This window comes from Carcharodon carcharias (genome assembly GCF_017639515.1).
Source record: "Carcharodon carcharias isolate sCarCar2 chromosome 38 unlocalized genomic scaffold, sCarCar2.pri SUPER_38_unloc_7, whole genome shotgun sequence".
Taxonomy (NCBI): domain Eukaryota; kingdom Metazoa; phylum Chordata; class Chondrichthyes; order Lamniformes; family Lamnidae; genus Carcharodon; species Carcharodon carcharias.
In genome coordinates this window covers 122018-194106 of record NW_024470811.1, presented here as the reverse complement: position 1 = coordinate 194106, position 72089 = coordinate 122018, and positions in this window count along the sequence as shown.

Sequence of the window (72089 nt, the reverse complement as noted above, 5' to 3'; positions counted from 1 at the left end):
AGAGAGAGAGACACAAAAACACAACCAGAGAGAGAGACACAAACACATCCAGAGAGAGAGACTCACAAACACATCCAGAGAGAGAGACACAAACACATCCAGAGAGAGAGACACAAACACATCCAGAGAGAGACACACAAACATATCCAGAGAGAGACACAAACACATCCAGAGAGAGAGACACAAACACATCCAGAGAGAGAGACACAAACAAATCCAGAGAGAGAGACACAAACACATCCAGAGAGAGAGACAGAAACACATCCCGAGAGAGACACACAAACACATCCAGAGAGAGAGACACAAAAACACAACCAGAGAGAGAGACACAAACACATCCAGAGAGAGAGACTCACAAACACATCCAGAGAGAGAGACACAAACACATCCAGAGAGAGAGACACAAACACATGCAGAGAGACACAAACACATCCAGAGTGAGAGACACAAACACATCCAGAGAGAGAGACACACAAACTTATCCAGAGAGAGAGATATAACAACATCCAGAGAGAGAGACACACAAACACATCCAGAGAGAGAGACACAAACACATCCAGAGAGAGAGACACACAAACTTATCCAGAGAGAGAGAGAGAGACACAAACACATCCAGAGAGAGAGACACAAACACATCCAGAGAGAGAGACACAAACACATGCAGAGAGACACAAACACATCCAGAGTGAGAGACACAAACACATCCAGAGAGAGAGACACACAAACTTATCCAGAGAGAGAGATATAACAACATCCAGAGAGAGAGACACACAAACACATCCAGAGAGAGAGAGACACAAACACATCCAGAGAGAGAGACACACAAACACATCGAGCGAGAGAGACACAAACACATCCAGAAAGAGACACACACAAACACATCCAGAGAAAGAGAGACACAAACACATACAGAGAGAGACACACAAACTCATCCAGAGAGACAGACACAAACATATCCAGAGAGAGAGACACACAAACACATCCAGAGAGAGACATACAAACACATCCAGAGAGAGAGACACAGACACGTTCATTGAGAGACACATGAACACATCCAGAGAGAGAGACAAACAAAAATATCCAGAGAGAGAGACACAAACATATCCAGAGAGAGACACAAACACATCCAGAGAGAGAAACACAAACATATCCAGAGAGAGACACAAACACATCCAGAGAGAGAGACACAAACACATCCAGAGAGAGAGACACAAACAAATCCAGAGAGAGAGACACAAAAACACAACCAGAGAGAGAGACACAAACACATCCAGAGAGAGAGACTCACAAACACATCCAGAGAGAGAGACACAAACACATCCAGAGAGAGAGACACAAACACATCCAGAGAGAGACACACAAACATATCCAGAGAGAGACACAAACACATCCAGAGAGAGAGACACAAACACATCCAGAGAGAGAGACACAAACAAATCCAGAGAGAGAGACACACAAACACATCCAGAGAGAGAGACAGAAACACATCCAGAGAGAGACACACAAACACATCCAGAGAGAGAGAAACAAAAACACAACCAGAGAGAGAGACACAAACACATCCAGAGAGAGAGACTCACAAACACATCCAGAGAGAGAGACACAAACACATCCAGAGAGAGAGACACAAACACATGCAGAGAGACACAAACACATCCAGAGTGAGAGACACAAACACATCCAGAGAGAGAGACACACAAACTTATCCAGAGAGAGAGATATAACAACATCCAGAGAGAGAGACACACAAACACATCCAGAGAGAGAGACACAAACACATCCAGAGAGAGAGACACACAAACTTATCCAGAGAGAGACACACAAACACATCCAGAGAGGGACACACAAACACATCCAGAGAGAGACACATACAAACACATCCAGAGAGAGACACAAACACATCCAGAGAGAGAGAGAGAGACACAAACACATCCAGAGAGAGAGACACAAACACATCCAGAGAGAAAGAGAGACACACACATCCAGAGACACAAACACATCCAGAGAGACAGACACATAAACACATCCAAAGAGAGTCACAAACACATCCAGAGAGAGAGACACACACACATCCAGAGAGAGCGACACAAATACATACAGAGAAAGAGACACAAACATATCCATAGAGAGACACAAACACATCCAGAGAGAGAGACACAAACACATCCAGAGAGAGAGAGACACAAACACATCCAGAGAGAGAGAGACACAAACACATCCAGAGAGAGAGACACAAACACATGCAGAGAGACACAAACACATCCAGAGTGAGAGACACAAACACATCCAGAGAGAGAGACACACAAACTTATCCAGAGAGAGAGATAAAACAACATCCAGAGAGAGAGACACACAAACACATCCAGAGAGAGAGACACAAACACATCCAGAGAGAGAGACACACAAACTTATCCAGAGAGAGACACACCAACACATCCAGAGAGGGACACACAAACACATCCAGAGAGAGACACATACAAACACATCCAGAGGGAGACACAAACAAATCCAGAGAGAGAGAGAGAGACACAAACACATCCAGAGAGAGAGACACAAACACATCCAGAGAGAAAGAGAGACACACACATCCAGAGACACAAACACATCCAGAGAGACAGACACACAAACACATCCAAAGAGAGTCACAAACACATCCAGAGAGAGAGACACACACACATCCAGAGAGAGCGACACAAATACATACAGAGAAAGAGACACAAACATATCCAGAGAGAGACACAAACACATCCAGAGAGAGAGACACAAACACATCCAGAGAGAGAGAGACACAAACACATCCAGAGAGAGAGACACACAAACACATCCAGAGAGAGAGATGCAAACACATCCAGAGAGAGAGACACACAAACACATCCAGAGAAAGAGAGACACAAACACATCCAGAGAGAGAGCGAAAGACAATCACATCCAGAGAGAGACACAAACACATCCAGAGAGAGAGGGAGACACACACATCCAGAGAGAGACACAAATACATCCAGAGAGAGAGAGACACAAACACATCCAAAGAGAGTCACAAACACATCCAGAGAGAGAGACAAAAACACATCCAGAGAGAGAGACACAAACACATCCAGAGAGAGACACAAACACATCCAGAGAGAGAGACACAAACTCATCCAGAGAGAGACACAAACACATCCAGAGAGAGAGAGACACAAACACATCCAGAGAGAGAGACACACAAACACATCGAGCGAGAGAGACACAAACACATCCAGAAAGAGAGACACACAAACACATCCAGAGAAAGAGAGACACAAACACATACAGAGAGAGACACACAAACTCATCCAGAGAGACAGACACAAACATATCCAGAGAGAGAGACACACAAACACATCCAGAGAGAGACATACAAACACATCCAGAGAGAGAGACACAGACACGTTCATTGAGAGACACATGAACACATCCAGAGAGAGAGACAAACAAAAATATCCAGAGAGAGAGACACAAACATATCCAGAGAGAGACACAAACACATCCAGAGAGAGAAACACAAACATATCCAGAGAGAGACACAAACACATCCAGAGAGAGAGACACAAACACATCCAGAGAGAGAGACACAAACAAATCCAGAGAGAGAGACACACAAACACATCCAGAGAGAGAGACAGAAACACATCCAGAGAGAGACACACAAACACATCCAGAGAGAGAGACACAAAAACACAACCAGAGAGAGAGACACAAACACATCCAGAGAGAGAGACTCACAAACACATCCAGAGAGAGAGACACAAACACATCCAGAGAGAGAGACACAAACACATCCAGAGAGAGACACACAAACATATCCAGAGAGAGACACAAACACATCCAGAGAGAGAGACACAAACACATCCAGAGAGAGAGACACAAACAAATCCAGAGAGAGAGACACAAACACATCCAGAGAGAGAGACAGAAACACATCCCGAGAGAGACACACAAACACATCCAGAGAGAGAGACACAAAAACACAACCAGAGAGAGAGACACAAACACATCCAGAGAGAGAGACTCACAAACACATCCAGAGAGAGAGACACAAACACATCCAGAGAGAGAGACACAAACACATGCAGAGAGACACAAACACATCCAGAGTGAGAGACACAAACGCATCCAGAGAGAGAGACACACAAACTTATCCAGAGAGAGAGATATAACAACATCCAGAGAGAGAGACACACAAACACATCCAGAGAGAGAGACACAAACACATCCAGAGAGAGAGACACACAAACTTATCCAGAGAGAGAGAGAGAGACACAAACACATCCAGAGAGAGAGACACAAACACATCCAGAGAGAGAGACACAAACACATGCAGAGAGACACAAACACATCCAGAGTGAGAGACACAAACACATCCAGAGAGAGAGACACACAAACTTATCCAGAGAGAGAGATATAACAACATCCAGAGAGAGAGAACACAAACACATCCAGAGAGAGAGACACAAACACATCCAGAGAGAGAGACACACAAACTTATCCAGAGAGAGAGAGAGAGACACAAACACATCCAGAGAGAGACACACAAACACATCCAGAGAGAGAGACACAAACAAATCCAGAGAGAGAGACACACAAACACATCCAGAGAGAGAGACACAAACACATCCAGAGAGAGACACACAAACACATCCAGAGAGAGAGACACAAAAACACAACCAGAGAGAGAGACACAAACACATCCAGAGAGAGAGAAACAAAAACACAACCAGAGAGAGAGACACAAACACATCCAGAGAGAGAGACTCACAAACACATCCAGAGAGAGAGACACAAACACATCCAGAGAGAGAGACACAAACACATGCAGAGAGACACAAACACATCCAGAGTGAGAGACACAAACACATCCAGAGAGAGAGACACACAAACTTATCCAGAGAGAGAGATATAACAACATCCAGAGAGAGAGACACACAAACACATCCAGAGAGAGAGACACAAACACATCCAGAGAGAGAGACACACAAACTTATCCAGAGAGAGACACACAAACACATCCAGAGAGGGACACACAAACACATCCAGAGAGAGACACATACAAACACATCCAGAGAGAGACACAAACACATCCAGAGAGAGAGAGAGAGACACAAACACATCCAGAGAGAGAGACACAAACACATCCAGAGAGAAAGAGAGACACACACATCCAGAGACACAAACACATCCAGAGAGACAGACACATAAACACATCCAAAGAGAGTCACAAACACATCCAGAGAGAGAGACACACACACATCCAGAGAGAGCGACACAAATACATACAGAGAAAGAGACACAAACATATCCATAGAGAGACACAAACACATCCAGAGAGAGAGACACAAACACATCCAGAGAGAGAGAGACACAAACACATCCAGAGAGAGAGAGACACAAACACATCCAGAGAGAGAGACACAAACACATGCAGAGAGACACAAACACATCCAGAGTGAGAGACACAAACACATCCAGAGAGAGAGACACACAAACTTATCCAGAGAGAGAGATAAAACAACATCCAGAGAGAGAGACACACAAACACATCCAGAGAGAGAGACACAAACACATCCAGAGAGAGAGACACACAAACTTATCCAGAGAGAGACACACCAACACATCCAGAGAGGGACACACAAACACATCCAGAGAGAGACACATACAAACACATCCAGAGGGAGACACAAACAAATCCAGAGAGAGAGAGAGAGACACAAACACATCCAGAGAGAGAGACACAAACACATCCAGAGAGAAAGAGAGACACACACATCCAGAGACACAAACACATCCAGAGAGACAGACACACAAACACATCCAAAGAGAGTCACAAACACATCCAGAGAGAGAGACACACACACATCCAGAGAGAGCGACACAAATACATACAGAGAAAGAGACACAAACATATCCAGAGAGAGACACAAACACATCCAGAGAGAGAGACACAAACACATCCAGAGAGAGAGAGACACAAACACATCCAGAGAGAGAGACACACAAACACATCCAGAGAGAGAGATGCAAACACATCCAGAGAGAGAGACACACAAACACATCCAGAGAAAGAGAGACACAAACACATCCAGAGAGAGAGCGAAAGACAATCACATCCAGAGAGAGACACAAACACATCCAGAGAGAGAGGGAGACACACACATCCAGAGAGAGACACAAATACATCCAGAGAGAGAGAGACACAAACACATCCAAAGAGAGTCACAAACACATCCAGAGAGAGAGACAAAAACACATCCAGAGAGAGAGACACAAACACATCCAGAGAGAGACACAAACACATCCAGAGAGAGAGACACAAACTCATCCAGAGAGAGACACAAACACATCCAGAGAGAGAGAGACACAAACACATCCAGAGAGAGAGACACACAAACACATCGAGCGAGAGAGACACAAACACATCCAGAAAGAGAGACACACAAACACATCCAGAGAAAGAGAGACACAAACACATACAGAGAGAGACACACAAACTCATCCAGAGAGACAGACACAAACATATCCAGAGAGAGAGACACACAAACACATCCAGAGAGAGACATAGAAACACATCCAGAGAGAGAGACACAGACACGTTCATTGAGAGACACATGAACACATCCAGAGAGAGAGACAAACAAAAATATCCAGAGAGAGAGACACAAACATATCCAGAGAGAGACACAAACACATCCAGAGAGAGAAACACAAACATATCCAGAGAGAGACACAAACACATCCAGAGAGAGAGACACAAACACATCCAGAGAGAGAGACACAGACAAATCCAGAGAGAGAGACACACAAACACATCCAGAGAGAGAGACAGAAACACATCCAGAGAGAGACACACAAACACATCCAGAGAGAGAGACACAAAAACACAACCAGAGAGAGAGACACAAACACATCCAGAGAGAGAGACTCACAAACACATCCAGAGAGAGAGACACAAACACATCCAGAGAGAGAGACACAAACACATCCAGAGAGAGACACACAAACATATCCAGAGAGAGACACAAACACATCCAGAGAGAGAGACACAAACACATCCAGAGAGAGAGACACAAACAAATCCAGAGAGAGAGACACAAACACATCCAGAGAGAGAGACAGAAACACATCCCGAGAGAGACACACAAACACATCCAGAGAGAGAGACACAAAAACACAACCAGAGAGAGAGACACAAACACATCCAGAGAGAGAGACTCACAAACACATCCAGAGAGAGAGACACAAACACATCCAGAGAGAGAGACACAAACACATGCAGAGAGACACAAACACATCCAGAGTGAGAGACACAAACGCATCCAGAGAGAGAGACACACAAACTTATCCAGAGAGAGAGATATAACAACATCCAGAGAGAGAGACACACAAACACATCCAGAGAGAGAGACACAAACACATCCAGAGAGAGAGACACACAAACTTATCCAGAGAGAGAGAGAGAGACACAAACACATCCAGAGAGAGAGACACAAACACATCCAGAGAGAGAGACACAAACACATGCAGAGAGACACAAACACATCCAGAGTGAGAGGCACAAACACATCCAGAGAGAGAGACACACAAACTTATCCAGAGAGAGAGATATAACAACATCCAGAGAGAGAGAACACAAACACATCCAGAGAGAGAGACACAAACACATCCAGAGAGAGAGACACACAAACTTATCCAGAGAGAGAGAGAGAGACACAAACACATCCAGAGAGAGACACACAAACACATCCAGAGAGAGAGACACAAACAAATCCAGAGAGAGAGACACACAAACACATCCAGAGAGAGAGACACAAACACATCCAGAGAGAGACACACAAACACATCCAGAGAGAGAGACACAAAAACACAACCAGAGAGAGAGACACAAACACATCCAGAGAGAGAGACTCACAAACACATCCAGAGAGAGAGACACAAACACATCCAGAGAGAGAGACACAAACACATGCAGAGAGACACAAACACATCCAGAGTGAGAGACACAAACACATCCAGAGAGAGAGACACACACACATCCAGAGAGAGAGACACAAATACATACAGAGAAAGAGACACAATCATATCCAGAGAGAGACACAAACACATCCAGAGAGAGAGACACAAACACATCCAGAGAGACACAAACACATCCAGAGAGAGAGACAAAAACACATCCAGAGAGAGAGACACAAACACATCCAGAGAGAGACACAAATACATCCAGAGAGAGAGACACAAACTCATCCAGAGAGAGACACAAACACATCCAGAGAGAGAGAGACACAAACACATCCAGATAAAGAGAGACACAAACACATACAGAGAGAGACACACAAACTCATCCAGAGAGACAGACACAAACATATCCAGAGAGAGAGACACACAAACACATCCAGAGAGAGACATACAAACACATCCAGAGAGAGAGACACAGACACGTTCAGTGAGAGACACATGAACACATCCAGAGAGAGAGACAAACAAAAATATCCAGAGAGAGAGACACAAACAAATCCAGAAAGAGAGACACACAAACACATCCAGATAAAGAGAGACACAAACACATACAGAGAGAGACACACAAACTCATCCAGAGAGACAGACACAAACATATCCAGAGAGAGAGACACACAAACACATCCAGAGAGAGACATACAAACACATCCAGAGAGAGAGACACAGACACGTTCAGTGAGAGACACATGAACACATCCAGAGAGAGAGACAAACAAAAATATCCAGAGAGAGAGACACAAACATATCCAGAGAGAGACACAAACACATCCAGAGAGAGAAACACAAACATATCCAGAGAGAGACACAAACATATCCAGAGAGAGAGACACAAACAAATCCAGAGAGAGAGACACACAAACACATCCAGAGAGAGAGACAGAAACACATCCAGAGAGAGACACACAAACACATCCAGAGAGAGAGACACAAAAACACAACCAGAGAGAGAGACACAAACACATCCAGAGAGAGAGACTCACAAACACATCCAGAGAGAGAGACACAAACACATCCAGAGAGAGAGACACAAACACATCCAGAGAGAGACACACAAACATATCCAGAGAGAGACACAAACACATCCAAAGAGAGACACACAAACACATCCAGAGAGAGAGAAACAAAAACACAACCAGAGAGAGAGACACAAACACATCCAGAGAGAGAGACTCACAAACACATCCAGAGAGAGAGACACAAACACATCCAGAGAGAGAGACACAAACACATGCAGAGAGACACAAACACATCCAGAGTGAGAGACACAAACACATCCAGAGAGAGAGACACACAAACTTATCCAGAGAGAGAGATATAACAACATCCAGAGAGAGAGACACACAAACACATCCAGAGAGAGAGACACAAACACATCCAGAGAGAGAGACACACAAACTTATCCAGAGAGAGACACACAAACACATCCAGAGAGGGACACACAAACACATCCAGAGAGAGACACATCCAAACACATCCAGAGAGAGACACAAACACATCCAGAGAGAGAGAGAGAGACACAAACACATCCAGAGAGAGAGACACAAACACATCCAGAGAGAAAGAGAGACACACACATCCAGAGACACAAACACATCCAGAGAGACAGACACACAAACACATCCAAAGAGAGTCACAAACACATCCAGAGAGACACAAACACATCCAGAGAGAGAGACAAAAACACATCCAGAGAGAGGGACACAAACACATCCAGAGAGAGACACAAATACATCCAGAGAGAGAGACACAAACTCATCCAGAGAGAGACACAAACACATCCAGAGAGAGAGAGACACAAACACATCCAGAGAGAGAGACACACAAACACATCGAGCGAGAGAGACACAAACACATCCAGAAAGAGACACACACAAACACATCCAGAGAAAGAGAGACACAAACACATACAGAGAGAGACACACAAACTCATCCAGAGAGACAGACACAAACATATCCAGAGAGAGAGACACACAAACACATCCAGAGAGAGACATACAAACACATCCAGAGAGAGAGACACAGACACGTTCAGTGAGAGACACATGAACACATCCAGAGAGAGAGACAAACAAAAATATCCAGAGAGAGAGACACAAACATATCCAGAGAGAGACACAAACACATCCAGAGAGAGAAACACAAACATATCCAGAGAGAGACACAAACACATCCAGAGAGAGAGACACAAACACATCCAGAGAGAGAGACACAAACAAATCCAGAGAGAGAGACACAAAAACACAACCAGAGAGAGAGACACAAACACATCCAGAGAGAGAGACTCACAAACACATCCAGAGAGAGAGACACAAACACATCCAGAGAGAGAGACACAAACACATCCAGAGAGAGACACACAAACATATCCAGAGAGAGACACAAACACATCCAGAGAGAGAGACACAAACACATCCAGAGAGAGAGACACAAACAAATCCAGAGAGAGAGACACACAAACACATCCAGAGAGAGAGACAGAAACACATCCAGAGAGAGACACACAAACACATCCAGAGAGAGAGAAACAAAAACACAACCAGAGAGAGAGACACAAACACATCCAGAGAGAGAGACTCACAAACACATCCAGAGAGAGAGACACAAACACATCCAGAGAGAGAGACACAAACACATCCAGAGTGAGAGACACAAACACATCCAGAGAGAGAGACACACAAACTTATCCAGAGAGAGAGATATAACAACATCCAGAGAGAGAGACACACAAACACATCCAGAGAGAGAGACACAAACACATCCAGAGAGAGAGACACACAAACTTATCCAGAGAGAGACACACAAACACATCCAGAGAGGGACACACAAACACATCCAGAGAGAGACACATACAAACACATCCAGAGAGAGACACAAACACATCCAGAGAGAGAGAGAGACACAAACACATCCAGAGAGAGAGACACAAACACATCCAGAGAGAAAGAGAGACACACACATCCAGAGACACAAACACATCCAGAGAGACAGACACACAAACACATCCAAAGAGAGTCACAAACACATCCAGAGAGAGAGACACACACACATCCAGAGAGAGAGACACAAATACATACAGAGAAAGAGACACAAACATATCCAGAGAGAGACACAATCACATCCAGAGAGAGAGACACAAACACTTCCAGAGAGAGAGACACACAAACACATCCAGAGAGAGAGACACACAAACACATCCAGAGAGAGAGATACAAACACATCCAGAGAGAGAGACACACAAACACATCCAGAGAAAGAGAGACACAAACACATCCAGAGAGAGAGCGAAAGACAATCACATCCAGAGAGAGACACAAACACATCCAGAGAGAGAGAGAGACACACACATCCAGAGAGAGACACAAATACATCCAGAGTGAGAGAGACACAAACACATTCAAAGAGAGTCACAAACACATCCAGAGAGAGAGACAAAAACACATCCAGAGAGAGAGACACAAACACATCCAGAGAGAGACACAAACACATTCAGAGAGAGAGACACAAACTCATCCAGAGAGAGACACAAACACATCCAGAGAGAGAGAGACACAAACACATCCAGAGAGAGAGACACACAAACACATCGAGCGAGAGAGACACAAACACATCCAGAAAGAGAGACACACAAACACATCCAGAGAAAGAGAGACACAAACACATACAGAGAGAGACACACAAACTCATCCAGAGAGACAGACACAAACATATCCAGAGAGAGAGACACACAAACACATCCAGAGTGAGACATACAAACACATCCAGAGAGAGAGACACAGACACGTTCAGTGAGAGACACATGAACACATCCAGAGAGAGAGACAAACAAAAATATCCAGAGAGAGAGACACAAACATATCCAGAGAGAGACACAAACACATCCAGAGAGAGAAACACAAACATATCCAGAGAGAGACACAAACACATCCAGAGAGAGAGACACAAACACATCCAGAGAGAGAGACACAAACAAATCCAGAGAGAGAGACACACAAACACATCCAGAGAGAGAGACAGAAACACATCCAGAGAGAGACACACAAACACATCCAGAGAGAGAGACACAAAAACACAACCAGAGAGAGAGACACAAACACATCCAGAGAGAGAGACTCACAAACACATCCAGAGAGAGAGACACAAACACATCCAGAGAGAGAGACACAAACACATCCAGAGAGAGAGACACAAACAAATCCAGAGAGAGAGACACACAAACACATCCAGAGAGAGAGACAGAAACACATCCAGAGAGAGACACACAAACACATCCAGAGAGAGACACACAAACACATCCAGAGAGAGAGAAACAAAAACACAACCAGAGAGAGAGACACAAACACATCCAGAGAGAGAGACTCACAAACACATCCAGAGAGAGAGACACAAACACATCCAGAGAGAGAGACACAAACACATGCAGAGAGACACAAACACATCCAGAGTGAGAGACACAAACACATCCAGAGAGAGAGACACACAAACTTATCCAGAGAGAGAGATAAAACAACATCCAGAGAGAGAGACACACAAACACATCCAGAGAGAGACACACAAACACATCCAGAGAGAGAGACACACAAACTTATCCAGAGAGAGACACACCAACACATCCAGAGAGGGACACACAAACACATCCAGAGAGAGACACATACAAACACATCCAGAGGGAGAGAGAGAGACACAAACACATCCAGAGAGAGAGACACAAACACATCCAGAGAGAAAGAGAGACACACACATCCAGAGACACAAACACATCCAGAGAGACAGACACACAAACACATCCAAAGAGAGTCACAAACACATCCAGAGAGAGAGACACACACACATCCAGAGAGAGCGACACAAATACATACAGAGAAAGAGACACAAACATATCCAGAGAGAGACACAAACACATCCAGAGAGAGAGACACAAACACATCCAGAGAGAGAGAGACACAAACACATCCAGAGAGAGAGACACACAAACACATCCAGAGAGAGAGATACAAACACATCCAGAGAGAGAGACACACAAACACATCCAGAGAAAGAGAGACACAAACACATCCAGAGAGAGAGCGAAAGACAATCACATCCAGAGAGAGACACAAACACATCCAGAGAGAGAGGGAGACACACACATCCAGAGAGAGACACAAATACATCCAGAGAGAGAGAGACACAAACACATCCAAAGAGAGTCACAAACACATCCAGAGAGAGAGACAAAAACACATCCAGAGAGAGAGACACAAACACATCCAGAGAGAGACACAAACACATCCAGAGAGAGAGACACAAACTCATCCAGAGAGAGACACAAACACATCCAGAGAGAGAGAGACACAAACACATCCAGAGAGAGAGACACACAAACACATCGAGCGAGAGAGACACAAACACATCCAGTAAGAGAGACACACAAACACATCCAGAGAAAGAGAGACACAAACACATACAGAGAGAGACACACAAACTCATCCAGAGAGACAGACACAAACATATCCAGAGAGAGAGACACACAAACACATCCAGAGAGAGACATACAAACACATCCAGAGAGAGAGACACAGACACGTTCAGTGAGAGACACATGAACACATCCAGAGAGAGAGACAAACAAAAATATCCAGAGAGAGAGACACAAACATATCCAGAGAGAGACACAAACACATCCAGAGAGAGAAACACAAACATATCCAGAGAGAGACACAAACACATCCAGAGAGAGAGACACAAACACATCCAGAGAGAGAGACACAAACAAATCCAGAGAGAGAGACACACAAACACATCCAGAGAGAGAGACAGAAACACATCCAGAGAGAGACACACAAACACATCCAGAGAGAGAGACACAAAAACACAACCAGAGAGAGAGACACAAACACATCCAGAGAGAGAGACTCACAAACACATCCAGAGAGAGAGACACAAACACATCCAGAGAGAGAGACACAAACACATCCAGAGAGAGACACACAAACATATCCAGAGAGAGACACAAACACATCCAGAGAGAGAGACACAAACACATCCAGAGAGAGAGACACAAACACATCCAGAGAGAGAGACAGAAACACATCCCGAGAGAGAGACACAAACACATCCAGAGAGAGAGACACAAAAACACAACCAGAGAGAGAGACACAAACACATCCAGAGAGAGAGACTCACAAACACATCCAGAGAGAGAGACACAAACACATCCAGAGAGAGAGACACAAACACATCCAGAGAGAGAGACACACAAACTTATCCAGAGAGAGAGATATAACAACATCCAGAGAGAGAGACAAACAAACACATCCAGAGATAGAGACACAAACACATCCAGAGAGAGAGACACACAAACTTATCCAGAGAGAGAGAGAGAGACACAAACACATCCAGAGAGAGAGACACAAACACATCCAGAGAGAGAGACACAAACACATGCAGAGAGACACAAACACATCCAGAGTGAGAGACACAAACACATCCAGAGAGAGAGACACACAAACTTATCCAGAGAGAGAGATATAACAACATCCAGAGAGAGAGACACACAAACACATCCAGAGAGAGAGACACAAACACATCCAGAGAGAGAGACACACAAACTTATCCAGAGAGAGAGAGAGAGACACAAACACATCCAGAGAGAGACACACAAACACATCCAGAGAGAGAGACACAAACAAATCCAGAGAGAGAGACACACAAACACATCCAGAGAGAGAGACACAAACACATCCAGAGAGAGACACACAAACACATCCAGAGAGAGAGACACAAAAACACAACCAGAGAGAGAGACACAAACACATCCAGAGAGAGAGACTCACAAACACATCCAGAGAGAGAGACACAAACACATCCAGAGAGAGAGACACAAACACATCCAGAGAGAGAGACACACAAACGTTTCCAGAGAGAGAGATATAACAACATCCAGAGAGAGAGACACACAAACACATCCAGAGAGAGAGAGACACAAACACATCCAGAGGGAGAGACACACAAACACATCCAGAGAGAGACACACAAACACATCCAGAGAGAGAGACTCACAAACACATCCAGAGAGAGAGACACAAACACATCCAGAGAGAGAGACACAAACACATCCAGAGAGAGAGACACAAACAAATCCAGAGAGAGAGACACACAAACACATCCAGAGAGAGAGACAGAAACACATCCAGAGAGAGACACACAAACACATCCAGAGAGAGACACACAAACACATCCAGAGAGAGAGAAACAAAAACACAACCAGAGAGAGAGACACAAACACATCCAGAGAGAGAGACTCACAAACACATCCAGAGAGAGAGACACAAACACATCCAGAGAGAGAGACACAAACACATGCAGAGAGACACAAACACATCCAGAGTGAGAGACACAAACACATCCAGAGAGAGAGACACACAAACTTATCCAGAGAGAGAGATAAAACAACATCCAGAGAGAGAGACACACAAACACATCCAGAGAGAGACACACAAACACATCCAGAGAGAGAGACACACAAACTTATCCAGAGAGAGACACACCAACACATCCAGAGAGGGACACACAAACACATCCAGAGAGAGACACATACAAACACATCCAGAGGGAGAGAGAGAGACACAAACACATCCAGAGAGAGAGACACAAACACATCCAGAGAGAAAGAGAGACACACACATCCAGAGACACAAACACATCCAGAGAGACAGACACACAAACACATCCAAAGAGAGTCACAAACACATCCAGAGAGAGAGACACACACACATCCAGAGAGAGCGACACAAATACATACAGAGAAAGAGACACAAACATATCCAGAGAGAGACACAAACACATCCAGAGAGAGAGACACAAACACATCCAGAGAGAGAGAGACACAAACACATCCAGAGAGAGAGACACACAAACACATCCAGAGAGAGAGATACAAACACATCCAGAGAGAGAGACACACAAACACATCCAGAGAAAGAGAGACACAAACACATCCAGAGAGAGAGCGAAAGACAATCACATCCAGAGAGAGACACAAACACATCCAGAGAGAGAGGGAGACACACACATCCAGAGAGAGACACAAATACATCCAGAGAGAGAGAGACACAAACACATCCAAAGAGAGTCACAAACACATCCAGAGAGAGAGACAAAAACACATCCAGAGAGAGAGACACAAACACATCCAGAGAGAGACACAAACACATCCAGAGAGAGAGACACAAACTCATCCAGAGAGAGACACAAACACATCCAGAGAGAGAGAGACACAAACACATCCAGAGAGAGAGACACACAAACACATCGAGCGAGAGAGACACAAACACATCCAGTAAGAGAGACACACAAACACATCCAGAGAAAGAGAGACACAAACACATACAGAGAGAGACACACAAACTCATCCAGAGAGACAGACACAAACATATCCAGAGAGAGAGACACACAAACACATCCAGAGAGAGACATACAAACACATCCAGAGAGAGAGACACAGACACGTTCAGTGAGAGACACATGAACACATCCAGAGAGAGAGACAAACAAAAATATCCAGAGAGAGAGACACAAACATATCCAGAGAGAGACACAAACACATCCAGAGAGAGAAACACAAACATATCCAGAGAGAGACACAAACACATCCAGAGAGAGAGACACAAACACATCCAGAGAGAGAGACACAAACAAATCCAGAGAGAGAGACACACAAACACATCCAGAGAGAGAGACAGAAACACATCCAGAGAGAGACACACAAACACATCCAGAGAGAGAGACACAAAAACACAACCAGAGAGAGAGACACAAACACATCCAGAGAGAGAGACTCACAAACACATCCAGAGAGAGAGACACAAACACATCCAGAGAGAGAGACACAAACACATCCAGAGAGAGACACACAAACATATCCAGAGAGAGACACAAACACATCCAGAGAGAGAGACACAAACACATCCAGAGAGAGAGACACAAACACATCCAGAGAGAGAGACAGAAACACATCCCGAGAGAGAGACACAAACACATCCAGAGAGAGAGACACAAAAACACAACCAGAGAGAGAGACACAAACACATCCAGAGAGAGAGACTCACAAACACATCCAGAGAGAGAGACACAAACACATCCAGAGAGAGAGACACAAACACATCCAGAGAGAGAGACACACAAACTTATCCAGAGAGAGAGATATAACAACATCCAGAGAGAGAGACAAACAAACACATCCAGAGATAGAGACACAAACACATCCAGAGAGAGAGACACACAAACTTATCCAGAGAGAGAGAGAGAGACACAAACACATCCAGAGAGAGAGACACAAACACATCCAGAGAGAGAGACACAAACACATGCAGAGAGACACAAACACATCCAGAGTGAGAGACACAAACACATCCAGAGAGAGAGACACACAAACTTATCCAGAGAGAGAGATATAACAACATCCAGAGAGAGAGACACACAAACACATCCAGAGAGAGAGACACAAACACATCCAGAGAGAGAGACACACAAACTTATCCAGAGAGAGAGAGAGAGACACAAACACATCCAGAGAGAGACACACAAACACATCCAGAGAGAGAGACACAAACAAATCCAGAGAGAGAGACACACACACACATCCAGAGAGAGAGACACAAACACATCCAGAGAGAGACACACAAACACATCCAGAGAGAGAGACACAAAAACACAACCAGAGAGAGAGACACAAACACATCCAGAGAGAGAGACTCACAAACACATCCAGAGAGAGAGACACAAACACATCCAGAGAGAGAGACACAAACACATCCAGAGAGAGAGACACACAAACGTTTCCAGAGAGAGAGATATAACAACATCCAGAGAGAGAGACACACAAACACATCCAGAGAGAGAGAGACACAAACACATCCAGAGGGAGAGACACACAAACACATCCAGAGAGAGACACACAAACACATCCAGAGAGGGACACACAAACACATCCAGAGAGAGACACATACAAACACATCCAGAGAGAGACACAAACACATCCAGAGAGAGAGAGAGAGACACAAACACATCCAGAGAGAGAGACACAAACACATCCAGAGAGAAAGAGAGACACACACATCCAGAGACACAAACACATCCAGAGAGACAGACACACAAACACATCCAAAGAGAGTCACAAACACATCCAGAGAGAGAGACACACACACATCCAGAGAGAGCGACACAAATACATACAGAGAAAGAGACACAAACATATCCAGAGAGAGACACAAACACATCCAGAGAGAGAGACACAAACACATCCAGAGAGAGAGAGACACAAACACATCCAGAGAGAGAGACACACAAACACATCCAGAGAGAGAGATACAAACACATCCAGAGAGAGAGACACACAAACACATCCAGAGAAAGAGAGACACAAACACATCCAGAGAGAGAGCGAAAGACAATCACATCCAGAGAGAGACACAAACACATCCAGAGAGAGAGAGAGACACACACATCCAGAGAGAGACACAAATACATCCAGAGAGAGAGAGACACAAACACATCCAAAGAGAGTCACAAACACATCCAGAGAGAGAGACACAAACACACATCCAGAGAGAGTGACACAAATACATACAGAGAAAGAGACACAAACATATCCAGAGAGAGACACAAACACATCCAGAGAGAGAGACACAAACACATCCAGAGAGAGAGAGACACAAACACATCCAGAGAGAGAGACACACAAACACATCCAGAGAGAGAGATACAAACACATCCAGAGAGAGAGACACACAAACACATCCAGAGAAAGAGAGACACAAACACATCCAGAGAGAGACACACAAACTCATCCAGAGAGACAGACACAAACATATCCAGAGAGAGAGACACAAACACATCCAGAGAGAGAGACGCACAAACACATCCAGAGAGAGAGAGAGACAGACACATCCAGAAAGAGACACAAACACATCCAGAGAGAGAGAGATACAAACACATCCAAAGAGAGTCACAAACACATCCAGAGAGAGAGACACACACACATCCAGAGAGAGAGGCACAAATACATACAGAGAAAGAGACACAAACATATCCAGAGAGAGACACAAACACATCCAGAGAGAGAGACACAAACACATCCAGAGAGACACAAACACATCCAGAGAGAGAGACAAAAACACATCCAGAGAGAGAGACACAAACACATCCAGAGAGAGACACAAACACATCCAGAGAGAGAGACACAAACACATCCAGAGAGAGACACAAACACATCCAGAGAGAGAGAGACACAAACACATCCAGAGAGAGAGACACACAAACACATCGAGCGAGAGAGACACAAACACATCCAGAAAGAGAGACACACAAACACATCCAGAGAAAGAGAGACACAAACACATACAGAGAGCGATACACAAACTCATCCAGAGAGACAGACAGAAACATATCCAGAGAGAGAGACACACAAACACATCCAGAGAGAAACATACAAACACATCCAGAGAGAGAGACACAGACACGTTCAGTGAGAGACACATGAACACATCCAGAGAGAGAGACAAACAAAAATATCCAGAGAGAGAGACACAAACATATCCAGAGAGAGACACAAACACATCCAGAGAGAGAAACACAAACATATCCAGAGAGAGACACAAACACATCCAGAGAGAGAGACACAAACACATCCAGAGAGAGAGACACAAACAAATCCAGAGAGAGAGACACACAAACACATCCAGAGAGAGAGACAGAAACACATCCAGAGAGAGACACACAAACACATCCAGAGAGAGAGACACAAAAACACAACCAGAGAGAGAGACACAAACACATCCAGAGAGAGAGACTCACAAACACATCCAGAGAGAGAGACACAAACACATCCAGAGAGAGAGACACAAACACATGCAGAGAGACACAAACACATCCAGAGTGAGAGACACAAACACATCCAGAGAGAGAGACACACAAACTTATCCAGAGAGAGAGATATAACAACATCCAGAGAGAGAGACACACAAACACATCCAGAGAGAGAGACACAAACACATCCAGAGAGAGAGACACACAAACTTATCCAGAGAGAGACTCACAAACACATCCAGAGAGGGACACACAAACACATCCAGAGAGAGACACATACAAACACATCCAGAGAGAGACACAAACACATCCAGAGAGAGACACATAAACACATCCAGAGAGAGAGACACAGACACATCCAGAGAGAGACACACAAACACATCCAGAGAGAGAGACACAAAAACACATCCAGAGAGAGAGACAAACACATCCAGAGAGAGAGACTCACAAACACATCCAGAGAGAGAGACACAAACACATCCAGAGAGAGAGAGACAAACACATCCAGAGAGAGAGACACAAACACATCCAGAGAGAGACACAAACACTTCCAGAGAGAGACACATAAACACATCCAGAGAGAGAGACACAGACACATCCAGAGAGAGACACACAAACACATCCAGAGAGAGAGACACAAACACATCCAGAGAGAGAGAGACAAACACATCCAGAGTGAGAGACTCACAAACACATCCAGAGAGAGAGACTCACAAACACATCCAGAGAGAGAGACACAACACATCCAGAGAGACACAAACACATCCAGAGTGAGAGACACAAACACATCCAGAGAGAGACACACACAAACTTATCCAGAGAGAGACACACAAACACATCCAGAGAGGGACACACAAACACATCCAGAGAGAGACACACACAAACACATCCAGAGAGAGACACAAACACATCCAGAGAGAGACACACAAACACATCCAGAGAGAGAGACACAAACTCATCCAGAGAGAGACACAAACACATCCAGAGAGCGACACACAAACACATCCAGAGAGAGAGACACAAACACATCCAGAGAGAGACACAAACACATCCAGAGAGAGACACACAAACACATCCAGAGAGAGAGACACGAACACATCCAGAGAGAGAGACACAAACACATCCAGAGAGAGACACAAAAACACATCCAGAGAGAGAGACACAAACACATCCAGAGAGAGACACAAACACATCCAGAGAGAGAGAGACACAAACCCATCCAGAGAGAGAGACACAAACACATCCAGAGAGAGACACACAAACTCATCCAGAGAGAGAGACACAAACACATCCAGAGTGAGACACAAACACATCCAGAGAGGGAGACACAAACACATAAAGAAAGAGAGACACAAATACATCCAAAGAGAGAGACACACAAACTTATCCAGAGGGAGAGACACAAACACATCCAGAGCGAGACACAAACACATCCAGAGAGAGACACAAACACATCCAGATAGAGAGACATACAAACTTATCCAGAGAGAGAGACAAAAACACATCCAGAGAGAGAGACACAAACAAATCCAGAGAGAGACACAAAAACATCCAGAGAGAGAGACACAAACACATCCAGAGAGAGAGACACAAACACATCCAGAGACACACAAACACATCCAGAGAGAGAGAGACAAACACATCCAGAGAGAGACACAAACACATCCAGAGACAGACACACAAACACATCGAGAGAGAAAGACACAAACACATCCAAAATGAGAGAGACACAAACACATCCAGAGAGAGAGACACAAACACATCCAGAGAGAGAGACACAAACATATCCAGAGAGAGACACACAAACACATCCAGAGAGAGAGACACAAACACATCCAGAGAGAGACAAACAAACACATCCAAAGAGACACACAAACACATCCAGAGAGAGAGACACAAACACATTCAGAGAGAGAGACACAAACACATCCAGCGAGAGAGACACGAACACATACAGAGAGACACACAAACAAATCGAGAGAGAGTCACAAAAACATCCAGAGAGAGACACAAACACATCCAGAGAGAGACATACAAACACATGCAGAGAGAGAGAGACACAGACACGTTCAGTGAGAGACACATAAACACATCCAGAGAGAGAGACAAACAAAAATATCCAGAGAGAGAGACACAAAAATATCCAGAGATAGACACAAACACATCCAGAGAGAGAGACACAAACATATCCAGAGAGAGACACAAACACAGCCAGAGAGAGAGACACAAACACATCCAGAGAGAGAGACACAAACAAATCCAGAGAGAGAGACACACAAACACATCCAGAGAGAGAGACACAAACACATCCAGAGAGAGACACACAAACACATCCAGAGAGAGAGACACAAAAACACATCCAAAGAGAGACAAATACATTCAGAGAGAGAGACTCACAAACACATCCAGAGAGAGAGACACAAACCCATCCAGAGAGAGACAAACACATCCAGAGAGAGAGACTCACAAACACATCCAGAGAGAGAGACACAAACACATCCAGAGAGAGAGACACAAACACATCCAGAGAGACAAAAACACATCCAGAGTGAGAGACACAAACACATCCAGAGAGAGAGACACACAAACTTATCCAGAGAGAGAGACATAACCACATCCAGAGAGAGAGACACAGAAACACATCCAGAGAGAGAGACACAAACACATCCAGAGAGAGAGACACACAAACTTAACCAGAGAGAGACACACAAACACATCCAGAGAGGGACACATAAACACATCCAGAGAGAGACACACACAAACACATCCAGAGAGAGACACAAACACATCCAGAGAGAGACACATAAACACATCCAGAGAGAGAGACACAAACACATCCAGAGAGAGACACACAAACACATCCAGAGAGAGAGACACAAAAACACATCCAGAGACAGAGAGACTAACACATCCAGAGAGAGAGACTCACAAACACATCCAGAGAGATAGACACAAACACATCCAGAGAGAGAGAGACAAACACATCCCGAGAGAGAGACTCACAAACACATCCAGAGAGAGAGACACAAACACATCCAGAGAGAGAGACAAAAACACATCCATAGAGACACAAAAACATCCAGAGTGAGAGACACAAACACATCCAGAGAGAGAGACACAAACACATCCAGAGAGAGACACACAAACACATCCAGAGAGAGAGACACAAACCCATCCAGAGAGAGAGACACAAACACATCCAGAGAGACACAAACACATCCAGAGTGAGAGACACAAACACATCCAGAGAGAGACACACACAAACTTATCCAGAGAGAGACACACAAACACATCCAGAGAGGGACACACAAACACATCCAGAGAGAGACACACACAAACACATCCAGAGAGAGACACAAACACATCCAGAGAGAGACACACAAACACATCCAGAGAGAGAGACACAAACCCATCCAGAGAGAGAGACACAAACACATCCAGAGAGAGACACAAACACATCCAGAGAGAGACACACAAACACATCCAGAGAGAGAGACACGAACACATCCAGAGAGAGAGACACAAACACATCCAGAGAGAGAGACACAAACACATCCAGAGAGAGAGACACAAACACATCCAGAGAGAGACACACAAACTCATCCAGAGAGAGAGACACAAACACATCCAGAGTGAGACACAAACACATCCAGAGAGGGAGACACAAACACATAAAGAAAGAGAGACACAAATACTTCCAAAAAGAGAGACACACAAACCTATCCAGAGAGAGAGACACAAACACATCCAGAGCGAGACACAAACACATCCAGAGAGAGACACCAACACATCCAGAGAGAGAGACATACAAAGTTATCCAGAGAGAGAGACAAAAACACATCCAGAGAGAGAGACACAAACAAATCCAGAGAGAGACACAAACACATCCAGAGAGAGAGACACAAACACATCCAGAGAGAGAGACACAAACACATCCAGAGACACACAAGCACATCCAGAGAGAGAGAGACAAACACATCCAGAGAGAGAGACACAAACACATCCAGAGACACACAAACACATCCAGAGAGAGAGAGACAAACACATCCAGAGAGAGACACAAACACATCCAGAGACAGACACACAAACACATCGAGAGAGAAAGACACAAACACATCCAAAATGAGAGAGACACAAACACATCCAGAGAGAGAGACACAAACACATCCAGAGAGAGAGACACAAACATATCCAGAGAGAGACACACAAACACATCCAGAGAGAGAGACACAAACACATCCAGAGAGAGACAAACAAACACATCCAAAGAGAGACACACAAACACATCCAGAGAGAGAGACACAAACACATCCAGAGAGAGAGGCACAAACACATCCAGAGAGAGACACACACACACATTCAGAGAGAGAGACACAAACACATCCAGCGAGAGAGACACGAACACATACAGAGAGAGACACAAACAAATCGAGAGAGAGTCACAAAAACATCCAGAGAGAGACACAAACACATCCAGAGAGAGACATACAAACACATGCAGAGAGAGAGAGACACAGACACGTTCAGTGAGAGACACATAAACACATCCAGAGAGAGAGACAAACAAAAATATCCAGAGAGAGAGACACAAACATATCCAGAGAGAGACACAAACACAACCAGAGAGAGAGACACAAACATATCCAGAGAGAGACACAAACACATCCAGAGAGAGAGACACAATCACATCCAGAGAGAGAGACACAAACAAATCCAGAGAGAGAGACACACAAACACATCCAGAGAGAGACACACAAACACATCCAAAGAGAGACAAACACATCCAGAGAGAGAGACTCACAAACACATCCAGAGAGAGAGACACAAACCCATCCAGAGAGAGACAAACACATCCAGAGAGAGAGACTCACAAACACATCCAGAGAGAGAGACACAAACACATCCAGAGAGAGAGACACAAACACATCCAGAGAGACAAAAACACATCCAGAGTGAGAGACACAAACACATGCAGAGAGACACAAACACATCCAGAGTGAGAGACACAAACACATCCAGAGAGAGAGACACACAAAGTTATCCAGAGAGAGAGATATAACAACATCCAGAGAGAGAGACACACAAACACATCCAGAGAGAGAGACACAAACACATCCAGAGAGAGAGACACACAAACTTATCCAGAGAGAGAGAGAGAGACACAAACACATCCAGAGAGAGAGACACAAACACATCCAGAGAGAGAGACACAAACACATGCAGAGAGACACAAACACATCCAGAGTGAGAGACACAAACACATCCAGAGAGAGAGACACACAAACTTATCCAGAGAGAGAGATATAACAACATCCAGAGAGAGAGACACACAAACACATCCAGAGAGAGAGACACAAACACATCCAGAGAGAGAGACACACAAACTTATCCAGAGAGAGAGAGAGAGACACAAACACATCCAGAGAGAGACACACAAACACATCCAGAGAGAGAGACACAAACAAATCCAGAGAGAGAGACACACAAACACATCCAGAGAGAGAGACACAAACACATCCAGAGAGAGACACACAAACACATCCAGAGAGAGAGACACAAAAACACAACCAGAGAGAGAGACACAAACACATCCAGAGAGAGAGACTCACAAACACATCCAGAGAGAGAGACACAAACACATCCAGAGAGAGAGACACAAACACATGCAGAGAGACACAAACACATCCAGAGTGAGAGACACAAACACATCCAGAGAGAGAGACACACAAACGTTTCCAGAGAGAGAGATATAACAACATCCAGAGAGAGAGACACACAAACACATCCAGAGAGAGAGAGACACAAACACATCCAGAGAGAGAGACACACAAACTTATCCAGAGAGAGACACACAAACACATCCAGAGAGGGACACACAAACACATCCAGAGAGAGACACATACAAACACATCCAGAGAGAGACACAAACACATCCAGAGAGAGAGAGAGAGACACACAAACACATCCAGAGAGAGAGACACAAACACATCCAGAGAGAAAGAGAGACACACACATCCAGAGACACAAACACATCCAGAGAGACAGACACACAAACACATCCAAAGAGAGTCACAAACACATCCAGAGAGTGAGACACACACACATCCAGAGAGAGCGACACAAATACATACAGAGAAAGAGACACAAACATATCCAGAGAGAGACACAAACACATCCAGAGAGAGAGACACAAACACATCCAGAGAGAGAGACACAAACACATCCAGAGAGAGAGAGACACAAACACATCCAGAGAGAGAGACACAAACACATCCAGAGAGAGAGAGACACAAACACATCCAGAGAGAGAGACAGAAACACATCCAGAGAGAGAGACACAAACACATCCAGAGAGAGAGACACAAACACATCCAGAGAGAGAGAGACACAAACACATCCAGAGAGAGAGACACAAACACATCCAGAGAGAGAGACACAAACACATCCAGAGAGAGAGACACAAACACATCCAGAGAGAGACAAACAAACACATCCAAAGAGAGACACACAAACACATCCAGAGAGAGAGACACAAACACATCCAGAGAGAGAGGCACAAACACATCCAGAGAGAGACACACACACACATTCAGAGAGAGAGACACAAACACATCCAGCGAGAGAGACACGAACACATACAGAGAGAGACACAAACAAATCGAGAGAGAGTCACAAAAACATCCAGAGAGAGACACAAACACATCCAGAGAGAGACATACAAACACATGCAGAGAGAGAGAGACACAGACACGTTCAGTGAGAGACACATAAACACATCCAGAGAGAGAGACAAACAAAAATATCCAGAGAGAGAGACACAAACATATCCAGAGAGAGACACAAACACAACCAGAGAGAGAGACACAAACATATCCAGAGAGAGACACAAACACATCCAGAGAGAGAGACACAATCACATCCAGAGAGAGAGACACAAACAAATCCAGAGAGAGAGACACACAAACACATCCAGAGAGAGACACACAAACACATCCAAAGAGAGACAAACACATCCAGAGAGAGAGACTCACAAACACATCCAGAGAGAGAGACACAAACCCATCCAGAGAGAGACAAACACATCCAGAGAGAGAGACTCACAAACACATCCAGAGAGAGAGACACAAACACATCCAGAGAGAGAGACACAAACACATCCAGAGAGACAAAAACACATCCAGAGTGAGAGACACAAACACATGCAGAGAGACACAAACACATCCAGAGTGAGAGACACAAACACATCCAGAGAGAGAGACACACAAAGTTTTCCAGAGAGAGAGATATAACAACATCCAGAGAGAGAGACACACAAACACATCCAGAGAGAGAGACACAAACACATCCAGAGAGAGAGACACACAAACTTATCCAGAGAGAGAGAGAGAGACACAAACACATCCAGAGAGAGAGACACAAACACATCCAGAGAGAGAGACACAAACACATGCAGAGAGACACAAACACATCCAGAGTGAGAGACACAAACACATCCAGAGAGAGAGACACACAAACTTATCCAGAGAGAGAGATATAACAACATCCAGAGAGAGAGACACACAAACACATCCAGAGAGAGAGACACAAACACATCCAGAGAGAGAGACACACAAACTTATCCAGAGAGAGAGAGAGAGACACAAACACATCCAGAGAGAGACACACAAACACATCCAGAGAGAGAGACACAAACAAATCCAGAGAGAGAGACACACAAACACATCCAGAGAGAGAGACACAAACACATCCAGAGAGAGACACACAAACACATCCAGAGAGAGAGACACAAAAACACAACCAGAGAGAGAGACACAAACACATCCAGAGAGAGAGACTCACAAACACATCCAGAGAGAGAGACACAAACACATCCAGAGAGAGAGACACAAACACATGCAGAGAGACACAAACACATCCAGAGTGAGAGACACAAACACATCCAGAGAGAGAGACACACAAACGTTTCCAGAGAGAGAGATATAACAACATCCAGAGAGAGAGACACACAAACACATCCAGAGAGAGAGAGACACAAACACATCCAGAGAGAGAGACACACAAACTTATCCAGAGAGAGACACACAAACACATCCAGAGAGGGACACACAAACACATCCAGAGAGAGACACATACAAACACATCCAGAGAGAGACACAAACACATCCAGAGAGAGAGAGAGAGACACACAAACACATCCAGAGAGAGAGACACAAACACATCCAGAGAGAAAGAGAGACACACACATCCAGAGACACAAACACATCCAGAGAGACAGACACACAAACACATCCAAAGAGAGTCACAAACACATCCAGAGAGTGAGACACACACACATCCAGAGAGAGCGACACAAATACATACAGAGAAAGAGACACAAACATATCCAGAGAGAGACACAAACACATCCAGAGAGAGAGACACAAACACATCCAGAGAGAGAGACACAAACACATCCAGAGAGAGAGAGACACAAACACATCCAGAGAGAGAGACACAAACACATCCAGAGAGAGAGAGACACAAACACATCCAGAGAGAGAGACAGAAACACATCCAGAGAGAGAGACACAAACACATCCAGAGAGAGAGACACAAACACATCCAGAGAGAGAGAGACACAAACACATCCAGAGAGAGAGACACAAACACATCCAGAGAGAGAGACACAAACACATCCAGAGAGAGAGACACAAACACTTCCAGAGAGAGAGACACAAACACATCCAGAGAGAGAGACACAAACACATCCAGAGAGAGAGAGACACAAACACATCCAGAGAGAGAGACACAAACACATCCAGAGAGAGAGAGACACAAACACATCCAGAGAGAGAGACACACAAACACATCCAGAGAGAGAGACACAAACACATCCAGAGAGAGAGACACAAACACATCCAGAGAGAGAGACACAAACACATCCAGAGAGAGAAACAACACATCCAGAGAGAGACACATCACATCCAGAGAGAGCGACACAAACACATCCAGAGAGAGAGACACAAACACATCCAGAGAGAGAGAGACCACACACATCCAGAGAGAGACACAAACACATCCAGAGAGAGAGACACAAACACATCCAAGAGAGAGTCACAAACACATCCAGAGAGAGAGACACAAACACACATCCAGAGAGAGTACACAAATACATACAGAGAAAGAGACACAAACATATCCAGAGAGAGACACAAACACATCCAGAGAGAGAGACACAAACACATCCAGAGAGAGAGAGACACAAACACATCCAGAGAGAGAGACACACAAACACATCCAGAGAGAGAGATACAAACACATCCAGAGAGAGAGACTCACAAACACATCCAGAGAAAGAGAGACACAAACACATCCAGAGAGAGACACACAAACTCATCCAGAGAGACAGACACAAACATATCCAGAGAGAGAGACACAAACACATCCAGAGAGAGAGACACACAAACACATCCAGAGAGAGAGAGAGACAGACACATCCAGAGAGAGACACAAACACATCCAGAGAGAGAGAGAGATACAAACACATCCAAAGAGAGTCACAAACACATCCAGAGAGAGAGACACACACACATCCAGAGAGAGAGACACAAATACATACAGAGAAAGAGACACAAACATATCCAGAGACACAAACACATCCAGAGAGAGAGACACAAACACATCCAGAGAGAGACACACAAACACATCCAGAGAGAGAGACACAAAAACACATCCAAAGTGAGACAAACACATCCAGAGAGAGAGACTCACAAACACATCCAGAGAGAGAGACACAACCCATCCAGAGAGAGACAAACACATCCAGAGAGAGAGACTCACAAACACATCCAGAGAGAGAGACACAAACACATCCAGAGAGAGAGACACAAACACATCCAGAGAGACACAAACACATCCAGAGAGAGACACAAACACATCCAGAGAGAGAGACACAAACACATCCAGAGAGAGAGACACAAACACATCCAGAGAGAGACACACAAACACATCCAGAGAGAGAGACACAAACACATCCAGAGAGAGACACACAAACACTATCCAGAGAGAGAGACACAAACACATCCAGAGAGAGACACAAACACATCCAGAGAGAGAGACACAAACACATCCAGAGAGAGAGACACAAACACATCCAGAGAGAGAGACACAAACACATCCAGAGAGAGAGACACAAACACATCCAGAGAGAGAGACACAAACACATCCAGAGAGAGAGACACACAAACACATCCAGAGAGAGAGACACAAACACATCCAGAGAGAGAGACACAAACACATCCAGAGAGAGAGACACAAACACATCCAGAGAGAGAGACACAAACACATCCAGAGAGAGAGACACAAACACATCCAGAGAGAGACACACAAACACATCCAGAGAGAGAGACACAAACACATCCATAGAGACACAAACACATCCAGAGTGAGAGACACAAACACATCCAGAGAGAGACACACACAAACTTATCCAGAGAGAGACACACAAACACATCCAGAGAGGGACACACAAACACATCCAGAGAGAGACACACAAACACATCCAGAGAGAGAGACACAAACCCATCCAGAGAGAGAGACACAAACACATCCAGAGAGAGACACACAAACTCATCCAGAGAGAGAGACACAAACACATCCAGAGTGAGACACAAACACATCCAGAGAGGGAGACACAAACACATCCAGAAAGAGAGACACAAATACATCCAAAGAGAGAGACACATTAACTTGTCCAGAGAGAGAGACACAAACACATCCAGAGCGAGACACTAACACATCCAGAGAGAGACACAAACACATCGAGATAGAGAGACATACAAACTTATCCAGAGAGAGAGACACAAACACATCCAGAGAGAGAGACACAAACAAATCCAGAGAGAGACACAAACACATCCAGAGAGAGAGACACAAACACATCCAGAGAGAGAGACACAAACACATCCAGAGAGAGACACACAAACACATCCAGAGAGAGAGACACAAACACATCCAGAGAGAGACACAAACACATCCAGAGAGAGACTCACAAACACATCCAGAGAGAGAGACACAAACACATCCAGAGAGAGACACAAACACATCCAGAGAGAGAGACACAAACACATCCAGAGAGAGAGACACAAACACATCCAGAGAGAGACACACAAACACATCCAGAGAGAGAGACACAAACACATCCAGAGAGAGACACACAAACACATCCAGAGAGAGACACAAACACATCCAGAGAGAGAGACACAAACACTTCCAGAGAGACACACAAACACATCCAGAGAGAGAGACACAAACACATCCAGAGAGAGACACACAAACACATCCAGAGAGAGAGACACAAACACATCCAGAGAGAGAGACACAAACACATCCAGAGAGAGAGACACAAACACATCCAGAGAGAGAGACACAAACACATCCAGAGAGAGAGACACAAACACATCCAGAGAGAGACACACAAACACATCCAGAGAGAGAGACACAAACACATCCAGAGAGAGACACAAACACATCCAGAGAGAGAGACACACACACATCCAGAGAGAGACACACAAACTATCCAGAGAGAGACACACAAACACATCCAGAGAGGAGACACAAACACATCCAGAGAGAGACACACAAACACATCCAGAGAGAGAGACACAAACCCATCCAGAGAGAGAGACACAAACACATCCAGAGAGAGACACACAAACTCATCCAGAGAGAGAGACACAAACACATCCAGAGTGAGACACAAACACATCCAGAGAGGGAGACACAAACACATCCAGAAAGAGAGACACAAATACATCCAAAGAGAGAGACACACAAACTTGTCCAGAGAGAGAGACACAAACACATCCAGAGCGAGACACTAACACATCCAGAGAGAGACACAAACACATCCAGATAGAGAGACATACAAACTTATCCAGAGAGAGAGACACAAACACATCCAGAGAGAGAGACACAAACACATCTCCAGAGAGAGACACAAACACATCCAGAGAGAGAGACACAAACACATCCAGAGAGAGAGACACAAACACATCCAGAGAGAGAGACACAAACACATCCAGAGAGAGAGACAAACACATCAGAGAGAGACACAAACACATCACAACACACAAACCATCGAGAGAGAAAGACACAAACACATCCAAAATGAGAGAGACACAAACACATCCAGAGAGAGAGACACAAACACATCCAGAGAGAGAGACACATAAACTTATCCAGAGAGAGAGACATAACCACATCCAGAGAGAGAGACACACAAACACATCCAGAGAGAGAGACACAAACACATCCAGAGAGAGAGACACACAAACTTAACCAGAGAGAGACACACAAACACATCCAGAGAGTGACACATAAACACATCCAGAGAGAGACACACACAAACACATCCAGAGAGAGACACGTAAACACATCCAGAGAGAGAGACACAAACACATCCAGAGAGAGACACACAAACACATCCAGAGAGAGAGACACAAAAACACATCCAGAGACAGAGAGACTAACACATCCAGAGAGAGAGACTCAAAAACACATCCAGAGAGATAGACACAAACACATCCAGAGAGAGAGAGACAAACACATCCCGAGAGAGAGACACACAAACACATCCAGAGAGAGAGACACAAACACATCCATAGAGACACAAAAACATCCAGAGTGAGAGACACAAACACATCCAGAGAGAGACACACACAAACTTATCCAGAGAGAGACACACAAACACATCCAGAGAGGGACACACAAACACATCCAGAGAGAGACACACAAACACATCCAGAGAGAGAGACACAAACCCATCCAGAGAGAGAGACACAAACACATCCAGATAGACACAAACACATCCAGAGTGAGAGACACAAACACATCCAGAGAGAGACACACACAAACACATCCAGAGAGAGACACAAACACATCCAGAGAGAGACACACAAACACATCCAGAGAGAGAGACACAAACCCATCCAGAGAGAGACACAAACACATCCAGAGAGCGACACACAAACACATCCAGAGAGAGAGACACAAACACATCCAGAGAGAGACACAAACACATCCAGAGAGAGACACACAAACACATCCAGAGAGAGAGACACGAACACATCCAGAGAGAGAGACACAAACACATCCAGAGAAAGACACACAAACACATCCAGAGAGAGAGACACAAACACATCCAAAGAGAGACACAAACACATTCAGAGAGAGAGACACAAACCCATCCAGAGAGAGAGACACAAACACATCCAGAGAGAGACACACAAACTCATCCAGAGAGAGAGACACAAACACATCCAGAGTGAGACACAAACACATCCAGAGAGGGAGACACAAACACATAAAGAAAGAGAGACACAAATACATCCAAAGAGAGAGACACACAAATTTATCCAGAGAGAGAGACACAAACACATCCAGAGCGAGACACAAACACATCCAGAGAGAGACACAAACACATCCAGAGAGAGAGACATACAAACTTATCCAGAGAGAGAGACAAAAACACATCCAGAGAGAGAGACACAAACAAATCCAGAGAGAGACACAAACACATCCAGAGAGAGAGACACAAACACATCCAGAGAGAGAGACACAAACACATCCAGAGACACACAAACACTTCCAGAGAGAGAGAGACAAACACATCCAGAGAGAGACACAAACACATCCAGAGACAGACACACAAACACATCGAGAGAGAAAGACACAAACACATCCAAAATGAGAGAGACACAAACACATCCAGAGAGAGAGACACAAACACATCCAGAGAGAGAGACACAGACATATCCAGAGAGAGACACACAAACACAACCAGAGAGAGAGACACAAACACATCCAGAGAGAGACAAACAAACACATCCAAAGAGAGACACACAAACACATCCAGAGAGAGAGACACAAACACATCCAGAGAGAGAGATACAAACACATCCAGAGAGAGAGACACACAAACACATCCAGAGAAAGAGAGACACAAACCCATCCAGAGAGAGAGACACAAACACATCCAGAGAGAGACACACAAACTCATCCAGAGAGACAGACACAAACATATCCAGAGAGAGAGACACAAACACATCCAGAGAGAGAGACACAGAAACACATCCAGAGAGAGAGAGAGACAGACAAATCCAGAGAGAGACACAAACACATCCAGAGAGAGAGAGATACAAACACTTCCAAAGAGAGTCACAAACACATCCAGAGAGAGAGACACACACACATCCAGAGAGAGAGACACAAATACATACAGAGAAAGAGACACAAACATATCCAGAGAGAGACACAAACACATCCAGAGAGAGAGACACAAACACATCCAGAGAGAGACACACAAACACATCCAGAGAGAGAGACACAAAAACACATCCAAAGAGAGACAAACACATCCGGAGAGAGAGACTCACAAACACATCCAGAGAGAGAGACACAACCCCATCCAGAGAGAGACAAACACATCCAGAGAGAGAGACTCACAAACACATCCAGAGAGAGAGACACAAACACATCCAGAGAGAGAGACACAAACACATCCAGAGAGACAAAAACACATCCAGAGTGAGAGACACAAACACATCCAGAGAGAGAGACACACAAACTTATCCAGAGAGAGAGACATAACCACATCCAGAGAGAGAGACACACAAACACATCCAGAGAGAGAGACACAAACACATCCAGAGAGAGAGACACACAAACTTAACCAGAGAGAGACACACAAACACATCCAGAGAGGGACACATAAACACATCCAGAGAGAGACACACACAAACACATCCAGAGAGAGACACAAACACATCCAGAGAGAGACACATAAACACATCCAGAGAGAGAGACACAAACACATCCAGAGAGAGACACACAAACACATCCAGAGAGAGAGACACAAAAACACATCCAGAGACAGAGAGACTAACACATCCAGAGAGAGAGACTCAAAAACACATCCAGAGAGATAGACACAAACACATCCAGAGAGAGAGAGACAAACACATCCCGAGAGAGAGACTCACAAACACATCCAGAGAGAGACACCCAAACACATCCAGAGAGAGAGACACAAACACATCCATAGAGACACAAAAACATCCAGAGTGAGAGACACAAACACATCCAGAGAGAGACACACACAAACTTATCCAGAGAGAGACACACAAACACATCCAGAGAGGGAAACACAAACACATCCAGAGAGAGACACACAAACACATCCAGAGAGAGAGACACAAACCCATCCAGAGAGAGAGACACAAACACATCCAGAGAGACACAAACACATCCAGAGTGAGAGACACAAACACATCCAGAGAGAGACACACACAAACACATCCAGAGAGAGACACAAACACATCCAGAGAGAGACACACAAACACATCCAGAGAGAGAGACACAAACCCATCCAGAGAGAGACACAAACACATCCAGAGAGCGACACAAACACATCCAGAGAGAGAGACACAAACACATCCAGAGAAAGACACACAAACACATCCAGAGAGAGAGACACAAACACATCCAGAGAGAGACACAAACACATCCAGAGAGAGAGACACAAACCCATCCAGAGAGAGAGACACAAACACATCCAGAGAGAGACACACAAACTCATCCAGAGAGAGAGACACAAACACATCCAGAGTGAGACACAAACACATCAGGAGAGGGAGACACAAACACATAAAGAAAGAGAGACACAAATACATCCAAAGAGAGAGACACACAAACGTATCCAGAGAGAGAGACACAAACACATCCAGAGCGAGACACAAACACATCCAGAGAGAGAGACATACAAACTTATCCAGAGAGAGAGACAAAAACACATCCAGAGAGAGAGACACAAACAAATCCAGAGAGAGACACAAACACATCCAGAGAGAGAGACACAAACACATCCAGAGAGAGAGACACAAACACATCCAGAGACACACAACACATCCAGAGAGAGAGAGACAAACACATCCAGAGAGAGACACAAACACATCCAGAGACAGACACACAAACACATCGAGAGAGAAAGACACAAACACATCCAAAATGAGAGAGACACAAACACATCCAGAGAGAGAGACACAAACACATCCAGAGAGAGACAAACAAACACATCCAAAGAGAGACACACAAACACATCCAGAGAGAGAGACACAAACACATCCAGAGAGAGAGTCACAAAAACATCCAGAGAGAGACACAAACACATCCAGAGAGAGACATACAAACACATGCAGAGAGAGAGAGACACAGACACGTTCAGTGAGAGACACATAAACACATCCAGAGAGAGAGACAAACAAAAATATCCAGAGAGAGAGACACAAACATATCCAGAGAGAGAAACAAACACATCCAGAGAGAGAGACACAAACATATCCAGAGAGAGACACAAACACATCCAGAGAGAGAGACACAAACACATCCAGAGAGAGAGACACAAACAAATCCAGAGAGAGAGACACACAAACACATCCAGAGAGAGAGACAGAAACACATCCAGAGAGAGACACACAAACACATCCAGAGAGAGAGACACAAACAAATCCAGAGAGAGAGACACACAAACACATCCAGAGAGAGAGACAAAAACACATCCAGAGTGAGAGACACAAACACATCCAGAGAGAGACATACAAACTTATCCAGAGAGAGAGACATAACCACATCCAGAGGGAAAGACACACAAACACATCCAGAGAGAGAGACACAAACACATCCAGAGAGAGAGACACACAAACCTAACCAGAGAGAGACACACAAACACATCCAGAGAGGGACACATAAACACATCCAGAGAGAGACACAAACACATCCAGAGAGAGAAACATAAACACATCCAGAGAGAGAGACACAAACACATCCAGAGAGAGACACACAAACACATCCAGAGAGAGAGACACAAAAACACATCCAGAGACAGAGAGACTAACACATCCAGAGAGAGAGACTCAAAAACACATCCAGAGAGATAGACACAAACACATCCAGAGAAAGAGAGACAAACACATCCCGAGAGAGAGACTCACAAACACATCCAGAGAGAGACACACAAACACATCCAGAGAGAGAGACACAAACACATCCATAGAGACACAAAAACATCCAGAGTGAGAGACACAAACACATCCAGAGAGAGACACACACAAACTTATCCAGAGAGAGACACACAAACACATGCAGAGAGGGACACACAAACACATCCAGAGAGAGACACACAAACACATCCAGAGAGAGAGACACAAACCCATCCAGAGAGAGAGACACAAACACATCCAGAGAGAGACACACAAACTCATCCAGAGAGAGAGACACAAACACATCCAGAGTGAGACACAAACACATCCAGAGAGGGAGACATACAAACTTATCCAGAGAGAGAGACACAAACACATCCAGAGAGAGAGACACAAACAAATCCAGAGAGAGACACAAACACATCCAGAGAGAGAGACACAAACAAATCCAGAGAGAGACACAAACACATCCAGAGAGAGAGACACAAACACATCCAGAGACAAACAAACACATCCAGAGAGAGAGAGACAAACACATCCAGAGAGAGACGCAAACACATCCAGAGAGAGAGAGAGACAAACACATCCAGAGAGAGACACAAACACATCCAGAGACAGACACACAAACACATCGAGAGAGAGAGACACAAACACATAAAGAGAGAGAGAGACACAAACACATCCAGAGAGAGAGACACTAAAATATCCAGAGAGAGACACACAAACACATCCAGAGAGAGAGACACAAACACATCCAAAGAGAGTCACAAACACATCCAGAGAGAGAGACACAAACACACATCCAGAGAGAGTGACACAAATACATACAGAGAAAGAGACACAAACATATCCAGAGAGAGACACAAACACATCCAGAGAGAGAGACACAAACACATCCAGAGAGAGAGAGACACGAAGACATCCTGAGAGAGAGACACACAAACACATCCAGAGAGAGAGATACAAACACATCCAGAGAGAGAGACACAAACACATCCAGAGAGAGAGATACAAACACATCCAGAGAGAGAGATACAAACACATCCAGAGAAAGAGAGACACAAACACATCCAGCGAGAGACACAAACACATCCAGAGAGAGAGAGACACAAACACATCCAGAGAGACACAAACACATCCAGAGAGAGAGACACAAACACATCCAGAGAGAGAGACACAAACTCATCCAGAGAGACAGACACAAATATATCCAGAGAGAGAGACACAAACACATCCAGAGAGAGAGACACACAAACACATCCAGAGAGAGAGAGAGACAGACACATCCAGAGAGAGACACAAACACATCCAGAGAGAGAGAGATACAAACACATCCAAAGAGAGTCACAAACACATCCAGAGAGAGAGACACACACACATCCAGAGAGAGAGACACAAATACATACAGAGAAAGAGACACAAACATATCCAGCGAGAGACACAAACACATCCAGAGAGAGAGAGACACAAACACATCCAGAGAGACACAAACACATCCAGAGAGAGAGACACAAACACATCCAGAGAGAGAGACACAAACACATCCAGAGAGAGACACAAACACATCCAGAGAGAGAGACACAAACACATCCAGAGAGAGACACTAACACATCCAGAGAGAGAGAGACACAAACACATCCAGAGAGAGAGACACACAAACACATCGAGCGAGAGAGACACAAACACATCCAGAAAGAGAGACACACAAACACATCCAGAGAAAGAGAGACACAAACACATACAGAGAGAGACACACAAAATCATCCAGAGAGACAGACACAAACATATCCAGAGAGAGAGACACACAAACACATCCAGAGAGAGACATACAAACACATCCAGAGAGAGAGACACAGACACGTTCAGTGAGAGACACATGAACACATCCAGAGAGAGAGACAAACAAAAATATCCAGAGAGAGAGACACAAACATATCCAGAGAGAGACACAAACACATCCAGAGAGAGACACACAAACATATCCAGAGAGAGACACAAACACATCCAGAGAGAGAGACACAAACACATCCAGAGAGAGAGACACAAACAAATCCAGAGAGGGAGACACACAAACACATCCAGAGAGAGAGACACACAAACTTATCCAGAGAGAGACACACAAACACATCCAGAGAGGGACACACAAACACATCCAGAAAGAGACACATACAAACACATCCAGAGAGAGACACAAACACATCCAGAGAGAGACACATAAACACATCCAGAGAGAGAGACACAGACACATCCAGAGAGAGACACACAAACACATCCAGAGAGAGAGATACACAAACACATCCAGAGAGAGAGACAAACACATCCAGAGAGAGAGACTCACAAACACATCCAGAGAGAGAGACACAAACACATCCAGAGAGAGAGAGACAAACACATCCAGAGAGAGAGACTCACAAACACATCCAGTGAGGGAGACACAATCACATCCAGAGAGAGAGAGACAAACACATCCAGAGTGAGAGACTCACAAACACATCCAGAGAGAGAGACTCACAAACACATCCAGAGAGACAGACACAAACACATCCAGAGAGACACAAACACATCCAGAGTGAGAGACACAAACACATCCAGAGAGAGACACACACAAACTTATCCAGAGAGAGACACACAAACACATCCAGAGAGGGACACACAAACACATCCAGAGAGAGACACACACAAACACATCCAGAGAGAGAGACAAACACATCCAGAGAGAGACACACAAACACATCCAGAGAGAGAGACACAAACCCATCCAGAGAGAGACACAAACACATCCAGACAGCGACACACAAACACATCCAGAGAGAGACACACAAACACATCCAGAGAGAGACACAAACACATCCAGAGAGAGACACACAAACACATCCAGAGAGAGAGACACAAACACATCCAGAGAGAGACACAAACACATCCAGAGAGAGAGACACAAACCCATCCAGAGAGAGAGACACAAACACATCCAGAGAGAGACACACAAACTCATCCAGAGAGAGAGACACAAACACATCCAGAGTGAGACACAAACACGTCCAGAGAGGGAGTCACAAACACATAAAGAAAGAGAGACACAAATACATCCAAAGAGAGAGACACACAAACTTATCCAGAGAGAGAGACACAAACACATCCAGAGCGAGACACAAACACATCCAGAGAGAGACACAAACACATCCAGAGAGAGAGACATACAAACTTATCCAGAGAGAGAGATAAAAACACATCCAGAGAGAGAGACACAAACAAATCCAGAGAGAGACACAAACACATCCAGAGAGAGAGACACAAACACATCCAGAGAGAGAGACACAAACACATCCAGAGACACACAAACACATCCAGAGAGAGAGAGACAAACACATCCAGAGAGAGACACAAACACATCCAGAGACAGACACACAAACACATCGAGAGAGAAAGACACAAACACATCCAAAATGAGAGAGACACAAACACATCCAGAGAGAGAGACACAAACACATCCAGAGAGAGAGACACAAACATATCCAGAGAGAGACACACAAACACATCCAGAGAGAGAGACACAAACACATCCAGAGAGAGAGGCACAAACACATCCAGAGAGAGACACACACACAAATTCAGAGAGAGAGACACAAACACATCCAGCGAGAGTGACACGAACACATACAGAGAGAGACACAAACAAATCGAGAGAGAGTCACAAAAACATCCAGAGAGAGACACAAATACATCCAAAGAGAGAGACACACAAACTTATCCAGAGAGAGAGACACAAACACATCCAGAGCGAGACACAAAAACATCCAGAGAGAGACACAAACACATCCAGATAGAGAGACATACAAACTTATCCAGAGAGAGATACACAAACACATCCAGCGAGAGAGACACAAACAAATCCAGAGAGAGACACAAACACATCCAGAGAGAGAGACACAAACAAATCCAGAGAGAGACACAAACACATCCAGAGAGAGAGACACAAACACTTCCAGGGAGAGATACACAAACACATCCAGAGACAAACAAACACATCCAGAGAGAGAGAGACAAAAACATCCAGAGAGAGACACAAACACATCCAGAGAGAGAGAGAGACAAACACATCCAGAGAGAGACACAAACACATCCAGAGACAGACACACAAACACATCGAGAGAGAGAGACACAAACACATAAAGAGAGAGAGAGACACAAACACATCCAGAGAGAGAGACACAAACATATCCAGAGAGAGACACACAAACACATCCAGAGAGAGTGACACAAACACATCCAAAGAGAGTCACAAACACATCCAGAGAGAGAGACACAAACACACATCCAGAGAGAGTGACACAAATACATACAGAGAAAGAGACACAAACATATCCAGAGAGAGACACAAACACATCCAGAGAGAGAGACACAGACACGTTCAGTGAGAGACACATGAACACATCCAGAGAGAGGGACAAACAAAAATATCCAGAGAGAGAAACACAAACATATCCAGAGAGAGACACAAACACATCCAGAGAGAGACACACAAACATATCCAGAGAGAGACACAAACACATCCAGAGAGAGAGACACAAACACATCCAGAGAGAGAGACACAAACAAATCCAGAGAGGGAGACACACAAACACATCCAGAGAGAGAGACACAAACACATCCAGAGAGAGACACACAAACACATCCAGAGAGAGAGACACAAAAACACAACCAGAGAGAGAGAGACAAACACATCCAGAGAGAGAGACTCACAAACACATCCAGAGAGAGAGACACAAACACATCCAGAGAGAGAGACACAAACACATGAAGAGAGACACAAACACATCCAGAGTGAGAGACACAAACACATCCAGAGAGAGAGACACACAAACTTATCCAGAGAGAGAGATATAACAACATCCAGAGAGAGAGACACACAAACACATCCAGAGAGAGAGACACAAACACATCCAGAGAGAGAGACACACAAACTTATCCAGAGAGAGACACACAAACACTTCCAGAGAGGGACACACAAACACATCCAGAGAGAGACACATACAAACACATCCAGAGAGAGACACAAACACATCCAGAGAGAGACACATAAACACATCCAGAGAGAGAGACACAGACACATCCAGAGAGAGACACACAAACACATCCAGAGAGAGAGATACAAAAACACATCCAGAGAGAGAGACAAACACATCCAGAGAGAGAGAGACAAACACATCCAGAGTGAGAGACTCACAAACACATCCAGAGAGAGAGACACAAACACATCCAGAGAGAGAGAGACAAACACATCCAGAGAGAGAGACTCACAAACACATCCAGTGAGAGAGACCCAAATACATCCAGAGAGAGAGAGACAAACACATCCAGAGTGAGAGACTCACAAACACATCCAGAGAGAGAGACTCACAAACACATCCAGAGAGAGAGACACAAACACATCCAGAGAGACACAAACACATCCAGAGTGAGAGACACAAACACATCCAGAGAGAGACACACACAAACTTATCCAGAGAGAGACACACAAACACATCCAGAGAGGGACACACAAACACATCCAGAGAGAGAGACAAACACATCCAGAGAGAGACACACAAACACATCCAGAGAGAGACACACAAACACATCCAGAGAGAGACACACAAACACATCCAGAGAGAGAGACACAAACCCATCCAGAGAGACACACAAACACATCCAGAGAGAGACACAAACACATCCAGAGAGAGACACACAAACACATCCAGAGAGAGACACAAACACATCCAGAGAGAGACACACAAACACATCCAGAGAGAGAGACACAAACACATCCAGAGAGAGACACAAACACATCCAGAGAGAGAGACACAAACCCATCCAGAGAGAGAGACACAAACACATCCAGAGAGAGACACACAAACTCATCCAGAGAGAGAGACACAAACACATCCAGAGTGAGACACAAATACATCCAGAGAGGGAGTCACAAACACATAAAGAAAGAGAGACACAAATACATCCAAAGAGAGAGACACACAAACTTATCCAGAGAGAGAGACACAAACACATCCAGAGCGAGACACAAACACATCCAGAGAGAGACACAAACACATCCAGAGAGAGAGACATACAAACTTATCCAGAGAGAGAGACAAAAACACATCCAGAGAGAGAGACACAAACAAATCCAGAGAGAGACACAAACACATCCAGAGAGGGACACACAAACACATCCAGAGAGAGACACACACAAACACATCCAGAGAGAGAGACAAACACATCCAGAGAGAGACACACAAACACATCCAGAGAGAGAGACACAAACCCATCCAGAGAGAGACACAAACACATCCAGACAGCGACACACAAACACATCCAGAGAGAGACACACAAACACATCCAGAGAGAGACACAAACACATCCAGAGAGAGACACACAAACACATCCAGAGAGAGAGACACAAACACATCCAGAGAGAGACACAAACACATCCAGAGAGAGAGACACAAACCCATCCAGAGAGAGAGACACAAACACATCCAGAGAGAGACACACAAACTCATCCAGAGAGAGAGACACAAACACATCCAGAGTGAGACACAAACACGTCCAGAGAGGGAGTCACAAACACATAAAGAAAGAGAGACACAAATACATCCAAAGAGAGAGACACACAAACTTATCCAGAGAGAGAGACACAAACACATCCAGAGCGAGACATACAAACTTATCCAGAGAGAGAGACAAAAACACATCCAGAGAGAGAGACACAAACAAATCCAGAGAGAGACACAAACACATCCAGAGAGAGAGACACAAACACATCCAGAGAGAGAGACACAAACACATCCAGAGACACACAAACACATCCAGAGAGAGAGAGACAAACACATCCAGAGAGAGACACAAACACATCCAGAGACAGACACACAAACACATCGAGAGAGAAAGACACAAACACATCCAAAATGAGAGAGACACAAACACATCCAGAGAGAGAGACACAAACACATCCAGAGAGAGAGACACAAACATATCCAGAGAGAGACACACAAACACATCCAGAGAGAGAGACACAAACACATCCAGAGAGAGAGGCACAAACACATCCAGAGAGAGACACACACACAAATTCAGAGAGAGAGACACAAACACATCCAGCGAGAGTGACACGAACACATACAGAGAGAGACACAAACAAATCGAGAGAGAGTCACAAAAACATCCAGAGAGAGACACAAATACATCCAAAGAGAGAGACACACAAACTTATCCAGAGAGAGAGACACAAACACATCCAGAGCGAGACACAAACACATCCAGAGAGAGACACAAACACATCCAGATAGAGAGACATACAAACTTATCCAGAGTGAGATACACAAACACATCCAGAGAGAGAGACACAAACAAATCCAGAGAGAGACACAAACACATCCAGAGAGAGAGACACAAACACTTCCAGGGAGAGATACACAAACACATCCAGAGACAAACAAACACATCCAGAGAGAGAGAGACAAACACATCCAGAGAGAGACACAAACACATCCAGAGAGAGAGAGAGACAAACACATCCAGAGAGAGACACAAACACATCCACAGACAGACACACAAACACATCGAGAGAGAGAGACACAAACACATAAAGAGAGAGAGAGACACAAACACATCCAGAGAGAGAGACACAAACATATCCAGAGAGAGACACACAAACACATCCAGAGAGAGAGACACAAACACATCCAAAGAGAGTCACAAACACATCCAGAGAGAGAGACACAAACACACATCCAGAGAGAGTGACACAAATACATACAGAGAAAGAGACACAAACATATCCAGAGAGAGACACAAACACATCCAGAGAGAGAGACACAGACACGTTCAGTGAGAGACACATGAACACATCCAGAGAGAGGGACAAACAAAAATATCCAGAGAGAGAGACACAAACATATCCAGAGAGAGACACAAACACATCCAGAGAGAGACACACAAACATATCCAGAGAGAGACACAAACACATCCAGAGAGAGAGACACAAACACATCCAGAGAGAGAGACACAAACAAATCCAGAGAGGGAGACACACAAACACATCCAGAGAGAGAGACACAAACACATCCAGAGAGAGACACACAAACACATCCAGAGAGAGAGACACAAAAACACAACCAGAGAGAGAGAGACAAACACATCCAGAGAGAGAGACTCACAAACACATCCAGAGAGAGAGACACAAACACATCCAGAGAGAGAGACACAAACACATGCAGAAAGACACAAACACATCCAGAGAGAGAGACACAAACAAATCCAGAGAGAGACACAAACACATCCAGAGAGGGACACACAAACACATCCAGAGAGAGACACACACAAACACATCCAGAGAGAGAGACAAACACATCCAGAGAGAGACACACAAACACATCCAGAGAGAGAGAGAGACACAAACCCATCCAGAGAGAGACACAAACACATCCAGACAGCGACACACAAACACATCCAGAGAGAGACACACAAACACATCCAGAGAGAGACACAAACACATCCAGAGAGAGACACACAAACACATCCAGAGAGAGAGACACAAACACATCCAGAGAGAGACACAAACACATCCAGAGAGAGAGACACAAACCCATCCAGAGAGAGAGACACAAACACATCCAGAGAGAGACACACAAACTCATCCAGAGAGAGAGACACAAACACATCCAGAGTGAGACACAAACACGTCCAGAGAGGGAGTCACAAACACATAAAGAAAGAGAGACACAAATACATCCAAAGAGAGAGACACACAAACTTATCCAGAGAGAGAGACACAAACACATCCAGAGCGAGACATACAAACTTATCCAGAGAGAGAGACAAAAACACATCCAGAGAGAGAGACACAAACAAATCCAGAGAGAGACACAAACACATCCAGAGAGAGAGACACAAACACATCCAGAGAGAGAGACACAAACACATCCAGAGACACACAAACACATCCAGAGAGAGAGAGACAAACACATCCAGAGAGAGACACAAACACATCCAGAGACAGACACACAAACACATCGAGAGAGAAAGACACAAACACATCCAAAATGAGAGAGACACAAACACATCCAGAGAGAGAGACACAAACACATCCAGAGAGAGAGACACAAACATATCCAGAGAGAGACACACAAACACATCCAGAGAGAGAGACACAAACACATCCAGAGAGAGAGGCACAAACACATCCAGAGAGAGACACACACACAAATTCAGAGAGAGAGACACAAACACATCCAGCGAGAGTGACACGAACACATACAGAGAGAGACACAAACAAATCGAGAGAGAGTCACAAAAACATCCAGAGAGAGACACAAATACATCCAAAGAGAGAGACACACAAACTTATCCAGAGAGAGAGACACAAACACATCCAGAGCGAGACACAAACACATCCAGAGAGAGACACAAACACATCCAGATAGAGAGACATACAAACTTATCCAGAGTGAGATACACAAACACATCCAGAGAGAGAGACACAAACAAATCCAGAGAGAGACACAAACACATCCAGAGAGAGAGACACAAACAAATCCAGAGAGAGACACAAACACATCCAGAGAGAGAGACACAAACACTTCCAGGGAGAGATACACAAACACATCCAGAGACAAACAAACACATCCAGAGAGAGAGAGACAAACACATCCAGAGAGAGACACAAACACATCCAGAGAGAGAGAGAGACAAACACATCCAGAGAGAGACACAAACACATCCACAGACAGACACACAAACACATCGAGAGAGAGAGACACAAACACATAAAGAGAGAGAGAGACACAAACACATCCAGAGAGAGAGACACAAACATATCCAGAGAGAGACACACAAACACATCCAGAGAGAGAGACACAAACACATCCAAAGAGAGTCACAAACACATCCAGAGAGAGAGACACAAACACACATCCAGAGAGAGTGACACAAATACATACAGAGAAAGAGACACAAACATATCCAGAGAGAGACACAAACACATCCAGAGAGAGAGACACAGACACGTTCAGTGAGAGACACATGAACACATCCAGAGAGAGGGACAAACAAAAATATCCAGAGAGAGAGACACAAACATATCCAGAGAGAGACACAAACACATCCAGAGAGAGACACACAAACAAATCCAGAGAGAGACACAAACACAACCAGAGAGAGAGACACAAACACATACAGAGAGAGAGACACAAACAAATCCAGAGAGGGAGACACACAAACACATCCAGAGAGAGAGACACAAACACATCCAGAGAGAGACACACAAACACATCCAGAGAGAGAGACACAAAAACACAACCAGAGAGAGAGAGACAAACACATCCAGAGAGAGAGACTCACAAACACATCCAGAGAGAGAGACACAAACACATCCAGAGAGAGAGACACAAACACATGCAGAAAGACACAAACACATCCAGAGTGAGAGACACAAACACATCCAGAGAGAGAGACACACAAACTTATCCAGAGAGAGAGATATAACAACATCCAGAGAGAGAGACACACAAACACATCCAGAGAGAGAGACACAAACACATCCAGAGAGAGAGACACACAAACTTATCCAGAGAGAGACACACAAACACATCCAGAGAGGGACACACAAACACATCCAGAGAGAGACACATACAAACACATCCAGAGAGAGACACAAACACATCCAGAGAGAGACACATAAACACATCCAGAGAGAGAGACACAGACACATCCAGAGAGAGACACACAAACACATCCAGAGAGAGAGATACAAAAAGACATCCAGAGAGAGAGACAAACACATCCAGAGAGAGAGACTCACAAACACATCCAGAGAGAGAGACACAAACACATCCAGAGAGAGAGAGACAAACACATCCAGAGAGAGAGACTCACAAACACATCCAGTGAGAGAGACCCAAACACATCCAGAGAGAGAGAGACAAACACATCCAGAGTGAGAGACTCACAAACACATCCAGAGAGAGAGACTCACAAACACATCCAGAGAGAGAGACACAAACACATCCAGAGAGACACAAACACATCCAGAGTGAGAGACACAAACACATCCAGAGAGAGACACACACAAACTTATCCAGAGAGAGACACACAAACACATCCAGAGAGGGACACACAAACACATCCAGAGAGAGAGACAAACACATCCAGAGAGAGACACACAAACACATCCAGAGAGAGAGACACAAACCCATCCAGAGAGAGACACAAACACATCCAGACAGCGACACACAAACACATCCAGAGAGAGACACACAAACACATCCAGAGAGAGACACACAAACACATCCAGAGAGAGAGACACAAACACATCCAGAGAGAGACACACAAACACATCCAGAGAGAGAGACACAAACCCATCCAGAGAGAGAGACACAAACACATCCAGAGAGAGACACACAAACTCATCCAGAGAGAGAGACACAAACACATCCAGAGTGAGACACAAACACATCCAGAGAGGGAGTCACAAACACATAAAGAAAGAGAGACACAAATACATCCAAAGAGAGAGACACACAAACTTATCCAGAGAGAGAGACACAACCACATCCAGAGCGAGACACAAACACATCCAGAGAGAGACACAAACACATCCAGAGAGAGAGACATACAAACTTATCCAGAGAGAGAGACAAAAACACATCCAGAGAGAGAGACACAAACAAATCCAGAGAGAGACACAAACACATCCAGAGAGGGACACACAAACACATCCAGAGAGAGACACACACAAACACATCCAGAGAGAGAGACAAACACATCCAGAGAGAGACACACAAACACATCCAGAGAGAGAGACACAAACCCATCCAGAGAGAGACACAAACACATCCAGACAGCGACACACAAACACATCCAGAGAGAGACACACAAACACATCCAGAGAGAGACACAAACACATCCAGAGAGAGACGCACAAACACATTCAGAGAGAGAGACACAAACACATCCAGAGAGAGACACAAACACATCCAGAGAGAGAGACACAAACCCATCCAGAGAGAGAGACACAAACACATCCAGAGAGAGACACACAAACTCATCCAGAGAGAGAGACACAAACACATCCAGAGTGAGACACAAACACGTCCAGAGAGGGAGTCACAAACACATAAAGAAAGAGAGACACAAATACATCCAAAGAGAGAGACACACAAACTTATCCAGAGAGAGAGACACAAACACATCCAGAGCGAGACACAAACACATCCAGAGAGAGACACAAACACATCCAGAGAGAGAGACATACAAACTTATCCAGAGAGAGAGACAAAAACACATCCAGAGAGAGAGACACAAACAAATCCAGAGAGAGACACAAACACATCCAGAGAGAGAGACACAAACACATCCAGAGAGAGAGACACAAACACATCCAGAGACACACAAACACATCCAGAGAGAGAGAGACAAACACATCCAGAGAGAGACACAAACACATCCAGAGACAGACACACAAACACATCGAGAGAGAAAGACACAAACACATCCAAAATGAGAGAGACACAAACACATCCAGAGAGAGAGACACAAACACATCCAGAGAGAGAGACACAAACATATCCAGAGAGAGACACACAAACACATCCAGAGAGAGAGACACAAACACATCCAGAGAGAGAGGCACAAACACATCCAGAGAGAGACACACACACAAATTCAGAGAGAGAGACACAAACACATCCAGCGAGAGTGACACGAACACATACAGAGAGAGACACAAACAAATCGAGAGAGAGTCACAAAAACATCCAGAGAGAGACACAAATACATCCAAAGAGAGAGACACACAAACTTATCCAGAGAGAGAGACACAAACACATCCAGAGCGAGACACAAACACATCCAGAGAGAGACACAAACACATCCAGATAGAGAGACATACAAACTTATCCAGAGTGAGATACACAAACACATCCAGAGAGAGAGACACAAACAAATCCAGAGAGAGACACAAACACATCCAGAGAGAGAGACACAAACAAATCCAGAGAGAGACACAAACACATCCAGAGAGAGAGACACAAACACTTCCAGGGAGAGATACACAAACACATCCAGAGACAAACAAACACATCCAGAGAGAGAGAGACAAACACATCCAGAGAGAGACACAAACACATCCAGAGAGAGAGAGAGACAAACACATCCAGAGAGAGACACAAACACATCCACAGACAGACACACAAAAACATCGAGAGAGAGAGACACAAACACATAAAGAGAGAGAGAGACACAAACACATCCAGAGAGAGAGACACAAACATATCCAGAGAGAGACACACAAACACATCCAGAGAGAGAGACACAAACACATCCAAAGAGAGTCACAAACACATCCAGAGAGAGAGACACAAACACACATCCAGAGAGAGTGACACAAATACATACAGAGAAAGAGACACAAACATATCCAGAGAGAGACACAAACACATCCAGAGAGAGAGACACAGACACGTTCAGTGAGAGACACATGAACACATCCAGAGAGAGGGACAAACAAAAATATCCAGAGAGAGAGACACAAACATATCCAGAGAGAGACACAAACACATCCAGAGAGAGACACACAAACATATCCAGAGAGAGACACAAACACATCCAGAGAGAGAGACACAAACACATCCAGAGAGAGAGACACAAACAAATCCAGAGAGGGAGACACACAAACACATCCAGAGAGAGAGACACAAACACATCCAGAGAGAGACACACAAACACATCCAGAGAGAGAGACACAAAAACACAACCAGAGAGAGAGAGACAAACACATCCAGAGAGAGAGACTCGCAAACATATCCAGAGAGAGAGACACAAACACATCCAGAGAGAGAGACACAAACACATGCAGAGAGACACAAACACATCCAGAGTGAGAGACACAAACACATCCAGAGAGAGAGACACACAAACTTATCCAGAGAGAGAGATATAACAACATCCAGAGAGAGAGACACACAAACACATCCAGAGAGAGAGACACAAACACATCCAGAGAGAGAGACACACAAACTTATCCAGAGAGAGACACACAAACACATCCAGAGAGGGACACACAAACACATCCAGAGAGAGACACATACAAACACATCCAGAGAGAGACACAAACACATCCAGAGAGAGACACATAAACACATCCAGAGAGAGAGACACAGACACATCCAGAGAGAGACACACAAACACATCCAGAGAGAGAGATACAAAAACACATCCAGAGAGAGAGACTCACAAAAACATCCAGAGAGAGAGACACAAACACATCCAGAGAGAGAGAGACAAACACATCCAGAGAGAGAGACTCACAAACACATCCAGTGAGAGAGACCCAAACACATCCAGAGAGAGAGAGACAAACACATCCAGAGTGAGAGACTCACAAACACATCCAGAGAGAGAGACTCACAAACACATCCAGAGAGAGAGACACAAACACATCCAGAGAGACACAAACACATCCAGAGTGAGAGACACAAACACATCCAGAGAGAGACACACACAAACTTATCCAGAGAGAGACACACAAACACATCCAGAGAGGGACACACAAACACATCCAGAGAGAGACACACACAAACACATCCAGAGAGAGAGACAAACACATCTAGAGAGAGACACACAAACACATCCAGAGAGAGAGACACAAACCCATCCAGAGAGAGACACAAACACATCCAGACAGCGACACACAAACACATCCAGAGAGAGACACACAAACACATCCAGAGAGAGACACAAACACATCCAGAGAGAGACACACAAACACATCCAGAGAGAGAGACACAAACCCATCCAGAGAGAGAGACACAAACACATCCAGAGAGAGACACACAAACTCATCCAGAGAGAGAGACACAAACACATCCAGAGTGAGACACAAACACATCCAGAGAGGGAGTCACAAACACATAAAGAAAGAGAGACACAAATACATCCAAAGAGAGAGACACACAAACTTATCCAGAGAGAGAGACACAAACACATCCAGAGCGAGACACAAACACATCCAGAGAGAGACACAAACACATCCAGAGAGAGAGACATACAAACTTATCCAGAGAGAGAGACAAAAACACATCCAGAGAGAGAGACACAAACAAATCCAGAGAGAGACACAAACACATCCAGAGAGGGACACACAAACACATCCAGAGAGAGACACACACAAACACATCCAGAGAGAGAGACAAACACATCCAGAGAGAGACACACAAACACATCCAGAGAGAGAGAGAGACACAAACCCATCCAGAGAGAGACACAAACACATCCAGACAGCGACACACAAACACATCCAGAGAGAGACACACAAACACATCCAGAGAGAGACACAAACACATCCAGAGAGAGACACACAAACACATCCAGAGAGAGAGACACAAACACATCCAGAGAGAGACACAAACACATCCAGAGAGAGAGACACAAACCCATCCAGAGAGAGAGACACAAACACATCCAGAGAGAGACACACAAACTCATCCAGAGAGAGAGACACAAACACATCCAGAGTGAGACACAAACACGTCCAGAGAGGGAGTCACAAACACATAAAGAAAGAGAGACACAAATACATCCAAAGAGAGAGACACACAAACTTATCCAGAGAGAGAGACACAAACACATCCAGAGCGAGACATACAAACTTATCCAGAGAGAGAGACAAAAACACATCCAGAGAGAGAGACACAAACAAATCCAGAGAGAGACACAAACACATCCAGAGAGAGAGACACAAACACATCCAGAGAGAGAGACACAAACACATCCAGAGACACACAAACACATCCAGAGAGAGAGAGACAAACACATCCAGAGAGAGACACAAACACATCCAGAGACAGACACACAAACACATCGAGAGAGAAAGACACAAACACATCCAAAATGAGAGAGACACAAACACATCCAGAGAGAGAGACACAAACACATCCAGAGAGAGAGACACAAACATATCCAGAGAGAGACACACAAACACATCCAGAGAGAGAGACACAAACACATCCAGAGAGAGAGGCACAAACACATCCAGAGAGAGACACACACACAAATTCAGAGAGAGAGACACAAACACATCCAGCGAGAGTGACACGAACACATACAGAGAGAGACACAAACAAATCGAGAGAGAGTCACAAAAACATCCAGAGAGAGACACAAATACATCCAAAGAGAGAGACACAAAAACTTATCCAGAGAGAGAGACACAAACACATCCAGAGCGAGACACAAACACATCCAGAGAGAGACACAAACACATCCAGATAGAGAGACATACAAACTTATCCAGAGTGAGATACACAAACACATCCAGAGAGAGAGACACAAACAAATCCAGAGAGAGACACAAACACATCCAGAGAGAGAGACACAAACAAATCCAGAGAGAGACACAAACACATCCAGAGAGAGAGACACAAACACTTCCAGGGAGAGATACACAAACACATCCAGAGACAAACAAACACATCCAGAGAGAGAGAGACAAACACATCCAGAGAGAGACACAAACACATCCAGAGAGAGAGAGAGACAAACACATCCAGAGAGAGACACAAACACATCCACAGACAGACACACAAACACATCGAGAGAGAGAGACACAAACACATAAAGAGAGAGAGAGACACAAACACATCCAGAGAGAGAGACACAAACATATCCAGAGAGAGACACACAAACACATCCAGAGAGAGAGACACAAACACATCCAAAGAGAGTCACAAACACATCCAGAGAGAGAGACACAAACACACATCCAGAGAGAGTGACACAAATACATACAGAGAAAGAGACACAAACATATCCAGAGAGAGACACAAACACATCCAGAGAGAGAGACACAGACACGTTCAGTGAGAGACACATGAACACATCCAGAGAGAGGGACAAACAAAAATATCCAGAGAGAGAGACACAAACATATCCAGAGAGAGACACAAACACATCCAGAGAGAGACACACAAACATATCCAGAGAGAGACACAAACACATCCAGAGAGAGAGACACAAACACATCCAGAGAGAGAGACACAAACAAATCCAGAGAGGGAGACACACAAACACATCCAGAGAGAGAGACACAAACACATCCAGAGAGAGACACACAAACACATCCAGAGAGAGAGACACAAAAACACAACCAGAGAGAGAGAGACAAACACATCCAGAGAGAGAGACTCACAAACACATCCAGAGAGAGAGACACAAACACATCCAGAGAGAGAGACACAAACACATGCAGAAAGACACAAAAACATCCAGAGTGAGAGACACAAACACATCCAGAGAGAGAGACACACAAACTTATCCAGAGAGAGAGATATAACAACATCCAGAGAGAGAGACACACAAACACATCCAGAGAGAGAGACACAAACACATCCAGAGAGAGAGACACACAAACTTATCCAGAGAGAGACACACAAACACATCCAGAGAGGGACACACAAACACATCCAGAGAGAGACACATACAAACACATCCAGAGAGAGACACAAACACATCCAGAGAGAGACACATAAACACATCCAGAGAGAGAGACACAGACACATCCAGAGAGAGACACACAAACACATCCAGAGAGAGAGATACAAAAAGACATCCAGAGAGAGAGACAAACACATCCAGAGAGAGAGACTCACAAACACATCCAGAGAGAGAGACACAAACACATCCAGAGAGAGAGAGACAAACACATCCAGAGAGAGAGACTCACAAACACATCCAGTGAGAGAGACCCAAACACATCCAGAGAGAGAGAGACAAACACATCCAGAGTGAGAGACTCACAAACACATCCAGAGAGAGAGACTCACAAACACATCCAGAGAGAGAGACACAAACACATCCAGAGAGACACAAACACATCCAGAGTGAGAGACACAAACACATCCAGAGAGAGACACACACAAACTTATCCAGAGAGAGACACACAAACACATCCAGAGAGGGACACACAAACACATCCAGAGAGAGAGACAAACACATCCAGAGAGAGACACACAAACACATCCAGAGAGAGAGACACAAACCCATCCAGAGAGAGACACAAACACATCCAGACAGCGACACACAAACACATCCAGAGAGAGACACACAAACACATCCAGAGAGAGACACACAAACACATCCAGAGAGAGAGACACAAACACATCCAGAGAGAGACACACAAACACATCCAGAGAGAGAGACACAAACCCATCCAGAGAGAGAGACACAAACACATCCAGAGAGAGACACACAAACTCATCCAGAGAGAGAGACACAAACACATCCAGAGTGAGACACAAACACATCCAGAGAGGGAGTCACAAACACATAAAGAAAGAGAGACACAAATACATCCAAAGAGAGAGACACACAAACTTATCCAGAGAGAGAGACACAACCACATCCAGAGCGAGACACAAACACATCCAGAGAGAGACACAAACACATCCAGAGAGAGAGACATACAAACTTATCCAGAGAGAGAGACAAAAACACATCCAGAGAGAGAGACACAAACAAATCCAGAGAGAGACACAAACACATCCAGAGAGGGACACACAAACACATCCAGAGAGAGACACACACAAACACATCCAGAGAGAGAGACAAACACATCCAGAGAGAGACACACAAACACATCCAGAGAGAGAGACACAAACCCATCCAGAGAGAGACACAAACACATCCAGACAGCGACACACAAACACATCCAGAGAGAGACACACAAACACATCCAGAGAGAGACACAAACACATCCAGAGAGAGACGCACAAACACATCCAGAGAGAGAGACACAAACACATCCAGAGAGAGACACAAACACATCCAGAGAGAGAGACACAAACCCATCCAGAGAGAGAGACACAAACACATCCAGAGAGAGACACACAAACTCATCCAGAGAGAGAGACACAAACACATCCAGAGTGAGACACAAACACGTCCAGAGAGGGAGTCACAAACACATAAAGAAAGAGAGACACAAATACATCCAAATAGAGAGACACACAAACTTATCCAGAGAGAGAGACACAAACACATCCAGAGCGAGACACAAACACATCCAGAGAGAGACACAAACACATCCAGAGAGAGAGACATACAAACTTATCCAGAGAGAGAGACAAAAACACATCCAGAGAGAGAGACACAAACAAATCCAGAGAGAGACACAAACACATCCAGAGAGAGAGACACAAACACATCCAGAGAGAGAGACACAAACACATCCAGAGACACACAAACACATCCAGAGAGAGAGAGACAAACACATCCAGAGAGAGACACAAACACATCCAGAGACAGACACACAAACACATCGAGAGAGAAAGACACAAACACATCCAAAATGAGAGAGACACAAACACATCCAGAGAGAGAGACACAAACACATCCAGAGAGAGAGACACAAACATATCCAGAGAGAGACACACAAACACATCCAGAGAGAGAGACACAAACACATCCAGAGAGAGAGGCACAAACACATCCAGAGAGAGACACACACACAAATTCAGAGAGAGAGACACAAACACATCCAGCGAGAGTGACACGAACACATACAGAGAGAGACACAAACAAATCGAGAGAGAGTCACAAAAACATCCAGAGAGAGACACAAATACATCCAAAGAGAGAGACACACAAACTTATCCAGAGAGAGAGACACAAACACATCCAGAGCGAGACACAAACACATCCAGAGAGAGACACAAACACATCCAGATAGAGAGACATACAAACTTATCCAGAGTGAGATACACAAACACATCCAGAGAGAGAGACACAAACAAATCCAGAGAGAGACACAAACACATCCAGAGAGAGAGACACAAACAAATCCAGAGAGAGACACAAACACATCCAGAGAGAGAGACACAAACACTTCCAGGGAGAGATACACAAACACATCCAGAGACAAACAAACACATCCAGAGAGAGAGAGACAAACACATCCAGAGAGAGACACAAACACATCCAGAGAGAGAGAGAGACAAACACATCCAGAGAGAGACACAAACACATCCACAGACAGACACACAAACACATCGAGAGAGAGAGACACAAACACATAAAGAGAGAGAGAGACACAAACACATCCAGAGAGAGAGACACAAACATATCCAGAGAGAGACACACAAACACATCCAGAGAGAGAGACACAAACACATCCAAAGAGAGTCACAAACACATCCAGAGAGAGAGACACAAACACACATCCAGAGAGAGTGACACAAATACATACAGAGAAAGAGACACAAACATATCCAGAGAGAGACACAAACACATCCAGAGAGAGAGACACAGACACGTTCAGTGAGAGACACATGAACACATCCAGAGAGAGGGACAAACAAAAATATCCAGAGAGAGAGACACAAACATATCCAGAGAGAGACACAAACACATCCAGAGAGAGACACACAAACATATCCAGAGAGAGACACAAACACATCCAGAGAGAGAGACACAAACACATCCAGAGAGAGAGACACAAACAAATCCAGAGAGGGAGACACACAAACACATCCAGAGAGAGAGACACAAACACATCCAGAGAGAGACACACAAACACATCCAGAGAGAGAGACACAAAAACACAACCAGAGAGAGAGAGACAAACACATCCAGAGAGAGAGACTCGCAAACATATCCAGAGAGAGAGACACAAACACATCCAGAGAGAGAGACACAAACACATGCAGAGAGACACAAACACATCCAGAGTGAGAGACACAAACACATCCAGAGAGAGAGACACACAAACTTATCCAGAGAGAGAGATATAACAACATCCAGAGAGAGAGACACACAAACACATCCAGAGAGAGAGACACAAACACATCCAGAGAGAGAGACACACAAACTTATCCAGAGAGAGACACACAAACACATCCAGAGAGGGACACACAAACACATCCAGAGAGAGACACATACAAACACATCCAGAGAGAGACACAAACACATCCAGAGAGAGACACATAAACACATCCAGAGAGAGAGACACAGACACATCCAGAGAGAGACACACAAACACATCCAGAGAGAGAGATACAAAAACACATCCAGAGAGAGAGACTCACAAAAACATCCAGAGAGAGAGACACAAACACATCCAGAGAGAGAGAGACAAACACATCCAGAGAGAGAGACTCACAAACACATCCAGTGAGAGAGACCCAAACACATCCAGAGAGAGAGAGACAAACACATCCAGAGTGAGAGACTCACAAACACATCCAGAGAGAGAGACTCACAAACACATCCAGAGAGAGAGACACAAACACATCCAGAGAGACACAAACACATCCAGAGTGAGAGACACAAACACATCCAGAGAGAGACACACACAAACTTATCCAGAGAGAGACACACAAACACATCCAGAGAGGGACACACAAACACATCCAGAGAGAGACACACACAAACACATCCAGAGAGAGAGACAAACACATCTAGAGAGAGACACACAAACACATCCAGAGAGAGAGACACAAACCCATCCAGAGAGAGACACAAACACATCCAGACAGCGACACACAAACACATCCAGAGAGAGACACACAAACACATCCAGAGAGAGACACAAACACATCCAGAGAGAGACACACAAACACATCCAGAGAGAGAGACACAAACCCATCCAGAGAGAGAGACACAAACACATCCAGAGAGAGACACACAAACTCATCCAGAGAGAGAGACACAAACACATCCAGAGTGAGACACAAACACATCCAGAGAGGGAGTCACAAACACATAAAGAAAGAGAGACACAAATACATCCAAAGAGAGAGACACACAAACTTATCCAGAGAGAGAGACACAAACACATCCAGAGCGAGACACAAACACATCCAGAGAGAGACACAAACACATCCAGAGAGAGAGACATACAAACTTATCCAGAGAGAGAGACAAAAACACATCCAGAGAGCGAGACACAAACAAATCCAGAGAGAGACACAAACACATCCAGAGAGAGAGACACAAACTCATCCAGAGAGAGAGACACAAACACATCCAGAGACACACAAACACATCCAGAGAGAGAGAGACAAACACATCCAGAGAGAGACACAAACACATCCAGAGACAGAGACACAAACACATCGAGAGAGAAAGACACAAACACATCCAAAATGAGAGAGACACAAACACATCCAGAGAGAGAGACACAAACACATCCAGAGAGAGAGACACAAACATATCCAGAGAGAGACACACAAACACATCCAGAGAGAGAGACACAAACACATCCAGAGAGAGAGGCACAAACACATCCAGAGAGAGACACACACACACATTCAGAGAGAGAGACACAAACACATCCAGCGAGAGTGACACGAACACATACAGAGAGAGACACAAACAAATCGAGGGAGAGTCACAAAAACATCCAGAGAGAGACACAAACACATTCAGAGAGATACATACAAACACATGCAGAGAGAGAGAGACACAGACACGTTCAGTGAGAGACACATAAACACATCCAGAGAGAGACACAAACACATCCAGAGAGAGAGACACAAACATATCCAGAGAGAGACACAAACACATCCAGAGAGAGAGACACAAACATATCCATAGAGAGACACAAACACATCCAGAGAGAGAGACACAAACACATCCAGAGAGAGAGACACAAACAATTCCAGAGAGAGAGACACACAAACACATCCAGAGAGAGACACACAAACACATCCAAAGAGAGACAAACACATCCAGAGAGAGAGACTCACAAACACATCCAGAGAGAGAGACACAAACCCATCCAGAGAGAGATAAACACATCCAGAGAGAGAGACTCACAAACACATCCAGAGAGAGACACAAACACATCCAGCGAGAGAGACAGAAACACATCCAGAGAGACAAAAACACATCCAGAGTGAGAGACACAAACACATCCAGAGAGAGAGACACACAAACTTATCCAGAGAGAGAGACATAACCACATCCAGAGGGAGAGACACACAAACACATCCAGAGAGAGAGACACAAACAGATCCAGAGAGAGAGACACACAAACTTAACCATAGAGAGACACACAAACACATCCAGAGAGGGACACAAACACATCCAGAGAGAGAGACACAAAAACACATCCAGAGAGACACAAAAACATCCAGAGTGAGAGACACAAACACATCCAGAGAGAGACACACACAAACTTATCCAGAGAGAGACACACAAACACATCCAGAGAGGGACACACAAACACATCCAGAGAGAGACGCAAACACATCCAGAGAGAGAGACACAAACCCATCCAGAGAGAGAGACACAAACACATCCAGAGAGAGACACACAAACTCATCCAGAGAGAGAGACACAAACACATCCAGAGAGGGAGACACAAACACATAAAGAAAGAGAGACACAAATACATCCAAAGAGAGAGACACACACACTTATCCAGAGAGAGAGACACAAAAACATCCAGAGCGAGACACAAACACATCCAGAGAGAGACACAAACACATCCAGAGAGAGAGACAAAAACACATCCAGAGAGAGAGACACAAACAAATCCAGAGAGAGACACAAACACATCCAGAGAGAGACACAAACACATCCAGAGAGAGAGACACAAACACATCCAAAGAGAGAGACACAAAAACATCCAGAGACACACAAACACATCCAGAGAGAGAGAGACATACACATCCAGAGAGAGACACAAACACATCCAGAGACAGACACACAAACACATCGAGAGAGAAAGACACAAACACATCCAAAATGAGAGAGACACAAACACATCCAGAGAGAGAGACACAAACACATCCAGAGAGAGAGACACAAACATATCCAGAGAGAGACACACAAACACATCCAGAGAGAGTGACACAAACTCATCCAGAGAGAGAGGCACAAACACATCCAGAGAGAGACACACACACACATTCAGAGAGAGAGACACAAACACATCCAGCGAGAGTGACACGAACACATACAGAGAGAGACACAAACAAATCGAGAGAGAGTCACAAAAACATCCAGAGAGAGACACAAACACATCCAGAGAGATACATACAAATACATGCAGAGAGAGAGAGACACAGACACGTTCAGTGAGAGACACATAAACACATCCAGAGAGAGAGACAAACAAAAATATCCAGAGAGAGAGACACAAACATATCCAGAGAGAGACACAAACACATCCAGAGAGAGAGACACAAACATATCCAGAGAGAGACACACAAACACATCCAAAGAGAGACAAACACATCCAGAGAGAGAGACTCACAAACACATCCAGAGAGAGAGACACAAACCCATCCAGAGAGAGACAAACACATCCAGAGAGAGAGACTCACAAACACATCCAGAGAGAGACACAAACACATCCAGCGAGAGAGACACAAACACATCCAGAGAGACAAAAACACATCCAGAGTGAGAGACACAAACACATCCAGAGAGAGAGACACACAAACTTATCCAGAGAGAGAGACATAACCACATCCAGAGGGAGAGACACACAAACACATCCAGAGAGAGAGACACAAACACATCCAGAGAGAGAGACACACAAACTTAACCAGAGAGAGAGACACAAACACATCCAGAGAGGGACACATAAACACATCCAGAGAGAGACACACACAAACACATCCAGAGAGAGACACAAACACATCCAGAGAGAGAGACACAAAAACACATCCAGAGACAGAGAGACTAACACATCCCGAGAGAGAGACTCACAAACACATCCAGAGAGAGTCACACAAACACATCCAGAGAGAGAGACACAAACACATCCATAGAGACACAAAAACATCCAGAGTGAGAGACACAAACACATCCAGAGAGAGACACACACAAACTTATCCAGAGAGAGACACACAAACACTTCCAGAGAGGGACACACAAACACATCCATAGAGAGACACAAACACATCCAGAGAGAGAGACACAAACCCATCCAGAGAGAGAGACACAAACACATCCAGAGAGAGACACACAAACTCATCCAGAGAGAGAGACACAAACACATCCAGAGAGGGAGACACAAACACATAAAGAAAGAGAGACACAAATACATCCAAAGAGAGAGACACACACACTTATCCAGAGAGAGAGACACAAAAACATCCAGAGCGAGACACAAACAAATCCAGAGAGAGACACAAACACATCCAGAGAGAGAGACAAAAACACATCCAGAGAGAGAGACACAAACAAATCCAGAGAGAGACACAAACACATCCAGAGAGAGACACAAACACATCCAGAGAGAGAGACACAAACACATCCAGAGAGAGAGACACAAACACATCCAGAGACACACAAACACATCCAGAGAGAGAGAGACATACACATCCAGAGAGAGACACAAACACATCCAGAGACAGACACACAAACACATCGAGAGAGAAAGACACAAACACATCCAAAATGAGAGAGACACAAACACATCCAGAGAGAGAGACACAAACACATCCAGAGAGAGAGACACAAACATATCCAGAGAGAGACACACAAACACATCCAGAGAGAGAGAAACAAACACATCCAGAGAGAGAGACACAAACACATCCAGCGAGAGTGACACGAACACATACAGAGAGAGACACAAACAAATCGAGAGAGAGTCACAAAAACATCCAGAGAGAGACACAAACACATCCAGAGAGATACATACAAACACATGCAGAGAGAGAGAGACACAGACACGTTCAGTGAGAGACACATAAACACATCCAGAGAGAGAGACAAACAAAAATATCCAGAGAGAGAGACACAAACATATCCAGAGAGAGACACAAACACATCCAGAGAGAGAGACACAAACATATCCAGAGAGAGACACAAACACATCCAGAGAGAGAGACACAAACACATCCAGAGAGAGAGACACAAACAAATTCTGAGAGAGAGACACACAAACACATCCAGAGAGAGACACACAAACACATCCAAAGAGAGACAAACACACCCAGAGAGAGAGACTCACAAACACATCCAGAGAGAGAGACACAAACCCATCCAGAGAGAGACAAACACATCCAGAGAGAGAGACTCACAAACACATCCAGAGAGAGACACAAACACATCCAGAGAGAGTGACACAAACACATCCAGAGAGACAAAAACACATCCAGAGTGAGAGACACAAACACATCCAGAGAGAGAGACACACAAACTTATCCAGAGAGAGAGACATAACCACATCCAGAGGGAGAGACACACAAACACATCCAGAGAGAGAGACACAAACACATCCAGAGAGAGAGACACACAAACTTAACCAGAGAGAGAGACACAAACACATCCAGAGAGGGACACATAAACACATCCAGAGAGAGACACACACAAACACATCCAGAGAGAGACACAAACACATCCAGAGAGAGAGACACAAAAACACATCCAGAGACAGAGAGACTAACACATCCCGAGAGAGAGACTCACAAACACATCCAGAGAGAGACACACAAACACATCCAGAGAGAGAGACACAAACACATCCATAGAGACACAAAAACATCCAGAGTGAGAGACACAAACACATCCAGAGAGAGACACACACAAACTTATCCAGAGAGAGACACACAAACACTTCCAGAGAGGGACACACAAACACATCCATAGAGAGACACAAACACATCCAGAGAGAGAGACACAAACCCATCCAGAGAGAGAGACACAAACACATCCAGAGAGAGACACACAAACTCATCCAGAGAGAGAGACACAAACACATCCAGAGAGGGAGACACAAACACATAAAGAAAGAGAGACACAAATACATCCAAAGAGAGAGACACACACACTTATCCAGAGAGAGAGACACAAAAACATCCAGAGCGAGACACAAACAAATCCAGAGAGAGACACAAACACATCCAGAGAGAGAGACAAAAACACATCCAGAGAGAGAGACACAAACAAATCCATAGAGAGACACAAACACATCCAGAGAGAGACACAAACACATCCAGAGAGAGAGACACAAACACATCCAGAGAGAGAGACACAAACACATCCAGAGACACACAAACACATCCAGAGAGAGAGAGACATACACATCCAGAGAGAGACACAAACACATCCAGAGACAGACACACAAACACATCGAGAGAGAAAGACACAAACACATCCAAAATGAGAGAGACACAAACACATCCAGAGAGAGAGACACAAACACATCCAGAGAGAGAGACACAAACATATCCAGAGAGAGACACACAAACACATCCAGAGAGAGAGAAACAAACACATCCAGAGAGAGAGACACAAACACATCCAGCGAGAGTGACACGAACACATACAGAGAGAGACACAAACAAATCGAGAGAGAGTCACAAAAACATCCAGAGAGAGACACAAACACATCCAGAGAGATACATACAAACACATGCAGAGAGAGAGAGACACAGACACGTTCAGTGAGAGACACATAAACACATCCAGAGAGAGAGACAAACAAAAATATCCAGAGAGAGAGACACAAACATATCCAGAGAGAGACACAAACACATCCAGAGAGAGAGACACAAACATATCCAGAGAGAGACACAAACACATCCAGAGAGAGAGACACAAACACATCCATAGAGAGAGACACAAACAAATTCTGAGAGAGAGACACACAAACACATCCAGAGAGAGACACACAAACACATCCAAAGAGAGACAAACACACCCAGAGAGAGAGACTCACAAACACATCCAGAGAGAGAGACACAAACCCATCCAGAGAGAGACAAACACATCCAGAGAGAGAGACTCACAAACACATCCAGAGAGAGACACAAACACATCCAGAGAGAGTGACACAAACACATCCAGAGAGACAAAAACACATCCAGAGTGAGAGACACAAACACATCCAGAGAGAGAGACACACAAACTTATCCAGAGAGAGAGACATAACCACATCCAGAGGGAGAGACACACAAACACATCCAGAGAGAGAGACACAAACACATCCAGAGAGAGAGACACACAAACTTAACAAGAGAGAGACACACAAACACATCCAGAGAGGGACACATAAACACATCCAGAGAGAGACACACACAAACACATCCAGAGAGAGACACAAACACATCCAGAGAGAGAGACACAAAAACACATCCAGAGACAGAGAGACTAACACATCCCGAGAGAGAGACTCACAAACACATCCAGAGAGAGACACACAAACACATCCAGAGAGAGAGACACAAACACATCCATAGAGACACAAAAACATCCAGAGTGAGAGACACAAACACATCCAGAGAGAGACACACACAAACTTATCCAGAGAGAGACACACAAACACATCCAGAGAGGGACACACAAACACATCCAGAGAGAGACACAAACACATCCAGAGAGAGAGACACAAACCCATCCAGAGAGAGAGACACAAACACATCCAGAGAGAGACACACAAACACATCCAGAGAGAGAGACACAAACACATCCAGAGAGGGAGACACAAACACATAAAGAAAGAGAGACACAAATACATCCAAAGAGAGAGACACACAAACTTATCCAGAGAGAGAGACACAAAAACATCCAGAGCGAGACACAAACACATCCAGAGAGAGACACAAACACATCCAGAGAGAGAGACAAAAACACATCCAGAGAGAGAGACACAAACAAATCCAGAGAGAGACACAAACACATCCAGAGAGAGAGACACAAACACATCCAGAGAGAGAGACACAAACACATCCAGAGACACACAAACACATCCAGAGAGAGAGACACAAACACATCCAGAGAGAGAGACACAAACACATCCAGAGACACACAAACACATCCAGAGAGAGAGAGACAAACACATCCAGAGAGAGACACACACACATCCAGAGACAGACACACAAACACATCGAGAGAGAAAGACACAAACACATCCAAAATGAGAGAGACACAAACACATCCAGAGAGAGAGACACAAACACATCCAGAGAGAGAGACACAAACATATCCAGAGAGAGACACACAAACACATCCAGAGAGAGTGACACAAACACATCCAGAGAGAGACAAACAAACACATCCAAAGAGAGACACACAAGCACATCCAGAGAGAGAGACACAAACACATCCAGAGAGAGAGGCACAAACACATCCAGAGAGAGACACACACACACATTCAGAGAGAGAGACACAAACACATCCAGCGAGAGAGACACGAACACATACAGAGAGAGACACAAACAAATCGAGAGAGAGTCACAAAAACATCCAGAGAGAGACACAAACACATCCAGAGAGAGACATACAAACACATGCAGAGAGAGAGAGACACAGACACGTTCATTGAGAGACACATAAACACATCCAGAGAGAGAGACAAACAAAAATATCCAGAGAGAGAGACACAAACATATCCAGAGAGAGACACAAACACATCCAGAGAGAGAGACACAAACATATCCAGAGAGAGACACAAACACATCCAGAGAGAGAGACACAAACACATCCAGAGAGAGAGACACAAACAAATCCAGAGAGAGAGACACACAAACACATCCAGAGAGAGACACACAAACACATCCAGAGAGAGACACACACAAACACATCCAGAGAGAGACACAAACAAATCCAGAGAGAGAGACACACAAACAAATCCAGAGAGAGAGACACAAACACATCCAGAGAGAGACACACAAACACATCCAGAGAGAGAGACACAAAAACACATCCAAAGAGAGACAAATACATCCAGAGAGAGAGACTCACAAACACATCCAGAGAGAGAGACACAAACCCATCCAGAGAGAGACAAACACATCCAGAGAGAGAGACTCACAAACACATCCAGAGAGAGAGACACAAACACATCCAGAGAGAGAGACACAAACACATCCAGAGAGACAAAAACACATCCAGAGTGAGAGACACAAACACATCCAGAGAGAGACACACACAAACTTATCCAGAGAGAGAGACATAACCACATCCAGAGGGAGAGACACACAAACACATCCAGAGAGAGAGACACAAACACATCCAGAGAGAGAGACACACAAACTTAACCAGAGAGAGACACACAAACACATCCAGAGAGGGACACATAAACACATCCAGAGAGAGACAGACACAAACACATCCAGAGAGAGACACAAACACATCCAGAGAGAGACACATAAACACATCCAGAGAGAGAGAAACAAACACATCCAGGGAGAGACACACAAACACATCCAGAGAGAGAGAAACAAAAACACATCCAGAGACAGAGAGCCTAACACATCCAGAGAGAGAGACTCACAAACACATCCAGAGAGATAGACACAAACACATCGAGAGAGAGAGAGACAAACACATCCCGAGAGAGAGACTCACAGACACATCCAGAGAGAGAGACACAAACACATCCAGAGAGAGACACACACAAACTTATCCAGAGAGAGACACACAAACACATCCAGAGAGGGACACACAAACACATCCAGAGAGAGAGACACAAACACATCCAGAGAGGGAGACACAAACACATAAAGAAAGAGAGACACAAATACATCCAAAGAGAGAGACACACACACTTATCCAGAGAGAGAGACACAAAAACATCCAGAGCGAGACACAAACAAATCCAGAGAGAGACACAAACACATCCAGAGAGAGAGACAAAAACACATCCAGAGAGAGAGACACAAACAAATCCAGAGAGAGACACAAACACATCCAGAGAGAGACACAAACACATCCAGAGAGAGAGACACAAACACATCCAGAGAGAGAGACACAAACACATCCAGAGACACACAAACACATCCAGAGAGAGAGAGACATACACATCCAGAGAGAGACACAAACACATCCAGAGACAGACACACAAACACATCGAGAGAGAAAGACACAAACACATCCAAAATGAGAGAGACACAAACACATCCAGAGAGAGAGACACAAACACATCCAGAGAGAGAGACACAAACATATCCAGAGAGAGACACACAAACACATCCAGAGAGAGAGACACAAACACATCCAGAGAGAGAGACACAAACACATCCAGCGAGAGTGACACGAACACATACAGAGAGAGACACAAACAAATCGAGAGAGAGTCACAAAAACATCCAGAGAGAGACACAAACACATCCAGAGAGATACATACAAACACATGCAGAGAGAGAGAGACACAGACACGTTCAGTGAGAGACACATAAACACATCCAGAGAGAGAGACAAACAAAAATATCCAGAGAGAGAGACACAAACATATCCAGAGAGAGACACAAACACATCCAGAGAGAGAGACACAAACATATCCAGAGAGAGACACAAACACATCCAGAGAGAGAGACACAAACACATCCAGAGAGAGAGACACAAACAAATTCTGAGAGAGAGACACACAAACACATCCAGAGAGAGACACACAAACACATCCAAAGAGAGACAAACACACCCAGAGAGAGAGACTCAAAAACACATCCAGAGAGAGAGACACAAACCCATCCAGTGAGAGACAAACACATCCAGAGAGAGAGACTCACAAACACATCCAGAGAGAGACACAAACACATCCAGAGAGAGTGACACAAACACATCCAGAGAGACAAAAACACATCCAGAGTGAGAGACACAAACACATCCAGAGAGAGAGACACACAAACTTATCCAGAGAGAGAGACATAACCACATCCAAAGGGAGAGACACACAAACACATCCAGAGAGAGAGACACAAACACATCCAGAGAGAGAGACACACAAACTCTCCAGAGAGAGACACACAAACACATCCAGAGAGGGACACATAAACACATCCAGAGAGAGACACACACAAACACATCCAGAGAGAGACAAAAACACATCCAGAGAGAGAGACACAAAAACACATCCAGAGACAGAGAGACTAACACATCCCGAGAGAGAGACTCACAAACACATCCAGAGAGAGACACACAAACACATCCAGAGAGAGAGACACAAACACATCCATAGAGACACAAAAACATCCAGAGTGAGAGACACAAACACATCCAGAGAGAGACACACACACAAACTTATCCAGAGAGAGACACACAAACACATCCAGAGAGGGACACACAAACACATCCAGAGAGAGACACAAACACATCCAGAGAGAGAGACACAAACCCATCCAGAGAGAGAGACACAAACACATCCAGAGAGAGACACACAAACTCATCCAGAGAGAGAGACACAAACACATCCAGAGAGGGAGACACAAACACATAAAGAAAGAGAGACACAAATACATCCAAAGAGAGAGACACACAAACTTATCCAGAGAGAGAGACACACAAACACATCCAGAGAGAGACACACAAACACATCCAGAGAGAGACACACACAAACACATCCAGAGAGAGACACAAACAAATCCAGAGAGAGAGACACACAAACAAATCCAGAGAGAGAGACACAAACACATCCAGAGAGAGACACACAAACACATCCAGAGAGAGAGACACAAAAACACATCCAAAGAGAGACAAATACATCCAGAGAGAGAGACTCACAAACACATCCAGAGAGAGAGACACAAACCCATCCAGAGAGAGACAAACACATCCAGAGAGAGAGACTCACAAACACATCCAGAGAGAGAGACACAAACACATCCAGAGAGAGAGACACAAACACATCCAGAGAGACAAAAACACATCCAGAGTGAGAGACACAAACACATCCAGAGAGAGAGACACACAAACTTATCCAGAGAGAGAGACATAACCACATCCAGAGGGAGAGACACACAAACACATCCAGAGAGAGAGACACAAACACATCCAGAGAGAGAGACACACAAACTTAACCAGAGAGAGACACACAAACACATCCAGAGAGGGACACATAAACACATCCAGAGAGAGACAGACACAAACACATCCAGAGAGAGACACAAACACATCCAGAGAGAGACACATAAACACATCCAGAGAGAGAGAAACAAACACATCCAGGGAGAGACACACAAACACATCCAGAGAGAGAGAAACAAAAACACATCCAGAGACAGAGAGCCTAACACATCCAGAGAGAGAGACTCACAAACACATCCAGAGAGATAGACACAAACACATCGAGAGAGAGAGAGACAAACACATCCCGAGAGAGAGACTCACAGACACATCCAGAGAGAGAGACACAAACACATCCAGAGAGAGACACACACAAACTTATCCAGAGAGAGACACACAAACACATCCAGAGAGGGACACACAAACACATCCAGAGAGAGAGACACAAACACATCCAGAGAGGGAGACACAAACACATAAAGAAAGAGAGACACAAATACATCCAAAGAGAGAGACACACACACTTATCCAGAGAGAGAGACACAAAAACATCCAGAGCGAGACACAAACAAATCCAGAGAGAGACACAAACACATCCAGAGAGAGAGACAAAAACACATCCAGAGAGAGAGACACAAACAAATCCAGAGAGAGACACAAACACATCCAGAGAGAGACACAAACACATCCAGAGAGAGAGACACAAACACATCCAGAGAGAGAGACACAAACACATCCAGAGACACACAAACACATCCAGAGAGAGAGAGACATACACATCCAGAGAGAGACACAAACACATCCAGAGACAGACACACAAACACATCGAGAGAGAAAGACACAAACACATCCAAAATGAGAGAGACACAAACACATCCAGAGAGAGAGACACAAACACATCCAGAGAGAGAGACACAAACATATCCAGAGAGAGACACACAAACACATCCAGAGAGAGAGACACAAACACATCCAGAGAGAGAGACACAAACACATCCAGCGAGAGTGACACGAACACATACAGAGAGAGACACAAACAAATCGAGAGAGAGTCACAAAAACATCCAGAGAGAGACACAAACACATCCAGAGAGATACATACAAACACATGCAGAGAGAGAGAGACACAGACACGTTCAGTGAGAGACACATAAACACATCCAGAGAGAGAGACAAGCAAAAATATCCAGAGAGAGAGACACAAACATATCCAGAGAGAGACACAAACACATCCAGAGAGAGAGACACAAACATATCCAGAGAGAGACACAAACACATCCAGAGAGAGAGACACAAACACATCCAGAGAGAGAGACACAAACAAATTCTGAGAGAGAGACACACAAACACATCCAGAGAGAGACACACAAACACATCCAAAGAGAGACAAACACACCCAGAGAGAGAGACTCAAAAACACATCCAGAGAGAGAGACACAAACCCATCCAGAGAGAGACAAACACATCCAGAGAGAGAGACTCACAAACACATCCAGAGAGAGACACAAACACATCCAGAGAGAGTGACACAAACACATCCAGAGAGACAAAAACACATCCAGAGTGAGAGACACAAACACATCCAGAGAGAGAGACACACAAACTTATCCAGAGAGAGAGACATAACCACATCCAAAGGGAGAGACACACAAACACATCCAGAGAGAGAGACACAAACACATCCAGAGAGAGAGACACACAAACTTAACCAGAGAGAGACACACAAACACATCCAGAGAGGGACACATAAACACATCCAGAGAGAGACACACACAAACACATCCAGAGAGAGACACAAACACATCCAGAGAGAGAGACACAAAAACACATCCAGAGACAGAGAGACTAACACATCCCGAGAGAGAGACTCACAAACACATCCAGAGAGAGACACACAAACACATCCAGAGAGAGAGACACAAACACATCCATAGAGACACAAAAACATCCAGAGTGAGAGACACAAACACATCCAGAGAGAGACACACACACAAACTTATCCAGAGAGAGACACACAAACACATCCAGAGAGGGACACACAAACACATCCAGAGAGAGACACAAACACATCCAGAGAGAGAGACACAAACCCATCCAGAGAGAGAGACACAAACACATCCAGAGAGAGACACACAAACTCATCCAGAGAGAGAGACACAAACACATCCAGAGAGGGAGACACAAACACATAAAGAAAGAGAGACACAAATACATCCAAAGAGAGAGACACACAAACTTATCCAGAGAGAGAGACACAAAAACATCCAGAGCGAGACACAAACACATCCAGAGAGAGACACAAACACATCCAGAGAGAGAGACAAAAACACATCCAGAGAGAGAGACACAAACAAATCCAGAGAGAGACACAAACACATCCAGAGAGAGAGACACAAACACATCCAGAGAGAGAGACACAAACACATCCAGAGA